The sequence below is a fragment of the Anastrepha obliqua genome, chromosome 1 (assembly GCF_027943255.1).
Source record: "Anastrepha obliqua isolate idAnaObli1 chromosome 1, idAnaObli1_1.0, whole genome shotgun sequence".
Taxonomy (NCBI): domain Eukaryota; kingdom Metazoa; phylum Arthropoda; class Insecta; order Diptera; family Tephritidae; genus Anastrepha; species Anastrepha obliqua.
In genome coordinates, this window is record NC_072892.1 from 36,640,206 (window position 1) to 36,696,080 (window position 55,875).

The 55,875-nt window shown below is 35.0% G+C and overlaps 4 protein-coding genes across 4 annotated transcripts; all 4 read right to left on the reverse strand.

Annotated features, from left to right (window-relative positions):
• Positions 1 to 318: 318 nt before the first annotated feature.
• Positions 319 to 4,296, reverse strand: LOC129245230 (solute carrier family 35 member F6). The gene is made up of 4 exons (XM_054883275.1): positions 4,023 to 4,296; positions 3,811 to 3,958; positions 3,523 to 3,676; positions 319 to 1,627 (listed from the first exon to the last, which is right to left on the reverse strand). Exons 1-4 carry the CDS (start codon positions 4,082 to 4,084, stop codon positions 831 to 833), a joined length of 1,161 nt encoding a protein of 386 aa, XP_054739250.1. The 5' UTR covers positions 4,085 to 4,296; the 3' UTR covers positions 319 to 830.
• Positions 4,297 to 14,288: 9,992 nt separating this feature from the next.
• Positions 14,289 to 17,426, reverse strand: LOC129252880 (solute carrier family 35 member F6-like). Its single transcript, XM_054891020.1, has 5 exons — positions 17,285 to 17,426; positions 17,121 to 17,211; positions 16,909 to 17,056; positions 16,620 to 16,773; positions 14,289 to 15,597 (listed from the first exon to the last, which is right to left on the reverse strand). The coding sequence occupies exons 2-5, from the start codon at positions 17,180 to 17,182 to the stop codon at positions 14,801 to 14,803; spliced, it is 1,161 nt and encodes a 386-aa protein (XP_054746995.1). The 5' UTR covers positions 17,183 to 17,211; positions 17,285 to 17,426; the 3' UTR covers positions 14,289 to 14,800.
• Positions 17,427 to 18,936: 1,510 nt separating this feature from the next.
• Positions 18,937 to 26,317, reverse strand: LOC129236150 (uncharacterized). Its single transcript, XM_054870378.1, has 4 exons — positions 26,029 to 26,317; positions 22,007 to 22,400; positions 19,308 to 19,676; positions 18,937 to 19,162 (listed from the first exon to the last, which is right to left on the reverse strand). The coding sequence occupies exons 1-3, from the start codon at positions 26,117 to 26,119 to the stop codon at positions 19,448 to 19,450; spliced, it is 714 nt and encodes a 237-aa protein (XP_054726353.1). The 5' UTR covers positions 26,120 to 26,317; the 3' UTR covers positions 18,937 to 19,162; positions 19,308 to 19,447.
• Positions 26,318 to 34,467: 8,150 nt separating this feature from the next.
• Positions 34,468 to 50,054, reverse strand: LOC129236149 (uncharacterized). The gene is made up of 5 exons (XM_054870377.1): positions 49,700 to 50,054; positions 49,188 to 49,467; positions 42,683 to 42,847; positions 42,183 to 42,556; positions 34,468 to 34,692 (listed from the first exon to the last, which is right to left on the reverse strand). Exons 1-5 carry the CDS (start codon positions 49,840 to 49,842, stop codon positions 34,617 to 34,619), a joined length of 1,038 nt encoding a protein of 345 aa, XP_054726352.1. The 5' UTR covers positions 49,843 to 50,054; the 3' UTR covers positions 34,468 to 34,616.
• Positions 50,055 to 55,875: the final 5,821 nt, after the last annotated feature.

The following is a 55,875-nucleotide window of genomic DNA, read 5'->3' on the forward strand; positions in this document are numbered from 1 at the left end:
GTTAAGCAGAACTTGGTAAACTACTACAACACCTATGAAACAAAAACCAAAAAACTAGAATGCAGCATACGCTATTTTATAGTTTCTGAAACGCCTTAGTTGGTTCCTTATTTTCAGTTCTGTCTATGCTGATGTAAATTCGGAACAAATTACTTAAAAATAATAAAATTACCATATTTGATCGAGCTTTTTGCTCTAGTTCCTTGATATTTTGCTATAAAAAGAGCTAACTATCGGTTTTCGGAGTCCTTACATGACATTTGGCCCTTGGAGAATGTAATTAGTAGATATATATTTTATTTTAAAACATACAACATATTATGTCTGTTTTAATATTATTTTATTTTAATTTCTTCTCAATCCGTATAATATATACTCATAATTCGTTAATAACTAATCAATCTTAAGTCAAGCATCACTTTATTTCAGCCAAATCAGTTCGTTTTTTATAATAATAATAATTTACATGTGACTTATTTGTGGGTCTATACATTGTGGGCTAAGTGCAATGTGTTTAATGCCAAATCGGATATTAATATTGCTTAGTTAACGATTTTGTTTAATTTAATTGTAAATTAGAAATGACTTAACCAAACCCTTTAATTCCTATTAAAAGGCGCCACAGATAGGTAAATAATATATCTTGCAACATTTAAATTTAAATAACCAAAGGGAATACATCTTTTAAAGTTCTAAATAAATTAAAAAAAAAATGCAACAAATATGTTTCACTTTTCCACAAGATGCATTTAGATATTATTTAATTAAACGATTACTTTTTATGATTCAACATATCGCAACAATTCATATTTCGGCGATTACAGCTGCAATCAAATAGCGTCTGCCGGACGATTTGTCGATACGCCAGCCTCTCCACTATCGTTGCCTGTTTCGACGGTTAGATCAGCGTATCGACTACGCATCAAACGCGCTAATAAAGAGCGATACCATTCGATGAAGATAGCATTGCGATAAGCTACTGAACCTATTTGTAGTATTAAAAAGCCTATAACCGTGATGATATTGAACGTTTCCCATTCCAACAAGAAGGCCATCCACCAAATAATAAGAATACGCAAGTTATCCGCAAGTAATCGATTCGCCGAAGACGAGTATTTCACAATTGTTAATGAGGCAAAGTTATAGCACGCGCTGGAGATGATAAAAATAATTAATGGTGCCAACAATGTTGGATTACTACGGATTTGCGGTATAATATCACCAAGATCGTCAAAAACGCCACGAGTATTATTGTTAAGCGGCATTGGAGAGGGTAGGAAAGTTAGGCAAGCACCTAGCAAAACTGTGGTAAACAGGCCGAAGATGCCCTGCCAGCCCGTAGCCAACATAGTCGGAATGTCTGTTCCTTTAAGGTACTTTTCATCATAAATAAATTTACCGGCATGAAAAATTTGTGCGAAAACTACGAGCAAGTTGCCAGTTAGTACTGCATTGCTATCTCCCTTCCTGGGTAGCGAAAACTGATCATATCCGGCACGTTCAACATCAATAGATATGATTACTATGATGCCGCAAATGATGGTGAACATTGCCATCCAGTGACGTACGGTCACCATTTGATTGAGATGAATGGCACCAAAGATGCCAACAAATATAAGAGCAGCAACTGAAAGTAGGAAAATACAATTTATAGAAAATGGGAAAATAATTAATTTTGTGTGGATTACATGGAAGATATTTTCACATTAAGTAAATTTTCTGATTTCCTCTGACCACTTTTTTTTTTCTCGTGTAAGAAAATCATGCAAATACGATACATAAAATGTATAGCTACAAGTTATATTAATATGTTTGTACATTAAAATATCCTTATGTTACAATATTTTTATTTTTTAAACTAATTTTATGTCAGCGAAAAAAAAAAAAAAATTAAAAATAGTTGTAAAATGTAATCATGTAAAGTGAAACTTGTATTGTATTATTGTATATTATTTAATTGCTATTATTTCGTTTATTTTAATTTTATCGCTTTTGACACTGGCCATTAAGCGATTATATTATATAAATCCTGACCAAATTGTTAAACAACATACTTAATGTCAAAGGACAGGTGTATAAAATAAATGGGGGGGGAAAAAATGTCAGCGATAAATTCTTGGTGGTATAAGGACCTGCTTTTAAATTTTTTCCCCAAATCTAAATTCAGCTAATTGGGATTTGAAATTGAAACTGACGATTTTCTGAAACAATTTAACAAAAGAAACATTCTGAGAATTTATTTTTGCTTATTTTCATTTTCCCTCCGTTAAAAATTACAAAAAAAGTTTCTAGTAATAACATAGGCTGACAAGAAATTTTAAAAGAAACCAGCATACACTATTTCAAAACCTTTCAGTGTTCAGGTTTCTGAAATATTTTAAGCTAAAATGTGATTTTGGTCTGAGTTTCATACTATTTAGTGTCATGATTCCATGTATTTTGTACAAAACTATATACAGCATGTATTGCCGACGACGTAGCCGAATGGGTCGGAAGTGCGTACGTTCGCACCTCTGTGCATGAAACACAAAAATGATAGAAAGTTCGAAGGCTATGTCAATCCTCCGAGTATATTTCTGCAATGAAATATCTGCCGTTTGGAGTCGGCTTAAAACTGTAGGTCCCCCATTTGTGGAACAACATAGAGACGAACGCTACAAATAGGAAGAGCACGGCCAAATACCCAAAAAACATGTGGCAACCCTTTTACTTTTTAAGATTTATTTAAAAAAGTGGCTGTTCCCCGTAAAATATTTAAATTGAGTGTTGTTTTAAATACTTATAATTTGATAGCTACATTAAAGAATCGTGTTTTGGATATTTTTCGATCGAGATATCAAAATCAAATAGAACCAATTAAATAAGGTCAGACTGCCATAACAGAAACAAACATCGATTTATCGTGATCAAATATTACTATTATAAAGACTTACACATTGAAATAGCTTGAAGTAGGAAACAAATGATGTTTTCTCAATACGAAAAAGAGAGAACAATCCTTACGGTTAATTATGGAACTAACACAATTTCATTCAAATGACTTCAACTGCTGGCATTGCAGTAGCCGATTTTAGCTCATATTCGATTGTATGAAGCTGTATTCGCCAATCGTTGTTGGATGAGTCTCGAAGAATTTATCTTGAGTGAACCCAGATAAATAATAAAATAATTTTCTTGCAGCTTCGGAAGGTGATTCATCATTTCGCAAGTAAATTTTTCATATTTCCGAACGTTGTTCAAGTGTAAACTGATCCACTTCGTAAGTCGCAGATGTCAACCTAATATTCTCTTTTAATACCAGTGTATTTTAGTTAACACATTAAAAATCAGTAATTAGATGACCTATACTTTATACAAAAATAAAAAATAAATAAAAACAATAAAAAAATTAAAAAAAGCGAGTTTCTGTAAACTGTGTACCACACTCATAATTTAATACTACATCGTAAAACACAAATATAAAAATTATTTATGTATAACTCTTTTCAATTATTATTGTACTTTAATCTAAATGTTACTCACCTCTCAGCATTTGAAAGCTGGATACATAAGTTAAATAGAGACCGGTAAGTAGCATCACCGAGGCAATTGCATCCAATATCGCCGGTACCAACAAACGTAGCGGTGAAAATTCCCGTTCGCCCCTTGTTATTATATTTTCACCTTCAGCACCCAACTGAAAATTCAATCATTTCAATACTGTTTTAAATTCTGTTAACAAAGCAAAGTACAGAAAATCAAGTGTAACAGCAATCGCTTATCATCGCTTAACTGCAATTTCTGTGTGCATATTTTAATTGGTCCACTTACCCCACGTCGCTGAAGGAAAAAATACACAATTCTATAGACAAAGAAGCAAAGAATTTCTCCAAAGAACATAAGTGCTGTTTGCACCAGCGGATGTTGGAAACGACGCCATTTCCCATCACTGCATTCTCCTTCCAAAGTGTCACTCCACCTAAAGAAGGATAGACACAGCCTGAGATGCATTACCATAATTACGCAGTGATAGCAATACTCACTTGAGCAGCAAAACATTTAAAGCACCTGTACAAACATATATTAATGGTAAATACATTTTCATCTGCTTCTCGGACGAATGACAAAATATTTCTTGATGAGGTGAATTTCACAAGAACAAGCAATGTTTTTGATTAGTTTTACTCTAATTTAATTATTATTATACCTATTTGAACACTATTCGTTGTTAATTTTCTTGACTACTCCGTTGTAAGTGTTCACAAAAATAAGCCGAAGAAAATAATAGAATAAAAATACAAAATAAAAGCAAGAAAACAACGGCTACGCAACAACAATTTGTAATGAAAGATATCAATCAGTTCAGAAGTTGCCACTTAAAGGAAAATGGAAGAGCGACATTTAGTTCACAATTATCAAGAGTTTTAATTCGAAGGAACCGGAAAGGAATTCTTAAGACAGCACTATTAATTTATAAACAAATAGATAATCCATCATTATAACAGGTGGCGCTAAAGTAATCCTCCTATCAGAAAAAGCTATAAATTTTGCGATTGGCCCCTAATGTCAGTTCTGTTTTGACATTTGTGTAGTAAACACATGCAAAATACACATTAATAAACAATGATACGCTACACTGCTCCAGAACGCGGAATATTGCTGACTATTTATTTGACCAATAATCCGTCGGTGACTTTGGCATAACGTGAATTTCGTCGCAGATTTCCTCGCCGTCCAACGCCTACTGGTGAAACACTGCGACGTTTAGCTGCTCGCCTCGAAGAGACTGGCACAACACGAGATGCTACCAGGCGTGGCAGACCCCGGAGTAGCCGTTCTGCAGAGAATATTGCTGCTGTAGCCGAGGATGTCATGAAAGCGCCGTCGACATCGACCAGACGACGTGCCACGCAAATTGGTATCAGTCGACGGTCTTTACAGCGAATTTTGGTACAAGATTTGAAGATGTTTCCGTACAAAGTCCAGCTGTTAGCTGCTGACCGCGAATCGTGTCTAACATACGCTCAAGCCATCCTTAATCACCACCAAGAGGAAGAGGATTTTTCATCAAAAATAATCATGAGTGATGAGGCCCATTTCCATCTTAGCGGGTACGTAAATAAGTAAAATTTATGCTTCTGGGGCACTGAAAATCCGCGTGTAACCCATGAACAGCCATTACACCCGCTCAAAGTCACTGTATGGTGTGCTGTTTTCGCTGGAGGAGTCATCGGACCTTTTTTCTTCGAAGACGTCGCGGGCCAAACGGTTACTGTGAATGGTGAGCGCTACAGAGCAATGATCAACGAGTTCTTTTTGCCGCAACTTGATGAATTGGGATTGGAAAACATGTGGTTCCAACAGGATGGTGCAACGGCACACACTGCACGTGCCACAACCGATATGCTGAAGGATGCATTTCCCGGGCGTCTATTTTTCCGTTTTGGCGATTTGCACTGGCCAGCAAGATCGTCTGATTTGACCGCGGGTTTATGTCAACAAGCCTCAGACTCTTGCAGCTCTTAAAGACAATATCCGTCAAGAATGTGAGGACCTATCGCTGGAAGTTTTGGCCAAAGTGATGGAAAATGCTATAAAAAGGGCTCAAATGGCAATCAACGGCCATTTACATGACATCATATTCTCGACTTGATGTAAAAAAAATTAAAAGACCAAATAAAAATAATCCACAAGTAGAATCAAAGTTTTTCATTTTTTTTTTTAAATTACAGCGAAAAAACATCGCAAGGTTACTTTTGCGCCAAATTGTACGTATGCACATATTTGTGAATCAATCAGTAAATATTTGAATTTCGAAATTAGTTTAAAATAATAAAAATGAAGCGCCGCGTATTAAATTATAAAAGCACGAATGATCATAAAGCCTCCAAATGAATTTTTTCTTTGCTTTCGCTTATTTTTTGCATTATTTTAGCGCAATCTTGCTTTCTAGAACGAAAAAGAATCGTTAATTTTAGATTTTTTCGACTACTTACCAAGATTCAATAATAAATAATTATTGCTTCATGCCCCTTTGTTTAAGACGCCAAAATCCATGAAGCAATAATTAAAGGTGATGTAAGTAGCCAATTTTCACCCTGTGTTAGCCATCTTGAAGCTACTTAATAAATCCGTGTTGTCCTCTTGGAAAAGCTACTTTTTATTTCAGAGCAAATTCTAAAGAAAAAGTACTCAAAAGCGTAGAAATTAAAATTTTTGCTGAAAAAGTTAGCAGGCAATATTGTTTTGCCTATTCTATTTTGCTTAGACTTTCGCATCTTTCAATTCTATTGAAAGTTCTGTGAAAATTACATTGATAAATAGCTGCTACATAGCCACATTTAGGTAAGTCTTTTGTTGCAGATTATCAATCTGATTTTTTGTTAATAACTGCTTAAAATTTATATACACAGGTGTGAAAAAATTTGTACACAACGCAAAATTAATACTTCGTTGCTCCACCTTTTTGCTTTTCAACAGCTTGTAGCCGGCTTGGCATCGATTCCACTAACTTTTTGCAAACATCAGGGCTTATTTTATTCCATTCTTCCTGCAGAGCAATTTTCAAGAGTTGAATTGATGTACACTGCCTTTCCTGCATCCGGCGACCTAATTCATCCCACAAATGCTCAATGGCATTGAGGTCGGGACTTTGTGAAGGGGTTTTTATTACCTTTGGACAGTTATATAACAACCAGCTCTTGACGTCATATGAGGAATGTTTGGGATCGTTGTCCTGGTAGAATTGAAAACTACTTTCAATGCCTAGTTTTCTCACGCTTTCTTTCAAATTTTGTTTCAAAATTGTTAAATAAACGTGTTTATTCATTATTCCATCAATGAAATGCAATTTTCCAACTCCTGACGCCGCCATGCATCTCTAAACCATTACAGATCCACCACCGTGTTTAACCGTTTTTCTTAAATTCTTGCCTTCCAGCTCCTTGTTCGGTTTGCGCCACACTTTACCCCTTCTATCACATCCAAATAAATTAAATTTACTTTCGTCAGTAAATAATACCTAAAGAATGAATATTAAAATCATGAAATTGTTATTTTTTCCCCCATTTACAGTGCTCCAAAAATCGAAATCCTTAGCCATATATTGGCGAGCAAAAACAAGCCGGTCATTTTGGTTTTTCTTGCTTATTAGGGGCTTCTTCCGCGCAACTCGGCCGTTAGAATCATTTTTTCGAAGAAGTCTTCTTAATGTTTCGGGATTTACCTCCACCCCAGAAGCTTCTTTAACCATCGCAGTTAATTTTGGAGCAGAAATGAATGTATTTTTCTTCACTTCCCTTAGCACCATGCTCTCATCTTTGGAGGAAAGCTTCTTTGGACGGGTTCCACGATGCTTATTTGCAATAAAACCATTTTCATTGTATCTAGCAATAATATCGTGCACTGTTGACTTGCTTTTTTTTATCAATTTCGATATTGCTCGTTCAGATTTTCCGTCTAAGTGCAGTTGAACTACTATTTTGCGTTCCTCCAATGTAGACTGTTTACCATTACGCGGCATTTTGCAAAATACTTTTATAAACTCACCCAATGATTGACAAGGCAACAATGAACAATAACTTTTAATACAAGTATAGAAAATTTAGAAATAACGGTATGCATATTTGCAAAACATGGTTTGCCCGACTTTAAATGTGAGACAGAGAAGTGGCCTTTTTCAGTTTTTCATACATTAACATTTTATAAAGCAACTTGGAATATATTTTTTTTTTGCTGTTTTTAAATAAAACAATTTTTGTGAAAAAACAGAAAAAGGTAGAACGTGTTTTCTTTCATCAAAACATATTGTAGATATTATGTCTAGAAGTTTTCGTATACATCTGCCCGACTTTGAATGTGAGTGACTGTATATAAATTTATCTTTTTTTAGCACAGATTTTATACTTCTAACTTTGCAGGTAATCTCGTTAAAAAATCAAATGTATGATTAGCGGACGTGACGAAATAAAAGTGGTTTTTCCTCGTTAAGAGTTTCCACTATTCTCAAGTTGTTTTATTTATTACTTCAGTGTAGGTTTACAAATGGCACATATAGATTCCAATCCGATGCATGGTCAAAATACATACATATATGACACAAATCCATGGGAATAGTTAAGTTAAAAATATAAATAATTAGGTACCACTTATAAAATAACATAAAATTATTCTATGGCTTACAACGACCTTTTCAATTCTTTACTACATTTTCAGAAAGGGGATAAACTTATGCCCTTTTTTCCCTTGCTTCCAAATTGCTTCAATGGATTAAGTAGCATCCGAAATCAGTTGTCAAACTTTACTTAACCTTGTATAATTGAATCATGGCCAAAATCATAAAATTTAAAATTGAAGAAAATTTTAAATTATTTAGAAAAATGATTGTGTTGAGAAATTGACTGAAGCGGCACGTCAAACTGGTTTTCTCTGTGATAATGCATATGTCACACTAGTTACATATGCACGAGTATGTCTAAGAAAACAAAAAATAATAAAAAAAAATTTCATCGTCGGGCAACGTGGGAGGGAATCCAAATGGGACAGTGGCCTCTTATAGACTATGATGTTTACTGGAAGACAAGTTTTTATAAAATACTAAACTTTTTCTATGCCAATTGATTAGTAAAATCGGACTTAATTCACCTTTTTGAAGAAAAAAGTTGAAAGTTATTCAAACAGAAAGGTTACGGAAAATAAAATTGGGATACAATCGCAGCGAATGGGGTTTCGTTCTAAAGAAATCTGTAGCAGATGCACAGATGAACGAGGAGGAGGTGCAGAGTGTTAAATACTGCATTGCTCTTGCTAAGCACCGACATCTCTGTCAAAACTTTAAAACCGTTTTTTCGAATTTTTTATTTATTGAGTTATGACTTCTATCCAACAAACGAGCGATATCCAAATAAAGAAGTAAAAACAATAAAGATATATAATTATTAGAGATTCATGATCAAGGGAATTCAGAAGTTTGCGCATATCGCGGTACCGCTACTTGGTTCTCAGTCAATTTCATAGAATCAACTGTTAAGCTGACGTAATTGTAAGGTTCTGTATAAAACTACTTTGTCCTTTCTATTCTTCTCTAGCAACTTCTGTAGCAACTTTCATGTTTACATTAACCTATTATTTTGACATCCTCTTTTCAATTATCTCACACTCCTTATCTATAACATTTTTGGACTCTATCTACGTAATCTTGTATGTATTCCATCATTCTTGTTAGATACCGCCAGGAATTTTTGTAAAACATTTTTTTTGGGTTGCAAGACTCTTTCAGAAAATCAGTGATATCTTGTATATTGAATATCACTCTTTGTTTCAAGTAAATTGAGTTTTATTTCATCTGAGAAACACAAAATTACTTTCTTTTCAACTCAATATTATTAATCTTGTGATTTCATATTGTTATATGCAAATTCTATTTATAGTAGTATTCTTTGTTTATGGTTAACGTTTTATGTACATATACTCATATAATATATATGTATACCTTATATACATTGCATTGCATGAGCTTGCTTGGCATTTATGCATTTTTTGTTTTGTCTGTCTATTGTCGCTGATGCGTGTTGGATCCTCGCAATTTTTGCGGATGTCTACATAATACATACATATATATATTTTTTTTTTTGGAATTTGGGAATACGAGCATTGCGATTAAGCTTTTGATTAAGCAAATAACTTGAAGTTCTATTAAGATTTACCTGTCGCGTGTCTGCATGTTCGCTTCAACATCGATTGTGATTGCACCGCTCTTCGGCATTGCACAGATGGTTTACTTCCTAGGCGTCGCCGAAGCAATGTTAAGCATTAAAACGAAGGATTAAACGCACGCAAGTTAAACTTGCAAATTAATTTAGTTTTACTGTGAACACCGCAATTGAGGTCAAAAGATGTTTGTAAATTTAGCACTGATAAGAGAAATTAACTGAAGTTGGCATTTTAAAATAAATAATATCATGAAACTGAAATACATTCACAAATAACTGTACCGTATGTATTATAAATGTTATGGAATTGCATTTTATTGAGCTTTGTCCGTGTAAACTCCATGTACTAAAATACTCGTTCAAGTTTGAGTAACGGTGACTTGTGCATACTTTGAGATTGTTGTAGTAAAATCAATTATTTACATACATATATACAATAAACAAAATATAATATATAAACCAGACACAAACATGCATGTGCTCCAACTAATAAAAGTACAACAAAACCATGCCAATTCAAAAACATAAACAAATCTTGAGACATGCTTAATAATATAATGCAAACAAATTTGGCCATTAATGAATAGAAGAATAGGCGTAGAATTGCATTAAAGATGTATGTATGTCCAAAGATAGAAAACGCTGCCTATAAAGTGATTTGATTCATGGAGCAATAGAATATCAAATTTGTAAAATTGCTAATCCAATTATTCCTTTGTTAAAGTTAATTTATGGGTAACTCCTAAATTCTCCTACATTTGTTCGCATTACAAAAGTATCTATTCACAAACAAAACAGACTTCTACGTGCGCCTAACAATTAACAAAATGACAATAAACTGCAATGGCTATAGATTCATAAGAAATAAAAAAGCAATGCAGCAAATATTGCAATTCAAGTTGAAAAATATATGAATTCATGAACATAAATATGCTTTACTTTATATGTAGCTATAGCAAACTCTTTCTTTAAATGTATAATCGAAAGTGTAACAATTTTGAAAGCCAATTGAATTGTAAGCTTTATTCGTTTCAACGGATTATAATGAAACTTTCCGCAGTTCAGGTAAAGTTGAAGCATTGCTATGCCATAATAACGATTTATTTTCAAGATTATGAAAAGAAAATTATTGTAATATGAACCCAATATACATAAAATAGTATTTTTTGTAAAGCTCGATGCTCTCTTACATTTTTTCTTAATGCTTTTTGTTTTGTGTTTGTAATATGTATTATTATAGCTTAGATAAATTTAAAATTGTCCATAGATGCAATGTAAACAATTACGGTATTTTCTTTAAAAAGAGAATTTGGTCTAATAAATGTTGTATACATATGTATCTTATATTTAAAATAAATAAATATGTACTTCATGAACATGAAAGAAAAAGAAAGAAAATAAACAATGTACAGTGTACTTACGCCTAACGGACATCTCTCTTAAGCGTACACCTTCCACAAACTGACAGTTTTTTCAGTACTAAAAAGATCCTTAATAGCTTAGACAGACGGTAGCGTTAATCTGGATTAACTACAATACTTAATTCGGAGTTATCTCGGGAGTTAAATGCAACTAATGCGGATTGACAACTAAACTTAATTCGTATAATTTAAGACGATTAAGGGAATTTTCGATGGCAACATTGACGAAAAATGACAGTTAATATCTAATGTGAATGAAAAATAATTAAACTTTTAGAGAGAATAACAAGAAAGATTAGACTAGCCATGCTAGTTGGCACTAATCATCTTAATTTTGTTGTTGTTGTTGTTGTACCAGCATAAACATTCCCCATACTTACATACGGGGAATGCTGCTGGAGTGACAGTCCTTGGCTGGATATAAATCCGGGTCGTTTCGGTAACCTAGAACCGACTCGTGGAAACGATATTAATTTCTTACCATATTAATTTTTTGAGAAATTGCAATTTAAGATTTTTTAAATAAATAATTATTTCTTCGTATCAGGGCAGCTAATACTCGTATTTGCTATCTGCTTACCATCTTTTACTGACAAAATTATCCAATAATCAAATCAACTGTTTACTAATCCGCGTAACAACCGTTTGTTACACTAAAATTTTAATCAGGATTAACGTCACCGTCTAACTAGGCTATACGAATTTTTTAAATTGTTCTCTTTTGAACGGACAATCTTTTCATAACAGGGCGCGGACATTTTAATTCCCATAGCTGGACGGCCTAAAACATTATTTTTCTGTTTATTCTTTTCCATTTTGCTGTTGCTTATTCAATAATCCATGTACGCATGTATAGAGGGGAATACCCTGAATACGAAAAACTTGTTTTAATGCTGTAAAAGTTTGTATGTACACACATACACACGTAGTTTCTTATTATATGCATATGTACGTGAATCGCAATGCCTAAAGCAATGCTGATATAGAAGACAAAGTTAATGCCACTGAAATTCATTGAAATGAAAAACTTAGTGTACGCGAGTTGGCAAAGAAATGTAAGATCAGCTAAACTCAAGCAGCTTGCATTATCAACAACAAAGGCCAAATTTTCAGTTTGAGTGACACTGATGTCAATACGGAGAGAAAAAGGAGTATGCTGCAGCCCAAAGGCCTTAATATTGATAAATTGTGCTACGAATAGTTTGTGGAGACTCGAAATAAGGGCATTCCTCTATCAGGCACACTTATAAGGAGCAATGCAAAAGAAATTTCAGTTAGATTCAATTACTACGATTTAGGGGAAAATACCCATGTGTTCTCCCGACTTTTTTAAAAAAAGGGGTATAAGGGGGGGTAGAGGGGGTATTCTACTATCCAAAAGTGAAAACTTCACTTGCCGGAGCCTTATAGTTTTTAAGTTATTTTTCACTATATTATGAATATATTATATATATTCTTTTTTATATATTAAATATCTATATATAAAAAAGAATAGTTAAAAATTTTTAAAAAGAATATATACACCTTAGAGGTTGTAAACCCCCATTCCCTCATATTCTAACAGAAAAGAGTGTGTGGAAATTATGTTCCTATGTTGCTTCGTTTTCAATCGCATTCTATTATTTTTTTTTATTTTTTGCTTCTGGCAGCACTCCATTCAGCCATGCTTTTCAGTTATTGTAAATTTAGCTGGCATATTTGGAGTTAGCAACTTAAAAATGCAATATAAATGGTTAATTTGTGGTATAAATAAATAAAAAGAGTTAAAAACGTGTGTGTATGTTAATATAGTTTCAATATTTATTAAAATAAATGTGATAAATGCACTTATTCTATCAAAATTTGGTGAAGGTAAAAGACAAACTTTATCAACAAATAACTTAAAAACTATTATTAACAGAATAGTGTTGGTGCTAGTTTTAGCAAAATAAGCACGAAATGAACATCTCCTGTGAATTTCATTGAAAAATTCGTAATATTTCTCTCAAAACAAGTGAGGGGAGAACACATGGAGTCGGAGCCCGATTTAGTGTATCATCCGGCTGGCTGGAACGGATATCACTTGCGAAGCATTTGTAATGCTAATGAAGACTGACATATTTTTCCGAATATTACCCGACAAAACATTTGCTTTAAAAGGTGAAAAATGCATAGGTGGAAAAATGGCTAAGAATAGGCTCACGATTTTACACTGCGACAATATGACTGGAGAAAAATAGCGCCTGTTTGTTATTGGGAAATCTGCAAGGCCTCAGACGCTCTGCAACATTAATTCGTATAATTTACCAGTTACGTGGCGATCGAACAGAAAGGCTTGGATGATGTCTGCTTTGATGACAGATTTTTTCGTGCAGTTCGATAGAAAAATGCAACTTCAAGAACGGAACGTCGTGCTATTTCCAGATAATACGTTTCCATGACAGACGGTTCTACGTTACCGAAGCGGCCCGGATTTATATCCGGCCAAGGATCGTCACTTCAGCAGCATTTCCCGTATGTAAGTATGTTGCTGCTACAACAACAACAACTACAAACAATAAACGGGTCACTAGAGAAGGCTAGTTTGCTATGGCGGTAACGTAGAACCGGCTGCCATGGGAATGCCAAACTACAAACGATATTCATCGTGAATTCCTCACCACTTTTATGAACTCCTGCTCCCTGAATGCCGTCATCGGGGTCTAATCACTCCAGCTGCCTCATGAGCCCTGGGATTCTAGGCCACAATTACGTTCCGGACACTGTAGGAGGTTAAACTCACACTTACTTAAATGTTCGGCATGTGAAGATACCTTTCCCTCAGGACCTACCTTCTCGAAACACCCACCTCCACCTGACTTTACCGCGTTAAGCAGGACTTTGTAAACTACTACAACACCTATGAAACAAAAACCAAAAAACTAGAATGCAGCATACGCTTGGGAGTGTGTATTGTATTGTATAGTTTCTGAAACGACTTAGTTGGTTCCTTATTTTCATTTCTGTCTATGCTGATGTAAATTCGGAACAAATTACTTAAAAATAATAAAATTACCATATTTGATCGAGCTTTTCGCTCTAGTTCCTTGATATTTTGCTATAAAAAGAGCTAACTATCGTTTTTCGGAGTCCTTACATGACATTTGGCCGTTGGAGAATGTAATTAGTATATATATTTTATTTTAAAACATACAACATATTATGTTTGTTTTAATATTATTTTATTTTAATTTCTTCTCAATCCGTATAATATATACTCACAATTCGTTAATAACTAATCAATCTTAAGTCAAACATTACTTTATTTCAGCCAAATCAGTTCGTTTTTTATAATAATAATAATTTACATGTGACTTCTTTGTGGGTCTATACATTGTGGGCTAAGTGCAATTTGTTTAATGCCAAATCGGATATTAATATTGCTTAGTTAACGATTTTGTTTAATTTAATTGTAAATTAGAAATGACTTAACCAAACCCTTTAATTCCTATTTAAAGGCGCCACAGATAGGTAAATAATATATCTTGCAACATTTAAATTTAAATAACCAAAGGGAATACATCTTTTAAAGTTCTAAATAAATTTAAAAAAAAATGCAACAAATATGTTTCACTTTTCCACAAGATGCATTTAGATATTATTTAATTAAACGATTACTTTTTATGATTCAACATATCGCAACAATTCATATTTCGGCGATTACAGCTGCAATCAAATAGCGTCTGCCGGACGATTTGTCGATACGCCAGCCTCTCCACTATCGTTGCCTGTTTCAACGGTTAGATCAGCGTATCGACTGCGCATCAAATGCACTAATAAAGAGCGATACCATTCGTCGAAGATAGCATCGCGATAAACTACTGAACCTATTTGTAGTATTAAAAAGCCTATAATCGTGATGATATCGAACGTTTCCCATTCCAACAAGAAGGCCATCCACCAAATAATAAGAATACGAAAGCGATCCGCAAGTAATCGATTCGCCGAAGACGAGTATTTCACAATTGTTAATGAGGCAAAGTTATAGCACGCGCTGGAGATGATAAAAATAATTAATGGTGCCAACAATGTTGGATTACTACGGATTTGCGGTATAATATCACCAAGATCGTCAAAAACGCCACGAGTATTATTGTTAAGCGGCATTGGAGAGGGTAGGAAAGTTAGGCAAGCACCTAGCAAAACTGTGGTAAACAGGCCGAAGATGCCCTGCCAGCCCGTAGCCAACATAGTCGGAATGTCTGTTCCTTTAAGGTACTTTTCATCATAAATAAATTTACCGGCATGAAAAATTTGTGCGAAAACTACGAGCAAGTTGCCAGTTAGTACTGCATTGCTATCTCCCTTCCTGGGTAGCGAAAACTGATCATATCCGGCACGTTCAACATCAATAGATATGATTACTATGATGCCGCAAATGATGGTGAACATTGCCATCCAGTGACGTACGGTCACCATTTCATTGAGATGAATGGCACCGAAGATGCCAACAAATATAAGAGCAGCAACTGAAAGTAGGAAAATACAATTTATAGAAAATGGGAAAATAATTAATTTATTGTGGATTACATGGAAGATATTTGCACATTAAGTAAATTTTCTGATTTCCTCTGACCACTTTTTTTTTCTCGTGTAAGAAAATCATTTAAATACGATACATAAAATGTATAGCTACAAGTTAATATGTTTGTACATTAAAATATCCTTAATATCCCAAAAAACATGTGGCTAACCTTTTACTTTGTAAGATTTATAAAAAAGCTGTTCCCGTAAAATATTTAAATTGGGTGTTGTTTTAAATACTTATAATTTGATAGCTACATTAAAGAATCGTGTTTTGGATATTTTTCGATCGAGATATCAAAACCAAATAGAACCAATTAAATAAGGTCAGACTGTCATAACCGAAACAAAACTTCGATTTATAGTGATCAAATATTACTATTATAAAGGCTTACACATTGAAATAGCTTGAAGTAGGAAACAAATGATGTTTTCTCAATACGAAAAAGAGAGAACAATCCTTACGGTTAATTATGGAACTAACACAATTTCATTCAAATGACTTCAACTGCTGGCATTGCAGTAGCCGATTTTAGCTCATATTCGATTGTATGAAGCTGTATTCGCCAATCGTTGTTGGATGAGTCTCGAAGAATTTATCTTGAGTGAACCCAGATAAATAATAAAATAATTTTCTTGCAGCTTCGGAAGGTGATTCATCATTTCGCAAGTAAATTTTTCATATTTCCGAACGTTGTTCAAGTGTAAACTGATCCACTTCGTAAGTCGCAGATGTCAACCTAATATTCTCTTTTAATACCAGTGTATTTTAGTTAACACATTAAAAAATAAATTAGATGACCTATACTTTATAAAAAAATAAAAACAACAAAAAAATTAAAAAAGCAAGTTTCTGTTAACTGTGTACCACACCCATAATTTAATACTACATCGTAAAATACAAAAGTAAAAATTATTTATGTATTACTCTTTTCAATTATTGTACTTTAATCTAAATGTTACTCACCTCTCAGCATTTGAAAGCTGGATACATAAGTTAAATAGAGACCGGTAAGTAGCATCACCGAGGCAATTGCATCCAATATCGCCGGTACCAACAAACGTAGCGGTGAAAATTCCCGTTCGCCCCTTGTTATTATATTTTCACCTTCAGCACCCAACTGAAAATTCAATCATTTCAATACTGTTTTAAATTCTGTTAACAAAGCAAAGTACAGAAAATCAAGTGTAACAGCAATCGCTTATCATCGCTTCACATGCAATTTCTATGTGCATATTTGAATTGGTCCACTTACCCCACGTCGCTGAAGGAAAAAATACACAATTCTATAGACAAAGAAGCAAAGAATTTCTCCCAAGAACATAAGTGCTGTTTGCACCAGCGGATGTTGGAAACGACGCCATTTTCCATCACTGCATTCTCCTTCCAAAGTGTCACTCCACCTAAAGAAGGATAGACACAGCCTGAGATGCATTACCATAATTACGCAGTGATAGCAATACTCACTTGAGCAGCAAAACATTTAAAGCACCTGTACAAACATATATTAATGGTAAATACATTTTCATCTGCTTCTCGGACGAATGACAAAATATTTCTTGATGAGGTGAATTTCACAAGAACAAGCAATGTTTTTGATTAGTTTTACTCTAATTTAATTATTATTATACCTATTTGAACCCTATTCGTTGTTAATTTTCTTGACTACTCCGTTGTAAGTGTTCACAAAAATAAGCCGAAGAAAATAATAGAATAAAAATACAAAATAAAAGCAAGAAAACAACGGCTACGCAACAACAATTTGTAATGAAAGATATCAATCAGTTCAGAAGTTGCCACTTAAAGGAAAATGAAACAGCGACAGGGATGCATTGGGTAAACACCATTTAGTTCACAATTATCAAGAGTTTTAATTCGACGGAACCGGAAAGGAATTCTTAAGACAGCACTATTAATTTATAAACAAATAGATAATCCATCATTATACGTATGTACATATTTGTGCATCAATCAGTAAATATTTGAACTTCGAAATTAGTTTAAAATAATAAAAATTAAGCGCCGCGTATTAAATTATAAAAGCACGAATGATCATAAAGCCTCCAAATGAATTTTTTCTTTGCTTTCGCTTATTTTTTGCATTATTTTAGCGCAATCTTGCATTCTAGAACGAAAAAGAATCGTTAATTTTAGATTATTTCGACTACTTACCGAGATTCAATAATAAATAATTATTGCTTCATGCCCCTTTGTTTAAGACGCCAAAATCATAAAATTTAAAATTGAAGAAAATTTTAAATTATTTAGAAAAATGATTGTGTTGAGAAATTGACTGAAGCGGCACGTCAAACTGGTTTTCTCTGTGATAATGCATATGTCACACTAGTTACATATGCACGAGTATGTCTAAGAAAACAAAAAATAATAAAAAAAAATTTCATCGTCGGGCAACATGGGAGGGGATCCAAATGGGACAATGGTCTCTTATAGACTAATGTTTACTGGAAGACAAGTTTTTATAAAATACTAATCTTTTTCTATGCCAATTGATTAGTAAAATCGGACTTAATTCACCTTGTTGAAGAAAAAAGTTGAAAGTTATTCAAACAGAAGGGTTACGGAAAATAAAATTGGGATACAATCGCAGCGAATGGGGTTTCGTTCTAAAGAAATCTGTAGCAGATGCACAGATGAACGAGGAGGAGGTGCAGAGTGTGAAATACTGCATTGCTCTTGCTAAGCACCGACATCTCTGTCTAAACTCAAAACAAATCGTATTACACTGGGCCTCTCGGTATAAGTGCTTGCCTCTGCACCATCACGGAGAGGAATATCCATCTTAACATAACCCAACATAATTACGATGGTTGGTTTAAGCATAGTTACCCAAGGACTTTGGCACCTAAACGGCACTTAGTTACTTTTTGAGGGTTGAGTGTTTAGTTTAATCGCACCACACGTTAAAGAATTAGTCCAGCCTAAACTTTTCAAGGTTTTAAACGTCAGACTATTAATACACACATATATATAATTGGCGCTTACATCTTTTGGTGGATGTTTGGCCGAGCGTGTCCACCAATTTCTGATACGCGTCTTTATGTTGTTTTACTAATGTAGGGACCTACACTTTAATGCCACTTCCCAATGGCAGATCGTGTTTAGGTGGAGCTTTTTCATAGAAGAAATACTCTCGGAGGTTTGCCATTACCTAATATTAGAAAAAACGTTTTCTATCATGCCCACAATAGGGCCCTACCGAATAATAGTCACGCACAAATGCATTAGAAATTGTTCGATACGAAAAACAAATGAAACAACAACCTTCACAAGAAATCTATAATATTTTATTATGTTTCTGTCCAATCATCTTCAACCATATCACAGGATTTTTGTTTTTTATAAATTTACATTTTTTTTGTATGGAACACGGATTTAAAAATAACTTAAAATATACATGGAAACTGAATGAATGACGTTGTGCATAAAATATCGAACATTCCAAAATCTAATTTCACGATTTCACCTCCGTTTCATTACGCCCACTTTGACTGCAAAATAAATACATTACATGTAAATATACAGTTCACATATGAGTAAAAACAACCAACAATTTGTTAGAAATGGCCACACCAATGAATTATACATACATATATTGTAAAAAGACTTTTAGCTACTCAAACATTTTGCTCTCACCTGTTGTCTGGTACCAGATGTGTATTTTGTGTATTAAATGTAGTTTGTAGTTCTTTTGTGTGCTTGTTTTGTTGTTAGCTTTTGAGTGCAAAATGTTGTATGAATGCATAAAAATCCTAAACCATCTTTTATTATTAATTTTAAAGTTCATCCTTCTCAAGCGTGTACGTAACCTCCTCTACCGTGCCTAAGCGTATCGTCTCAGCTTCATTTTCTTCATGCGGCACGTGCTTTTGGATGACATTTGTATTTTGTTGTTTTGGTATATATTCAACGCTGTCCGTATCACTATGAACTGTAATAATCGAGTCGGTTGCTGCTCTTGAGGGATCAGGGCTTGTGAGTGTAATTTTTGAACCACGTACAATTCTGTGTAAGCAAATTAGTGTGCATGGGAGTATTAGAGGTAAACTGGATTTGTTTTAATTATAATTGTGTAACGAAATTAAAAAGTACCTGGTTTTAAGCAACATAAATGTATACCAGTAAATCATTGAGTTGGAAAGAAAGTAAGTTCGTTTTTCAGTAATAGATCGAGTTGCGTTAAAGAAGCATATAAAGGACGAATGGTTTCCAATCAACAAAAAACATAAGGTTATGAAAAATACGTCAAAGAAAGCAGAGCTTCAAAAACACTTAATTGAAAATCTGCTTTGCTGATATCGTTTATTATAGCATGGATTAATTGTAATAATTTTAAAAGACTCATTTGGTTTGCACAACACTCAACTTCTTAAAAAATCGCCGGTAAACAACTGTAAAGAGATTATTTTTGACTATGGCGCATTCATGAAATGCACTATAACTAGAAATGAGCCTCGAAAATGTACCATCAACCCGAAATAGCAAACGAATCCAGCGCATAACTAAAGATAATCCATCATTGCTGAAAACTCAAAGTCATGTGAGTTCCTTCCACCCGGCACACACTGACGTCGAATGTTTAAAATAGAGGAACTGCATTTTTGGCCCATCTCTCTAACGATATTCTCCATTAAAAACCAACTGTTTTTTTTTTAATTTTGAATGTAAGTTGTATCTGTTGAAGCGAATAGAAATAATGATCACAAAAGTTTGTGCATATCGAGTTTCTTTAAAGGAAACAAATGATTTATTTAGGTGTTTACTATGAGCAACTAATGAACTAACCAAAATAATACAAGGTCTTACTAATCTTCGGTATATACATATATGTATGTATATACAAGTAATTGGCGCGTACACCCTTTTTGGGTGTTTGGCTGAGCTCCTCCTCCTATTTGTACGTGTGTCTTGATGTTGTTCCACAAATGGACGGACCTACAGTTTCAAGCCGACTCCGAACGGCAGATATTTTTTTTATGAGGAGCTTTTTCATGGCAGAAATACACTCGGAGGTTTGTCATTGCCTGCCGAGGGGCGACCGCTATTAGAAGAAATTAATTTGGAGTTTCACCGAGATTCTAACCTACGTTCTCTCTCTTTTTTCGAAAGATAGTCACGCACCAACCCATTCAGGTACGGCGGCCGCATACTCTTCGGTAAGTCGTGAAAAATTATTTGAACTTAGGTAGTGTCCGGCATAAACAGGCACCATGTAGCCCTGATCATACGCCATCAGATCAACAATGGTAAAATTTTCACTAATGACAATGGCTTGAAATTGTAATTGGATTAGTGACAAGATCTATGAGGGTCATATTACAAAAAAAAAAAATGTATATATAAGAATATTGAGAAAACCATTTCCTCAATTTACTATTCAAATTACTAATTTGCTGGAGTAATGCCAAACAAAATTTATTATAATATAAAATATTACACATGGCGAAAATACTTAGGGAGGAGGAATAGTAAATTCAAAACTTTAAAACCGTTTTTTCGAATTTTTGATTTATTGAGTTATGACTTCTATCCAGCAAACGAGCGATATCCAAATAAAGAAGTAAAAACAATAAAGATATATAATTATTAGAGATTCATGATCAAGGGATCAAGGTTCTCAGTCAATTTCATAGAATCAACTGTTAAGCTGACGTAATTGTAAGGTTTTGTATAAAACTACTTTGTCCTTTCTATTCTTCTCTAGCAACTTCTGTAGCAACTTTCATGTTTACATTAACCTATTATTTTGACATCCTCTTTTCAATTATCTCACACTCCTCATCTACAATAACATTTTTGCACTCTATCTACGTAATCTTGTTTGTATTCCATCATTCTTGTTAGATACCGCCAGGAATTTTTGTAAAACATTTTTTTTGGGTTGCAAGACTCTTTCAGAAAATCAGTGATATCTTGTATATTGAATATCACTCTTTGTTTCAAGTAAATTGAGTTTTATTTCATCTGAGAAACACAAAATTACTTTCTTTTCAACTCAATATTATTAATCTTGTGATTTCATATTGTTATATGCAAATTCTATTTATAGTAGTATTCTTTGTTTATGGTTAACTTTTTATGTACATATACTCATATAATATATATGTATACCTTATATACATTGCATTGCATGAGCTTGCTTGGCATTTATGCATTTTTTGTTTTGTCTGTCTATTGTCGCTGATGCGTGTTGGATCCTCGCAATTTTTGCGGATGTCTACATAATACATACATATATATATATATTTTTGGAATTTGGGAATACGAGTATGATTTCAAGCATTGCGATTAAGCTTTTGATTAAGCATATAACTTGAAGTTCTATTAAGATTTACCTGTCGCGTGTCTGCATATTCGCTTCAACATCCAAACTGCGCGGTTGACGGAAGTCACATTCCAGCGAGAATGCCGAATCACCGGGTGTTATCAATTCCGGATCATTTTGAATGACAACAATATTGGAATAGAGTTCGCCATCTTTTAACGTTTGACATTGATCCAATTGGAAATTCATCTCCAAAGAGAGTGCACTTTGTGTAATTGGCTTAACGAAACAGGGTGCAGTTTGTTTATAGAAACTGCCGCGAGTGTACATTACGCCGGTGAAGGGCTTCTCTGTCTCCAGCATTACGTTCATTGAATTAGAACCACACTTCAGATTGACCTTTTGTATACCCTGATCCGATCCTTCTATTTTGAAAGTGTCCGTTAAGTCCTGTTGCCAAATTTCTGCGAAGTGAAAAAAAAAATATAATATAATATTGAAAGAAAGCAATTATTTAATAAAGTAGCTTGTATTGTATTCGGTTACATTGTAGTACATAAATTATTGTATTTAAGAATAAGAAAGTTTTGTAAAAATCCACTTTACTCTTTCTGCACATAGTAGAACTGCTATGTAGTACTTTTATTTTTATTTAGTTTTGTTTTAGATTTTCTTTTTTTTCACTTAACAGAATTTTATTAGCCTTTAATTCCATACAGTGGATCTCCCAGCTCTGCATAGATTCGCCAAAAGCGTAGACATCCTACATGGCGTCTACTTTCAGTTTTCATAGAGGTCGGTATTCATCTGGCATCACTAGGGACCGAAGGGTCTATGCGTGGCTTACCAACCAGGCTAACCTAACCTAACCTTGATTCCATACGAAGCTCCCATACATGCAAATATTACAGGGTAGTCCATATAGAGGTTTCTTTTTAAAAATTAAAAAAAAAAATCAAATTTTTACGGTACACTATTGGTCTATTTGAAAGAGCAAACAATTCCAATACACGCACTTTTCATTCATGTAGCTACCAGTGTTCCAAGACCTTGGCAACTGTTTCTGGCTCTATCTCACGAATGGCTTCGCAGTAACGCATCCTGTGTCCTACAAAACTGCATACCCATACAAAAGTTTTGTATAAAGTTTGAATCTTAACGTTATATGTTTTTTTTATATTTTGAACAATATTTTTATAAAAAATAGTGGTGTGTTTATAATTTTTCAACGATATGTATGTGGGAAAAATCTTAGGGGTACGAATTAATAGCGGTTGGGGCAAGTATGTGTTTTGAATTTGAGCTTAATCATACCATAAATCCGATTTTCCTAAAGTATATCTGAGAATCCGGCGATTTTCTCCTATTAGGGTTAAAAACAAACACACCCTGTGAGTTTGAACTGGCTACTTTTTCAGTTTACCGGTCAAAACATACGTGGAAAAACGGGAAAACACAAATTTGTGAATTTCATAGCGTTAATATTACTATGTCTGGTGTTCATATATGATATTATAAACTAAACCTGGGATATATGTGTCCCAACAATTTCTGTCACTGAGGCCCAGGTGTGCCAATAGTTGTAATGTGGTATTCGAATTACCGATCCGAATAGAAAGAGTCGTCGTTTAGTAAGAATATAATAGTCGTAAGTAAAGAATAAAAATTCCATGAATTCAAGAAAAATAAAAACATTACCCTCCGAAACGTTTATTTAGTTTTTAATACCATCAGTGATTGTTAGTTTTTAACACTAACAGGATAGTTCCGTAAGAGTCAAAAGAATTTTTTCCTAATAGCCGTAGAGCAAGGCTAAGGCTGGGCAATTACAGAGGAAGTTTTCTACTATTTCTTCCTCTTCCTTACAACTTCTACATTATTCATGAGAAAATACTCCTAGCCTAAAAGAGTGCTGACGACATATATGATGTTCTCTCATGAGAGGTTGAGCAATTCTCCTGACCTTTTCTTATCTATTTGCGGCCAAATTAGCCTGGTTGTAATATAAGTATTTTCTTCTTTCCATGACCTATTGGCCTTCTGAAAAATATTATTTTGTATCCTTACAAGCTGCCACACGAATTCCAGCATTGCCTCTGTTTTCAAGCAGTTTCATCGGCCTTGCAATTTCTTTCAATATCTCTATGTCTCGGAATCCATATAAGACTGACCTTGAAGACGGTGCTAATATCATTTAGAGCTGTCAGAGATTACTGATCTTAGTATAACTGTCCCCATTGATTGGATGGCCGCCTTGATAATGAATAAAAAACAAGCAGAAACCGGAAGTAATCTAATATACAAGAAAACCAATTTTTTGTTAAAAATGGTGCAAAGTTCTCATAAAATTCATAAATGCTCTTAAGCTCCAGTTCGATTGAGAAGTTTTGCATTGACATTTGATAGAAAATTCAATTATCATGAAATTCAGAACCCAAAAAATGTAACTTTAACTATATCTCGAAAATTGTTCTGTTCTTTAATATTCGAGTTTATATTTGGACACAAGGTTAATTTGCTCAAGAAATATCTGTTCAATGGCACAGGCCAAAATCATTGTAAATTAGCGTAAGTAGTGATTACGTACTGAAAATAACTTCACACTTTAACAGCTCTGGTTATTAATATTTATTTATATTTATGTGTAGAGGTACACATGCCTAACCGTTGGTTCTACGTTACAGGAACCATCCGAATTTATGTACATATATATTTACACACTCATTTCCGGCCAAGAACTGTTATTTCAGCAGCATTCCTAAAAACTTATGAGAGTATGAATATAAATTATAAATAAATGTATGCTGCTATAACAACTATTATATTTATGCTGGTATTTATAAATTTTTTCTGTCCGAAATCGATGAGGATGTTAATTTTAAATAAAGCTTTTTAAGTGTTTTAAAAGGTATGCACATCAATTGCTCGTGACTACCGCAAGTTACCACATATTTAACATGGAGTAATGGTGTAATTTGGGCTCTGGAATACCACAGAAGATTTTCTCAAGATTTGGGTGCTAAAAAAAGGGTGCTTAAGGATATTTTAATTTTGTTCACATAACGGCATGTAATGTGAATATATGTAACAATATCAAGGAATCGCGATAGATATGGTATAAACATAAAACAACAAAATACTTAGAATGGTCAGATGAATCAATTATTTAAGACGCGTTTAACCGTCTGTCTGAGCAAAAATTAATACATTTCAATGAAACTTAGTTCTCAAATTAATCTTTATCCAAGGTAGTTTGGTATTGGAAATGAGCAAAATCGGTCAATAACAACACCCAGCTGCCCTATAAAGGAAATATTTTAAACAGAAAAAAAAACATAAGCATAAGCGGATAAAAAGCACGCCCAATTTTTATTTGATAAGTCTAAATTTCCGTCCATCTGATAATTACTAATAACTCTCATTGGCTATGAGTTTGTTTGATGCAAAAAATTAACAGCCAGCCAAAATTAAGTTTTACTAAAATGCGCGCCGGTATATGAAGTTCGCTCCGGACCGAATTCAGCACTCCTCTTTGGCTTTTTTAAATTTCTTACGGAATCACTCAAACTTAGCTCTTAAGAAAGATATAGGTATGTAACATATATCGACATTTACACACGCATAAATTCTTTTCAAATTAAAAGTAACTGTACTTAGAAAAAAAAATGTAGGCTTTCAGTAAAAGTCAGCTAACTGATAAGCTCTTTTCATTAGTTGCTCTTCCATTACCAAATGCTTATTTTTTACATGACATGACATTCCCTTGCTGAAATGCGGAAGCTCTGTTGAGTATGCGGCAGAGATTTGTGTAGGCTGCTTGATGGATACTGTATTATCCTAAAGCCAATTAAAAATCGTAAATTGTACAAAACACTAATAGGTATAAAAATGGCCAAGAAATATATATGTACGAGTATGTATGTGGTGCTGACACTTTCTTTTGCTTTGTTCTTTTTATTGACGTTTACGCGACTTGGTAGAAATCCGGTTTCGCGCAACTAAAGTTCTGCGGCAAGAAGGTTTCTTGACGTGCGCAATGCGTATGAAACTTATTTTTTTATTTAAACTTATTTTTTACTTTGCTTTTATTACCTGCATTATTTTGTTTTTTGTTGTTTTCATTACTACAGACGTTCAATACCAAAAGGCAGGTGATGTAGAACGCAAGAAATATAGCACGCATTCTGGTTAATTTTTTTAGTTTTTATTAATTTTTTTTTTTATATTTTACGAATGTGGCTGTTTGACGCAGGACTCCTCTCAGCACCAAGCCAATGTACACAGAATAGTCAGAAGTGTTGCGCCTAGCCTTAATACCGATTGGTTTTATTTTATGTATTAGGTATAAGTTTCAATGATTTTACTCCCGGTGACTACGAACTTTGCGCTTAAATGCAAAAGTAACAACTGAAGTGAAGCGCGCCGGTTCCAGAGAATATAAGAGCCAGCGGTTGCTGGCAGTGGCTCTGGTCACATTGCATGGTCGATGACTTAACTACACAAACACTGCGTCAGAGATGGGTAGGTGGGTAGGTGAAAGCGGTAAGACTGTTGTTGCGTTAACCATTACAAAAGAGAAAGAAGGAAAGAGAAAAGTCAAGAAGTGGCTATGCTCCAGGGGGAAATATGTAATTGAGCCGAAGAGGCGATCGACTCAGAGTTAGTGTGTGCCATGTATGTATGTACATATGCATATATGTATGTATGTTTGTAGAAAAAGAAGAATAGCAATGCCAGTAGACCTGTTTCAAATTGTTGGCTAAAATGTTAGACAACAATGTGCAATGCGGATGGATGGATGATTAGTTGGATGATAGCTTAAGGATTGTATGTCTGTATGTGTAAGTATATGCATTAACGTTTTTACGAAAGGATTGAGTGCCGCCAAATATTGAGAAATATTACTAAGCAAGTTTGTGCGTATGTTTATGTTTGTTTTAATTGTATAAATTTTGTATTGCACTAATTTTTGTATTGTAAATACGTACAAAATGTATTATTTAATTGATACCGAAAACCGGCGCGCATGCGCACTTATTTCGCAATCACTCTTAGTGATTTGACGCTATTAGTTGATTGATGGTAATTTATTTACAGTGTCGATATTTGATTGATATTTGATTAATATATTGTATCTATTTATTTACATACATACATCCATATATTTTTATATACAAAAATAAATGCGTGCATTCTTACTAGTGTAGTGCACACCAATGATCAAAATAAGAGACATGCGAAATGTTTACTGGTTTTGACAAAAGAAAAGTATTTTGTTTTTGGGTTGGCTTTAAAATGAAGATAACTTAACTTTGGGGTAAAAGTGGTACCTGCGGAAAGCGTCAGTCCTTCGTTCTCCTCAAAATATACTTTTAGCTGCCGGAAGCATATAGTTTTCGACATATTTGAAGTTAAAATGTTTAAATTCGTTAACCACACAAAGCCATTTTCCTATGAAAGTAAGTTCTGATCAGTTATTTTACTTTCACACCTACTTTATAACATTTGAGCTGTTTTCCCATTTCTTTATTTTAATCATTGATTATAAAAAACGTTTTAAAATATGATTATAAAAGAACTTTAATTTGCACTTCACCAAGTAATAAAAGTTTTTCGAATTTGGCCGTGAACGAACGCGTTGTCAAATAATAGCATAAAAAAAAAACAGAGATCTGGAAATAAATATTAGCACAGATAATAAAAAAAGTCAAATTGTTACGGTTTATAATTACTTATATTCTCAATCGCCTCGATTAACTTTTCAGACGGATTCTCATGTTTACGACAATTGATTTGCCCCACACCAATTCATCAATGGTGTACCCGAAATTAGTCGGATTATTGTAGTTAACCTTGTAAAATAGCCTCACTAGCTATTGAGACTCTATTCGTTGAGTGTGAGTCGCATCCACTCAGATCTCTGTGGTTCATTTTTTGGTGAATATACCGATGCTCAGTCAAATAATAGGAACCTACAATTTGATGCCGCCTCCGAAAGGCGAATGATTTTATTGCTATGATATTTCATAGCAAAAATACACTCGTAGACTTGTCTGCCGAAGGGTGACTGCTGTTAGAAAAAACTTTTTCTATCATTTGATGTTTTGTGCCCGCAGTTTCGAACTCTGGCACTACCGTATGGTAGTTACACACCATGTAACTTTGTTCTATTGGCTTTTTCCTAACTTGCTCTCTTCTATTTGTAGTTTTTACAGAAGTCACCAATTTTTCCCGCTATTTGTTGGGCATCTACTATGTCATCTGACAGTAACTTTACCAATCCGATATTGTAGTAGTAGATAGAGTTTGGCCACTGATAAAATTTTCTAGACTGTGTTCGCAGTTTCATAGCCAAATAATTGTAGTAAAATAAAGTGCAAATTACTGTGGCTCAAAATATCGTTGATTTTTGATAATTTTTCCGATAAAGGTGTTGTGAAAAAATCTGCATTCTGTGTAAAAAGTTTGGTTGGTTGGCTGGTCGGTGTAAAAAGTTTGGAATTTTGATTAAAATTTGTCAAATTTGTATTAGTCTTGTCCAAAGTTCTAAACTTTTTATAAAAATTAAAAAAAAAAAGAATCAAATAAAATAAAAGTACTAAAAACTGGTAAAAGTATCGTCTATCTATTATTTTGATCCGAGGTGTATGTGAGCACATGCTTTAGAAAATAATTCTGCTTATATTTTCCCCATTTCCATTTGATACTTGCCGCAGTTGATTCATTTTTGCATTTGCCATTTCGGCTGTAATCTCATTATCCACGATTTTTTATCTTGCGCGCCAATTTTCTCATAGAAACGTGTTGACTGCAAATGGGTCTCAGGCGTCAAAATGTCAAGTAATCTTCGGATAGTAATGGTTGTTTGTGCTCTTTTATGCAAATGCATTTATTATGACTTTTTGCCATGGTATTTGTTATTGCTTGCCATATCGTTCATTCACAGGCTGAACATTACTACAATAAGAAATTGTTAATACCATTCGTCCAGACATATAGTATATGCACATATATATATGAGTATGTATGTGTATCAAAACAAAACGTATTCATTAAAGTTGGAAGAGTTAATTCGCAGCAGTCAGGAGTAAATAAATATTAACAAAAAAACACACACGCGTGCATACGCTTAGTGTGAAAAACAGCAAAATCTCTTTCCGCATTTCAAGGCATGACTTCCCATACATACAAACGTAATTCCAACATGGACCATGTCCGTTCCGTTTCATTCCATATCGATCATGCTATGCCATAGCGATCCGTTGCATTTTGTTGCATTTTGTTGGGTTTGGTGATTTTGCTGATTTTCCGGCCATGTTAATAAACTTCTCATGTGAAAGTGCATTTGTGTGTAGTTTTTCTGCATTACTTATTATTTAATTCGTTTCATTTTTCACTTGCATACATTTTTTTATAAAATATTTTTTTTTCAGTATCAAATAAAATTTGCACAAATCGCGTCGTTTGCGTGAGTTGGTACAACGCGGTACAAAACTGTTCCATGCGCACTGCCATACACATATACTATACATACACTCACACATACGTTTTTATGCATGCACATAATAAGTGTTTGTAAATATCGGCTGGTTGTAATGCCTTATTTTACCACTTCTTCGTGTCGAAATTAAATGCCTATTAAGTAATTAAAGCTTATTTCCGATTTGTTCGTATGTACATATAATGTCTGCAAATATTATATTTTTTCTATGTATTCGTAGTTGAGTGTAGTGTAAATAAACTATAATATGAAGACTATTACGTACAGGGTTTCATGAGCAAATACGTGCTTTGTTGGCATATAAAAAAATAAATCTTTAAGATTAAAACTCGAACGAGTAACTCTTTAAATTAAACACATATTTGAGAGAAAACGCGTTAACTGTTTATTAATACAAGGACCAATTTATGAATGATAAATAATAATATTTTCTAAATGTCCAAAATTATGAGTGATAAATTATGTTGTATTTTCCAAATGTGCGCCTAGTGTACGTATACAGATGACAATCGCAATTGGTTTTTCGCTTAAAAAGTGGAGCTATTCCATACCACGTGGTTGAAGTAGTCTTGCCATGGTATTCCATGCTTGATATATGTATTCAGTGTTAATTTTAAAATGGGCAGGATGTCCAGGGCAAACCAAAAAACTTCAAAGACGTTAGGTCCTGGGATTGAACATATCTACATCTCAAACACTTGAAGTGTGCCTTCCGTCGAACGTTTTCGATCGAACCACATAGCTTGTTGGATTTTTGTTGTTGTTACTGTTGTAGCATCCATATAAAGGGTGTTTTTTTTTAGAGGTTAGGTTTTCAAGTTGGCACTACTTTTTTCGTAGATGGTCTTTTTGACAGCTGTCACTTGATTTATGCTCAGTTTGGTTTGCCATTTCATAATGAATAGACTTACACCTGAACAACGTTTGCAAATCGTGCAAATTTATTACGAAAATAATGGTTCGGTTCGCGCGACGCATCGAAGAAAATTTTGTTCAGCGATGAAGCTCACTTTTGGTTGAATGGGTATGTCAATAAGCAAAATTGTCGCATTTGGAGTGAACATAATCCACAAGCCATTGCTGAGACGCCGTTACATCCTCAAAAAGTCACTGTTTGGTGTGCTCTATGGGCAGAGGGAATCATTGGTCCATATTTCTTTAAAAATGAAGCCGGCCGTAATGTTACAGTCAATGGAGAGCGCTATAGAGCCATGATTAATGACTTTTTCGTGCCTGAATTGGACGATGTTGATGTGGACGACCTTTGGTTCCAACAAGACGGCGCTACATGCCATACAGCCAACGCAACAATCGATTTATTGAAGGAAACTTTTGGTGAGCGCATTATCTCGCGCCGTGGACCTGTGGCGTGGCCTCCAAGAACGTGCGATATAACACCGTTGGACTATTTCTTGTGGGGCTATGTGAAGTCGCTTGTCTACGCAGATAAGCCCGAGACGATTGACGTCTTGGAAGAGAATATTCGGCGCGTTATTGCTGACATACGGCCCCAATTGCTGCAAAAAGTGGTCGAAAATTGGGCCTCTCGGCTGGAATTTATTCGAGCCAGCCGCGGCGGCCACTTGCCCGAAATCATTTTTAAAACATAATGGCAAACCCTTATCTTTATAATAAAGCTAAATTCTTGGCCATAACATTAAATTATATACGTTTTATTTCATCTTGAAAACCTAACCTCTAAAAAAACACCCTTTATGTATGGAGAATGCTGCCGAAGTAACAGTCCTTAATAATAATAGTAATAGTTTTGTAGATGAATGTTAGTGTGCCCAATGGCCGACACTTCGACCTAAAAGATCTTTTGTGTCCTACTACATGCCTCAGGTTGGAAATTGTTTGAAAGCCAAATTCTTTCAGTAAATTTTCCGCCATTCGGACATATTTCAGAATATCAGTAACATGAGCATTCTTGATTTCATTCGAATTCATTCTCGATAAAGGATATGCAGTCTTGTAAATGTTTGCCAAGACACTACAGTTGCACAAAATATGCTCTATCCACCAGACAGAGTCTACACTGTGTCTCATTCCCAATGTTATGCAGTTCCCTATTGTTAGGTAAAAGGTCTCATAAGCCTTTTGGCTTGACGGAATTTTTGCGTGACTTCCCAATGGGTAATTCTTTGAGTATTTCCCTAACTATTCTTATTAGGAAGAGCTCTTTCTATAGATCTATAATCGAAGGCGCCTTCAGTATCTATGAAAGCACATAAAACAATTTCTCTAGAGTGTAAATCTTTCTCTATCTTTGAGACAACGTAGTGAAGTGTTCCTTCCGTGGATTTTCCTGAATTATATGCAAACTGAGATTGATACAGTAGTGGTGTTGTTCTCAACTTCTCCCTAATATGAAGATCCATTAATCTTTCCATAGTTTTCCAGGAGAAAAGATGTAAGGCAATACAATATTGTAATATTTTGGAAGTTCCTTGCATCTCTTGCTAATTTTTCGGTTAAATATCACGTTAACCTTACGCCATACTAATGGCATGCATTCTCAGCTAAAACTGTGCCTACAAGTGGTTTTGGCAATATAACTAGCTCTATTATTACGAAAAGGTAACAGTCCTTGGCCGGATGCTAGTCAGTAACGTAGCACTCACTGTCGTGGGAACGTTGGATTATCTGTCCTGGAATTTGATGCTAGAGACTACAGGGTGAACGATATGAAGTGTTACCCATTCAAAACACCATAACTTTTTTGGGTGAAATTAGTTTTTATTGGTTTCAAAGACAAAATTGTTCAAAAATGATTACAATTTTAGCATATATTCACTTTAGCTCGATATGATCACCTTTTGCCTTGACTATAGCCTTCAAGCGGTCAATAAATGAGTTGCATACTGCACGAATGTGATCTTGAGGTCTTTTGGCCCATTCTCGTATAATCGCTTCTTTCAGCGCATCCATACTGGTATATTTTTTAGTCCTCACCTTGCTCTCCAAAATGGGCCAGATGGAATAGTCCATCGGATTTGCGTCTGGCGAATTCGAGACCCATTGTGTGAACGAAATGAAGTGTGTAACTTCATTGTTTAACCATTCTTGGTTCACTCGAGCATTATGAAACGGTGCCTAGTCCTGTTGGAACGTCCATGGTCTACGACCGAAATGTTTGCGTGTCCACGGCTCTAAAGCAGCTTCTAAAACATTTTCCCTATAATAAGTCGCATTCACTTTGACACCAGGCTCGATAAAAACGATTGGAGAGCGTCCATCAGCGGTCACTGCGGCCCAAACCATTACTTGCGATGGGAAATTGCTTCGAGTGGCCATACGTAGGCTCAAATTCTCGTATGAGCGTTCGGTCAAGTAATAAACACGATCGTTTTGAGTGTTAATGAACTGCTCAACTGGGAAATTTTTTTCATCAGAAAACACAATGTTAGGAAATTCGCCTCGTTCGTGCAAGCGCAACAAGTCCTCTGCTCTTTCGCACCGACCTTTTTTTTGCTGGGGTGAAAGATCGTGTGCTTTTTGGAACTTGCTGTCGAATGCTGTCTTGCGATATTTTCAGTTCTTTGACCATTTTTCTTTCACTTCGACGTGGATTTCGTTCAAGTCGAACCTTCACTTTCCGAACCATTTCTGGCGTTGTTGCGGTTGTTTTTGGTCCAACCCCATAGCGTTTTGCAATGCTAACAGTATCATTGTAACGTTTCAGGCCCGTGCGCAGACCCTCAGATTTAGGGGGTGTTCCAATTTTTGTTGCAGTGCTATTTTTTTTTTTTCATATCGATTTATGTCACAAAAATTTTTAAAACTTCGTCTGGGAGGGGGGGTTTGAACCCTGCTACCTTGTCCATTCTGTTGTTGACATCGTCAAACACAACTCTTTATGTCTTGCAGAGAGAAACATTGATAGGTGCGCTCATTGAGGAGGAGTTGGTGCAAATGTGTAAGAATCTTGTTTTGATATGGGCTTGGGTGAGTCACTCGTTCAGTGGAGTGAAGGAAAGTACTTGTATTTTTAAATTCATCCCCGAATTTATTCTCCTTTACATAAAAGCTGCATTAGACGCCACTTAGTTTGTGTGGCGATGATGCCCGCTTTAGCCTCTTAAGTATCTTGTATGAGTTGCCCAAGCTTTATCTTGATGAGCCACAGGGAACCAAAATAATCACGATAACACTGCTTCACTTGTTGAGTGAAATTTCGTCGCTGACTTTTAGAAATCAATTCACGACATATCTATACAGTTGCGATGATTGATAGACTATTATATGTTGAGAAGCTAACGACGGTTGGTTTACGTATGCTAAACTCATAATTTAACGATTTTAAAGAAATAAATGGTGCAATTACATACTGCGTGATACTAGTAATATTAACGGAAAATTCAGGAAAATCACAAGTAGCCGTTAAAATAAATCTTGGGTGACAGGAAATAAATTATAATGAGGATATGTAGTGAAGTAATAATAGGCGTACAGAAGCAAAAATCTAGTCGTTCAGTGTAGTAGATATGTGGCACAAATCCTATCAGAATTATTTTTTTCAACTAAACTCAAGGTGGGCCTTAGTAGCCACTTAAACAGATGGCTCAAAGTTTGATGGTATGGTAACAAGTGGTGTCTTCTCGCGAAGCGCACTCGAAAGACACCATTTTCAGGTTACCATATAAGTTATATTATAACGTTACATACTAGTATACTTAGTTACATGATCACCCTATTCCTATATTATACCTACTCTTAATTCTAACTTAATCTTACTCTTATATTTAATTACTTATGCTAACTCTTATGTAAACCAACAACATACTTTCTCACACTCTACACCCACACGCTTACTCACGCACTCAACATACAGACAACATGCATTCCTACATTCATTGCTAGTTTTACTTTCTCCCATTCTCATTAAATGTTAAATATTAGTTAAGCTTTAAGTTAAGACGAGTTTTTGTAAAAAGGAGAGTGAAATAAAGTTCTTTGACAGAAGAAGACGTGTTTTACTTCATTATTATATCATTGGAGCGCCTTCTTGTAATTGAAATATTATGAAATACAAATAAACTAAATTTTTATTAGCACAATAGAGATGGACAAATATTTAATTGTACATGTTTAAAATATTTAAAATTTTCATTCCATTATGTAAACAATCCAAGTGCATTTCTGTTTCAAAATTAAAAGTTTCTTTAACGCTTCCTTATTATTTTTTCGCTTTTCTAGCGGCCCAATAAGTTTCCAATTCGTTGCCTTCCCAGTTAAGTGATTTGGTGAAAATACTGAAATGAAAAACGAAAATTCGTTTTTAAATTAGGAAATGCGATATACTTGTATGTACATATATTTGTGTTAAAATGCATAATTTTTGGTTGCAAAACCGTACTTGCACAAATGAAATGCACTCTTGTGCAAAAGTTTAAAATCATTGTAGTTTCATAACTGTAGTAAAGTTTGAAACATAAATTCGCAAAATGCTTACTTTAAAAATTCTTCCATTCTTCTTATTCTACTTTCTCATTTAGACAAAAAACAAAAAACGGATACTTAACAGCTTCAATCCTGCGCAAAAGTTCTATACTTTTAAAACCGATTTAATTTTTTCGGGGTATTCAATTCTTAGTTATTAGTCTTCTTTTATTTGCTTTGCTCGGATCACTTGACTAAACAATTTCCTGTGAAAGCAACAACAAAGTTATCAGCAAGATTCGTCGCTCGCGATTATACTTATAGTTATGCCTCATACTACTGGTATAACTCACTATTTTACAAAAACATATAATTTTATGGAGCCCTATTTCAGCGCTGCCGAGATATGTTCATTTATGCCACTTGCTAACGCTTGGCGAGAAGAATAGGCCTATATTTCAGCCATTTCTTTCCGGGCATCAATGAAAAAATTTCTTTGACAGGGAAATGCTGGGCTGACTGAGCTGTAGCACCCAAAACTTTCCAGCAATTCTCAATAATATTAAGATCTAGTCTTGAGTATAACATGCAGAGTGTGGATTTGCTTTTTCTAGTTGAAAAATGTTTCCTTTCAAAAAATAGCAACAACAAATTTGTTTAGCATTTTTCCTACATTAGGTTTTTAAGAAGCAAATAGTTGTAACAATTGTTACAAATTATCACGTTTTGGTGTTCATGTACCCAAAAAACTTGCAAAGTAGGGAAAAGTGAGAGGGCAAAATGACATTTCATTTTGAGGGAAGTTGCAAGTTGCAGCTGTGGGCAAAGTAAAAATAAATACGAATTAAAATTTGCGAATTGCAATTGCTAGCGGAGTGTTCTTCATCTGACAGCGATAATAAAATGGAACAAATTATTGTGGACAAAATGAAATCATGTGACTCCGAAGCTCGTTATTTTGCGTTTTATTTGCTTTATTTTGTTTTCTTAATTTAATACGAGGTAGCTAAAATGAAAAAAAATTTAATTAATTTAAGTTGTTCGTAAAATTTGCAAATTGTTACAGGTTTTGCGATCATATACTTTTTTTGATATTATTCTCTTTGAGAGTGAATTCTCGGAAATTAAGTTTGTGGCAAGTTACTGGATAATGTTTCCATGAACAGACCTATTGACTGATGTATACATACCAGTCAAATGTAGATCCCCATAGTAATTTTATAAACTGAAATATGCTTTCATACAAAAAAACGCCACATTCCATTGATTACGTCTTTAAAGTCGATGCAATGTACATATGTATATAATATGACTTTTATTGCCCATGCCACAGTGCGTTCAATTAGCATTTATCATTTTCAAGCAAACCAAAAAAAAAATACTCAAAACTTCTTACCCACCATGCTATTGATTTTCGACTCATATCTCTCCAATGTTTTGCAAACTATTTTTTAAAAGTGATCAAAGTTAGAACAGCTTTAATAAATTTCCAAAAACACTGCTGACCGAACATGAATTTCGTATAAAACTCACAATTAACATTACATAGTTGGGAAAAGAATTCAACTATTAAAAAGAATTCAATTATTATTCAATAATTAAAAGAAGGCGCAAAATTAATCATACATTTCGTTTTAAAATAACTTTTTTTACTAAAAAAAAAATTATTATTTTGAAATGGATGGAAATCAATATCCAATATGCTTTTGGACTTTACGCGCCCCATTGCTTGTATTTTTAATGGCTTGTAATTTTTATACTGAATCTGGAATATGTCTAATTTACAAGTGTCAAATATGAAGGACGTACGACTACATTTACAAAAATTCTAAATCTTTCGTTAAGCTCCAGATCTCGAGGAATGGAATGAATGAGAGTACAATAATAATACACTCTACACAGTACAATACCGCAAGGCGGAGTCCTCTCACCGTTTCTATGGAACGCAGTTGTAAATAAACTTCTGTTAATACTGGAATCGGTGGGCTGTAAGGTGATAGCTTACGCCGATGATGTTGTCATTGCTGTCTCTGGTAAATTTGTATCTACATTAAGAGACCTAATACAAAATGCTCTAGACATACTTTCTAGGTGGGCAGGAAAGTGTGGTCTAGGAGTCAACCCAGACAAAACACAACTTATATTGTTCACTAGGAAACACAAAATCCCTCAACTAAGTCCAATTATGCTCAAGGGGGAAGCTCTTGTGATTTCGGAAGAAACCAAGTACTTGGGACTAAACATAGATAGGAAACTGACTTGGAAGTTAAACATCTTAGAAAGAGTCAGGAAAGCGAACCTAGCTTTTTATTCCTGTAAGAGAGCTAAAGGTAAGACCTGGGGAATTAAACCTAAGGTTGCTCATTGGGTTTACACTGCTGTCGTCAGACCCATTCTTCTATATGGAAATGTTGTCTGGTGGTGTGCTATGCAGAAAAAAACCTATTCTAATTTATTGAATAAGGTGCAGAGATCAGCGGAATTAGCAATATGTGGCGTCATGAAAACCACGTCATCCATGGCTTTGGACATCATGCTACATCTGCCACCCCTAGATCTCTTCTGCAAATACTTAGCGGCCTGCTCCGCTGTAAGGCTCAAAGCGAGCTCACAATGGAAGACTGTCACACAGGGACATTCAACCATCTTAGACTCCTACACGGATATACCCAGTGACTGTGATTATCACCCTCCCATTCTCTGCTTCGAAAGGAATTTCCTAATGAAAATCCCTTCTAGACTGGAATGGTTTGAAGAAGATCCAACACCCAACACATCCGTTAAGATCTACACGGACGGGTCTAAAATGGATACCGGTGTAGGATCAGGGTTATTTTGCGAAGAGCTTTCTATTAGTGAATCCTTTAAACTACCGGATCACTGTAGTGTTTTTCAAGCGGAAATAAACGCTATTCATGAAGCCTTAAAATGGCTAAAGATAAACAGAATATCATCAACGGATATCTGCATTCTATCAGACAGCCAAGCTGCCCTACGAGCCCTGGATGCATTCCAAACAACATCAAGGAGTGTCTTACGTTGTCGCCAATCTCTAAATGAGATGGCCAAACAATATCGTATAATCTTGTGCTGGGTTCCAGGCCACAGAGATATACCAGGGAACTGTAGGGCAGACCAACTTGCAAGAGAAGGTACCTGTTTGCCAGACATAAGTAATTTTATGGGCGCATTAATCAGGTCTGCAAATCAAAGATGGATTAGCGTTAACACCTGTGAAATTGCTAGGCAAACATGGCCAAGGCTAAATTTACGTCAGTCCAAGAGTATTATAAAACTGAATAGCATTCAAATCAGGACCTTAGTAGGGGCCCTCACAGGACATTGTCTCATAGGAAATCATGCAAAGAGATTAGGCATTTACACGCATGATTTCTGTCGTAGCTGCAGAAATGAGGAGGAGTTGGAAACAATTCAACACCTTTTTTGCACATGCCCAGCTCTAGCCAGAAGCAGGAACCGATTTTTAAAATCCGACTTCTTAACGAATATAGATAATCTATACATTTTAGGTATCAACAACCTTTTACGCTTTGTCAAAAGCTCAGGATGGTTTAATAGGGAGAGGGAAATGTAGCTCAGCACCCGCGGTTCACAACGGACCCATTTTGTGGTCTAAGTGGCATTGTTGTCTCTAAGTGCGATGCGGCTGCCAAACCTAACCTAACCTAACACAGTACAATAAAACAATTAGTTGTTCAAAGCAACACATTGTATATGTAGGCACTATCTCAAAAATGTCGAAGTGATATCATTTTACAGAAATCGTGTGCTGATTATATGAAGGTCGACTCCAAGTCTTATTTTCGTTTGCTGTATTTGTCAAGCGGCTCGTTGAAGTTGATTGTTGCAAAAAAATTCTTCCTAAACTCTTCTTCTAAACAAACAAATTGGCATCAAGTGATCAGAAAAGCAACCCTGAGTTTTCAACCTGTCGGAGAAAATAGAAATGAATCTAATTATTTTGCAGATGTGAATTTATCCGACGGCAAGTCCGCCGCAATTCTGTTCAACTTCACGATATAAATGTGTTCTAATTTTGACAGCGGGCACCCGTCCCCTGCAATTCTGTTCAAGGGGTAACTTTGCAATGTATTTGAGATGAATAAGAGATCGAAACGAGACTCATAACCGAATTGCACATCGAAAAGTTGCATTTCTTTTGCTTGCCACAATTGGTTGTGCAGTAGCACAGTACATACATACTTGCACACATGCATACATTAGTAGGTATATTTTTCATAGCGATCCAATCGTCACACAATTGCTTTACGGCCATGAACATGAAAGTTGCTCAAGCACAAAATTGCAAAAACAAGTCGTTTGCAGAAAAGTTGATGTGCAGATGAGGGATATGAAATCTAGAATTACGGGATCCGAATTGTAAATGCCGGGACTCGTTTATATGAAAGCGAGTGAGTTTTTTATTTTTATTTTCCTGCAAGTCTTAGGCATCTCAAAAAGCTACATACCTATGTATAAGCACAATGGGTCTCGCATTTGCTAAGAATGGAGCAAAACACATTCAAATGCGACTTTCTCAGCAACATTTCGAGCGCCGAAAAGATAAAGTGGATTTTGTGCGTCGATTCATCACTATGGCTGAGACTTGGGTCTATCACCATGATTCTAAATCAAAATAAGAGGCTAAGAGTGGCGTGAACCTGGTTCTTCGGCTCCGAAACAAGTTCGTGTCCAGAAATCGACCAAGAAGTTGTTAGCATTAGTTTTTTGGGATGCAAAAGAAATTTTATTTGTGGATTACTTACAAACTGGTAAAATATACTGAATACTGAATATTATTGCAACTTTTTACACTAGCTGAAAGAAAAAAATCGTGAAAGAAAACCCAGTTAGGAAAAGAAAAAAATATTTTTCAGCAGGGACAATGCACTGTGTAACGGGAGCATTTTGAAAATAGCTAAAATCCATGAATTAACATCCGAATTGTTGGAACATCCACCGGATTCACCACATTTGACCACAAACGACTTCCATCTGTCCAGACATAAAAAATTCATGCGTGGAAAGGGTTTTTCATCAAATGGCGAGGTCGTAACAGCTGTGAAATCATGTTTTGCAGCCCTTCCAGATTCTCACTTCAAGGAGGGAATTCATAAATTGGAATATTGTAGGAACAAGTTTATTGATGTTCAGGGAGGTTATACTGAATAATAAAGTCTATTTCAAACCATAAAATTTTGTTTTTATATCGAACCACAAAACTTAGTGAACAACCTAGCATAACAGTCTAATTTTAATGCCGTCAGGGTGGATTACCCCTTGATTTGTTAACAAGTTATTGCTTTAAACAGTTCTTATTTGTCTTGTGTTGAATTAAATAAATTAAATAAACAGTTATTCAAAGCCATTTTATGCTTAATTTTCAGCAAAGATCACTTAATATCCTAATATGGTATATTAAGGGTTTTAATTCTCATAAAAAAAAAAAAATACCAGTCTAACGGTTAGACGCGATAGAAGTAAAACCTTCCGTAAAACAAACTGAGAGAGAATGAGACGAAAGCAGCATTAGGGGCGGGATAATTATAGGTTCATTATAATATTGCTATAAAGTTCATATTTTATTTTCTTCATTTTATTATTGTATTATTCATCCTCAATGTTTTCAATTTCAACAAATGATACGAGTGGCTTATGATAGCTAAAATATGATACAAATGCTTTAGTTTCGATGTTGACAACATATCTTTGAAATACCGCGTCAATGGTTGTTTTTGATCGTGTTGTCGATTCAGTGCGATTGTTACACATTTTTAAATTGAATGTTGTATTGAGAAAGTCAATTGAAGGAACCGCTGTGTCCAATGCAAAATTTACGTTAAAATCGCCACTTAAAATCATTGGAACTTTATCGTAATCCTTTCTAAGTATCCGCGATACTTCTGGTGTATACTTTATTAAATTTTCGTGAATGAATTCCGTGATGCTATTTATTGATTGTTTTTCTGTCGATATTCACGACACTTTTCTGCATTATTTTTCGGCATAATTGCGGTAAATATTTAAAAATGAAAATATTTACGAATATAAAAATACACACGCGGTTGCTATTATGAGCGTCTCCAGCAAAACCTGCGTGACCGAAACTCTAACACAATTACATTTTTTTGAATGTTACAAACACATATGCACGCAGGTTTTGCTGGGGCGTGACCGAAACTCTAACACAATTACACATATGCACTCGTATTTGTTTGAAAATCGACTTTTTTTTTTGGTTCTCCGTCACCTTTGGAAAATGTGTAAACAGTAAGCAAACTTTATTGAAATATTTTCCCTCATTTTTGCATCAGTAAAATTAAACAAACGCCGTAGCCGAATGGGTTGGTGCGTGACTACTATTCAGAATTCACAGAGAGAACGTCAGTTCGAATCTCGGTGAAAACACCAAAATTAAGGAAAACTATTTTTCTAATAGCGCTCACCCCTCAGCAGGCAATGGCAAAACACCGAGTGTATTTCTGCCATGAAAAAAAGCTCCTCATAAACATATCATAAAATAAAATAAAATAACTGTATAAAAAAAATTTTTTTCTTGTGATTCGAACCAAGGATTTTGGATCGGAAGCTCACATTGCTAGTCGCTCGGCTACCGCGCCATGCTGTCGGCGCTGGCCTAAAAGTTATTTAGTTCGTCGCTACGTTTATATCAACATATAATATAACGCTTCGTAGCCAAGAGTGTCGCTTTTTTCGTTTCACTTTTTCTGAAATCACTCCCAACGATTCTAAAGAAGTTTTCACTTCAAAAAACAAAAAAATGTGTTATCACGAAAATTGTATCCCAGGGCGAGTCCAGGAATTTCGGGATCCCATTAAAGACATTCCGGAATCCCGATTAATAATTACTGCTGATGCAAACATCCCTAGTGCAGACCAAGCATCATATTTTATAGATAAGAAATGCAAAATAGATATTTTTGCGGGTATATGTATGCGTATACGTATATTTATTTTGTTGGTGCTTTGAAAATTAGCTATTTCAATTTATTTCAGTAATATTATCTACTAGCGTTCACTAACGCTTACATAATATTCGTGCTACGCCTTGTGTCATTATTAGCGGTATTTATTTCATATCCGAATTGCACAACTTTATGTCCGACTATAAAATTACAACAAGCCCCAACTTGACAGCTTAAAGCGTCACCTAACAGCGGGCCACCAGATCAACCGGTCACTTAACTACAGACCAGCAACGAATAGCAACCAACAAATTTGGCCATACCAGTTACCTGATTCGTCTACTCAACACTCTCTAATTGTCCACTGCTTTGTATAACACACACACACACACACACACATGCTTTTAGTTACTTACGTTTCTCGTAATAGTTGTAACACTTCCTGCTCCTTCTTGTTCAGTCCATTGTAGTATGCGGCCAGATTGATATCCAACAATTGGCGTGTTTGCATTCCGGTTAGGAAGGTGCTTACACCATCCAACTGCATAAAGTGGTACATGGCCAACTTGCCGAGTTCGACGTTAGCCTCTTTGCAAATGTTTGCAGCCTTCCGGCATAACTCTTTTATTTCCTCGCCGGCTGGATGCCATGCTTGTGGACCAGCATTGGTTAGAAGGCCAAGAGCATGACCGGAAGCGCACACAATGCCCAAATTCTGTTGCTGGAAGAAGTCCATATATGATTTTAGTGAGTCGTCCAGTAGGGTGTAGCGCGTATAGGCCAATACTGACTGTGGAAAGGGGAAATGAAACATTCGAAAATATGATATACATATGTATGTATGTAGTTGATTAATTATAATTTTTTGTATGTGGAAGCAATCAGTTACTGTGAAAATGTAAATATATGTAATTACGTGAAAACTGCCTGGTGCACGCTCAATGCATTCCTTTAGGCGCTCCAACGGGTATCCGGTTACACCAATAAATTTCGCTTTTCCTTCTTTTACGATTTTCTGCAATTCAGGTAGACATTCGTTGACAACAACGTCGAGATCTTTAGCGAATTCAATGTCATGAATCTGAAACAGGATATGTAATGAAATTAGCTGGATCTAAAAAAGGTAAAAAACTCCTGATTGTGCTTTGAACAATAAGAGCGTATAATATATTATATTTCATAGCAGTGGTTAGATAACTAACTTCACACGAAGTACATGCTACCCTAATTCGGCCTTCGACCCTAAATAGAGTTAAACTCTATTTCTTCAAAAATGCAAATGCTTGACTTAGTTTTGGGTATCATTTGAGACAGTAGGCTTAAGGATATCTGGGAGCAATAAATAAATAATTGCTTTAGATTTGTGTTCACAAGTCAATTTGCTCCTGGGAATTTGTGTGGCAAAACAGCTCTTTCTATCATGGTGTATATTTTATGGATCCTCGATTAGCTGAACAAGACTGTCGTTTCCTGTATGCTCTTCATCAGAGCTATGGAGACTATTCTAAATTTTTTAATGGATATTCAAAGTATAATTGTAGCAGGTTGCAGGATATAGGTACTTAATCATCAGCATACCCTATGAAGTCGTGCCAAGCCACTACACTGCTGACTTTCGGTAACTTTCGTGCAAGGATGTTTCCCTTGAAGAACGCATCCAGCGGCCTTATAACCTGCGACCTAACTGCGGTCGTTCAAAAATTTATCAAATGAGTGGATAATACCTTTCACCTTTTTCAGCTAGTTCTCTTAGCTTAGCACCATCAGATTATTGCATTTCTTTCTCAGTCCTACAAATTAAAGTAGAACATTGCCGGAAGGTCCATCTGTGTCTTAGATATCCAACCAAATAGTCAGGTCGGTAACGGACTAATCAAATTTTTTTTAATTAAACACAGAACAATGGACGAGGGGCAAGAACCAGCCGTTTTTAGCGAGTTCCGTTCTTAGGCGTTCTTAGCATGTCCTTGACTGTTTAAAGACACCAACAGAGATCTTTGCCTTCTGTGCGGAACGTCTGTCATATTCGCGATAAATGATGTTCGCGATAAATGATGCTGGGAATTTCTCCCATGATGACGGAAAAATGTATCACATCTGACGGAAGTAGCAGTTGTTGGGAGGCGCAACCTTCTGTATTCTGTACACCTTGGTGGTTTATGCAATTAAAAATAAGATGAGTGAGAGATTTAAGAATATAATTTCAAAATAGAGAAGACTTGCAAATACAAACAAAGAAGATAATAGAAAAAAGTGTAAACAAAAATCTACAATTACGTCAGTTCAACTTCTAATTCTGCCCAATTAACTGAGAGGCTAGTACATAGCAGTACCCCGATATGCACAACCTTCTATATTCTCTCAACTGTGTTTCTTTTTCATGAATCTTTATAGCAAATCTTCTTTTGATAGCTTCGCATAGAATCCAGGCATCTCTTTTGTTCTTGTAACAACATGAAAAATTCCCCATGAGTTTTTAAGAATGCTGCAAAAGTAACAGTAACAGTCTATTCATGCTCGACGAGATGGCAACCTAAACTATGTAAAGCGTTTTTCAGTAAGAGCGCTTCAACTTTTTGTTTTAATAAAACACAAACGGTTTGACTTTTTTAACTAATTTTTTTTTTATTATCGAGTTTGAACATATACATTTAAATATGAAATTCGATTTCTTTTGCATGAGCACCGCGTGCACGTTTTACGAAGTCCAATCGTTGAACCCAATTTTCGACCACTCTTTTGCATAAATCGGCCGAAATTCCAGCAATTTCGCGTTCAATATTGGCTCTGAGCTCACAAATCGTCGCCGGCTTGTTACTGTAGACCAATGACTTCACATAACACCAAAACGGGACGGCTTGTTAAATGGACCGTAAAATGGCCGTAATGCTCTTAAAGTAGCAGCAACAGAACGATTATTTTCATAAAAAATTTGCACGATTTGCAATCGTTGCTCAAGTGTGTAGCGTTCCATGATGAAATGTGTACTAATGAAGTTTACAAATGACAAGCGAAAAATAAAAAATATTGCGTCGTTCGCCCTCCCTATCGGAAAAAAGTTGAAGCGCACCTATTGAAAAACGCTTTATATGTTTAGTCTTGTCATAAATTTTATGACAAATTTTTCAATGCCTACGGCAAGAGCGAATTCGCAGAAATTCCCTTAGAAAGCAGAAAATCATGTCAAGGAAAATGAATGTATCGTCCAGATCAATATCAAGACTAAAAATCATATCCACATGAAAGCCTTCCGTTGCTCAACTGACTATCTTTTGACAACGCGCTTGAAGAAAATTAGGTTCAACGGATGCAGGCAGCTTCTTCGGTGTAATGCGGTCAACGGCCATGAAAATACCTTTCAATCTTTTCACAGTTGAGAAAATTTTCACTGTTGAAGATTTTAATAAGCAAAACGACAAAATATATATTGTTCCAAGGGTTCCACCATTCAGCCTCCGTAATGGTTTGGTTTGGAGTGTCTTGTAAAGGCGTTACATCTCTTCATTTCATCGAAAAAGCGATTAAGACCGAGACAAAGGTGTACCAGTAGGAAGTATTAGAAGGCGTGGTGAAGGAGTCTCTTCAATGGAAAGCGTTGGATCTTTCAGCAAGATTTCGCTCCAGCCCATAAGGCAAAAACCGCCCAGCAGTGGCTAAAAAGCAATATTCCTGGGTCCAAGCCACAGAAGATTGACCGTTTGAAATTCCTCATTCATTGAACTACAGATTGTGGTCAGAATTGGAGAATATGGCCTGTCGAAGACCTCGCAGATATTTGGAGAGTCTCAAACAATCTTTTGTTCGAGCAGCGACGTCAATATCCATGGAAATCGTGAGTGCTGCACTAACTGAATGGCCTAATCGTTTGAAAGTCTGTGTTAAAAGCATTGACCGCTTCGAATAAAAATTTATAAACTGTTTTTTTGTATAAAACTAACTTCTTTAAAAAAAGTATTATAATTTCATATCTATGGTAGGACTAAGTAAAACAAGTATATGATGGCACATTTTTCTTCATTTTTAATTCAAAGCTTTATTATAAAATGCAAAAAGAACTAAAACTTCAGTACGCAAAAAATACTATTATTTAAACTCAAAAGAGTACTTAAAAAATTCCTTTAAAATCATTTGCCTATGTATATTTCAGACAGCAGGATAAAATTTATACGAAGCTCTATAATCACCATTTAGATATTTATATTAGATAAATCTATCGTACTTTCACCAAAATGGTCTACACGAAAATTTTTATAAATTGAGCAGATGCCTATGACGTGTTGAATGTTTTCAGGGACACCCAAGTTACAAACTGTACAGGCAGTCGAAAGTACATTCTTAAAATGTCTTGCATTCACGTTAAGATATTACGAAATTAAGCTAATACCGTAGGCAGGAAAATCGTCACTGATATATTTAATATCTTCAAAGTTAGTTACAAATCGTGTGATTCTGATTTAGCAGCAGAGTCCAGAAAAGGCGAACGTTTTTTAATCTTAAGATTGTCTAAAAACAGAGGTATGAATACAGACAAAGACTCATATTAAAAGCGTTGAGAGGTTCCATATTTAACATTAGCGAGATATTCTTCCTCTTTTTTACCCAATGAGCGCCGAGGCGTACAGTCTCCTCAGCAACGATGCACGGAAGTCTGCGACTTGGCAGAATAAAACACCGCGAGATAACGTACATATATATGTGCTCGGAGTATATGTACACCTTTTTTGTATTTGGTGGAGGATTTTGTTTTAGAGTTCGAAAAAAAGCAGCCAAAAATTACCGGGGGCATGGGGCTTTAACTATCAGTTCGCAAACTTAATGAAGGCGCACCTGCAGAAACCAGGACAAAACAAATCGAAAACTACTGGACCGGACAGTGTTTCGACAGACAATTAACGACATTCATTGGGAGACACTTACCACCTTTTTAAGCTCCCGACCCCCGAGTGCCACAATCGGAGTCCAACCACCACCCATAGCAGATGAGGAGCTCCAACTACCCCGAGATACCCGCGTAACCTTGGCATAATTACTTTCTGGATACTGTAGCAGTGTCCAGAATTGATCCCGACATACTAAACATATGTCCCCACGACACTAACCACCTTTTCACATGCCCCATCAAACCCACTCATCTAACACCCCTCTCCTTCTGGACCCAAACTGTCGAAACAGTAAGTTTCTTGGGCCTACCGTTAGATGAGCTAGACGAAGGCGACCGGTAATTTACACCACACTCACACGGTTAAGTATAATACTACAACAATAACAACAACAAATCATTTCAATTTCTTAAAGCTTTAGTTTCTTTTAAAATCCCGCTTTAATCCCTGCGACCAGTGATTTATCCCAACAAGTAATTAGTTAAGATACTTTAAATATAACAAACTCGTTGCTTCGCTTAATTTTGGGCTCGTTGTCCTCGTTAATTTTTGTGTCAGACTCTTGATAAACATGGTGGTTATATTATATTATATTTAAGAGTTTTTTGAGCACAAAAGATTAAGGCCAATGGGTGCTTGTTTCTTCGACAGCCTGGGGCAGTGCGCCAACATAAATCCCATAAATTTTCTCCATTACATCAGCAGCTCTGGCTGGCTGTAGGTATCTGCCTGTTGGAGGTCTCATAATGGTATCAAAACGGCACTTAAGTGCTACTTGGGGGGTGCCAGAGGGGATCGGGTACTTTTTCCCCCGGGCCCGGAGTTTTCAGAGGGGCCCGGACTCGAGGCTAATTCCAAGAAATTTCCTGCTTGAAAAAATATAGTAAATAATACTTCTACCAGAGTTCCGTCACAGACTTTTTTTGGTGTCACCATATCGAATGTTATGATCACGATTACGAAAAATAAAGATAATATGGTGATACAAAAGTGTATATTATTGAGCTCTTATTAAAATGGAACATTTTATGCTACTGATTTATAAGGTAATTAATAATTATAGTGATGATCAGATTAAATTTAGATAGTTGTATTTTAAATGAAGACCAATTTTGAAACGTAGTTATTCTTTAAAGCAATTTGTCCTTACGTTGATAAAGAATTAAATGTAGAGATAGGAATAATACTTTTTATAGACTAGAAATTTTTGATTTTTCACTGGGTATGTTATTATATAAATAATTTTTTAAATTGGTTTCCCCAGTCAATTTCACATTTTTATTTTATTTTTTTATTTTCGATTTTAAAAGAATGTCAAACTGTTGCAAAAGGTTTGCCAAACACTTCGTCAACATTGCCAGCAAGCCGAAAGAAGAAACGTAATGATGAAGAACCTGAGAATTCAGCGGAAAATATGACCGCCGAAGAAATTGATTTCAAGAGGAACATATTTCTCGTCATCATGATCAGTTATCACTGGTATTGAAAATCGGTTTACTGCAATTAAAAACATAAATAACATTTTCTCATTCCCTAAAATTGAAAAAGCAGAACTTCAGACAGCAGCTCTTAATTTTGCTAAAAAATACCCTTCTGATGTGTCGGAAGAAATCTCAATTGAGATGTGTCACTTGAAGAGTGTGTACAAGGCGAATTTTACTGGAAATTCGGAATGTTGTATGCCTCCGTTCGACTTGTTGAATGCCATCACAGCTAAAAACTTGGATACTCTGTTCCCGAACATCTGCATTGCTTTGCGAATATTCTGCACCCTGCCAGTATCGGTTGCCGGCGCCGAAAGATCGTTCAGCGCTTTATCAAGGATCAAAGACTACCATCGTTCTTGTTCAACTCAGAGTCGAGTAACAGGATTGGCAACTTTGTATTTGGAATCTGAGTTAGCAAGGAAACTCGACTTCGATGATATTATAAGAGCTTTTGCCTCAGCTAAAGCAAGAAAAGCAAAATTCTAAGCATCGTGGCAGTAATTTTCAAATATTTATAAGGCTCACAAAATGAATAAAAAAATTTAACTTTTTTCAGCTGCGTTTTTTATTTCAGATCTGCTGAAGAGTTTTCTAAAATTCATTTTAATCAATATTTCATAATTAATTCTATCAAAAATGTTATCAATGAGTTTTTCAATGTGTAAATGTTATATCACTATAACATAATACGCATTTTGATAAATAAAAAAAATTTGAAGGGGCCCGCATCTCAAGTTTCCCCCGGGGCCCGAATACTCTCTCCACGGCCCTGATGGAAGGATCTACAGTTTCTACCCGACTCCGAACGGCAGATATTTTTTATGAGGAGCTTTTTCATGGCAGAAATACTCTCGGAGGTTTCACATTGCCTGCCGAGGAGCGACCGCTATTAGAAAAGACTTTTTCTTCATTTTGGTGTTTCACCGAGATTCGAACTTAAGTTCTCTCTGAATTCCAAATGGTAGTCACGCACTAACCCATTCGGCTTCGGTGGCCGTTTGATACCACTCGAAATAAGATATCTTCATCTAACTATTTAGTATTACGAACTTACCTGTATAATGTCGACATAATCGATACCAAGCAACTTCAAGCTCTTCTCCACACTTGCTCTTGTCTTTTTTGCGGAAAAATCAAACATATTCTCCAAGTCTCTTTCATAGCGTCCCACCTTTGTAGCAATGTAATAAACTCCCCTCGGTACATTTTTCAATGCCATGCCCAGTACTTCCTCTGAACGTCCCTGTCCATAATATGGTGCCGTATCAATATAATTAATACCTGATTTAAGAGCTTTGTGTATGGTTTTTATAGCCTCATCCAAATCAAGATCACTGTCGGCAAATAAGGAAAACAAACAAAGCATTTAGTAATAAACTAAACTTAATAACAAAACATAAATTAAATATATGTAATACATACATGTATGTATGTGAATGAAATGCATGCAGATATTTAAGGCTAACAAACAACGACAACTGTGTAGGCGCTTATCAGTGCCCAAGTGCTCAAGTGCAACAAAGTGGAAAAACACTTAATTTAGAATTTAATTAAACATCAACAAACCCATAGAAATCACTTAGCGTGCCGGTACCCAAAGACACTTTCGACACCTTCATTCCGGTGAGGCCTAGCTCACGATATTCCATTCGCTTGCAGAGTTGTTCATCGTGAAAATCATTTTGAAATGTTATGGGGAGGGAGGACATTATTCAATTAATGCACTGACAACTAAATACAAATTAAAATATGCAATTTTTCGAATGTTTTATTCTTTTATGTTAATTCAAATTAAGTCTTAATTATTTTATTTATTCTTTCCTCTGTATTTATTTTGCATAAAAAAATACAAAAAATAATAACGTTTTAACGAATTCGATAATCAAGTTTGCTATAGCTTAGCATACGATGTTTTTGTCACTGAAAGTACCGGTAGACTGAGAGCATGAGTTTTTGCTTACCAAATAAACCCTCGAACACACATATGTATGTACACCTTCTACTAAAAAAAAAACCAAATTTTTACAAATAGAAAGGCCGATAAAATGATGTTGACAAGATTGTGCAGAATGAAGCGGAAAATATCTTGCCGTGTCATTAGAGTGGATGATGATGTGTGTGAGAAAACTGAGAAAAGAGTATCAGTGAATGTAGCCGAATGGGTTGGGCTTGAAACCCAGCACATGAAACACAAGAAACTATTATAGCGGTCGTCTCTCGGCAGACAATGACAAACCTACGAGTGTATTTCACGAAAAAGCTCCTCGGACAAACCATCTGCCTTTCGTAGTATTTCTGCTATCATATAAAAAAAGATGAACATTTCATCGTAATCTTGTTTAAGAATTATGCTTCATTTGTGCTGTCTCTAAAGCTATTATTCAATTAATTAACTGGTATTTTTATTGTTAATTGAAAGTGTACTTCAATCACCCCAATATTAAAAAGAAGCGGTGTGAGTAAAATTATTAAATTGCCATCTGTCTCTAAAATTTTTGAAGCCATCATTAAGGATATATTCAAGTACCTAAAATTGGCGCTTACATACTTTATTTGGTGTTTTGGTATTTTGGTACTTTATGCAAGGAGATTTGAGCCTACGCACTTCCGAATGGTAGTCACGCACCAACGCATTTGAAACTTACATATTGTACATAGCATCTGCATTAAAATGTCATACTTAACAAGATAGCAATGCTGGGCCGGTATAGGAAATTCAAAAGTTGTGCAATAGTTGGTGCCATAAGTTTATTTTATTTATAAAAAGTTCGGTTTTTTATAGAATAGACGGTGTATGCATAATATTTACACTGGGCTTATGCAAGTAAGAGTGCAACCTGCTCGGTTTATCAATTCATTAATTTTGACTGAGATACGGTCGGTGAGGGTCTAATTGAATGCTGAGAGTGTAAATAACTTGAAGTACGTATAAATAAAGGGTGGACCATCGGCTGATTTCTATTTCAATGATTTTTGCTTCTTTAAAAAGAGTAAGCGTTCCAACATTTCTGGTCTTATGCACCTAACTGCCTCGATTTGCCTTGCTTTAGCGCAACCATATAACCCAATTTCAGACCATAAAAAGGGCACCTAACCAAAAGACTGTTTCTAGCAGCATTTCCGTAAAAACTGCTATTGTTGCTAGCACTCTAAAACTCCAAACTCCAAACTGTGACACTCTGAGATGTACTATTGGCTTCTGGACAGTCACGCCCGGGTTTTTCGATCAACATTTGGGATCATTTTGTTCGTTAATATTAGCGCTGAGATAAAATGTGTCTTGTAGGGTAACTTTTTTTCAATAAATTCTTAGTTTCAGCAACATAGCACTCACTATGGATGTAAGCTGTCCAATGAGCAAGCCGATGGCCCGCCCTTTATGTGCATGCCTTGTGTTTGTGTAAATATATATAAGTGTATATGTATGTATGCAAGTGTGTACCTTAGGGTGGTTCAGAAGAATTTTTTCCTCAAATCGAATGTAAAACAAGTTAAGAAGTATTAAATTGGGGCCGGGCCGAGCATTACATACCCACGCAGATTTTAGTAACATTTAATTTGGGGTGACTGTTAATTTTTGGCCTCAAATAAACTCATAGACAATGAGAGTTAAGCTTTTAATATCAGATGGACGGACAGATATTTAATCTGAACACATAAAAAGTGCGCCCAGTTTTTATCCGAACTCAATAAAAGTAAGCTCGGGTCTAAATGAGGTGAGCAGCAACAAGTGTGTGAAGTTTGGTCGAGTTTTTTTAGGTGTCGAGATAAACGCATTTACTAAAAAGTCGGCGTGTTACCGCTTATTTTTCAAGATTTTATATTACTAGCCGGATTTTTTCATTGAATTAATTATTTGTACTATATTTGAGAAATTTTGCTTCTTTTCTGTTTTGAAAATTAAGGTTATACGGAAGGTGGGCGTGGTTTTTGCTCGATTTCGCCCATTTTCAACATCAAAGTGTCTGCGAGAAAGGCTGATATGTATATCAAGTTTCATTGAAATATTTTAATTTTGTTCGAGTTAACAGACGAACGGACATACAATGTTTTTATTTGATCGTATTTAGACGTGTGTTCAGATTTTGTTCATACTTTGGTTGATATATATGTGTATATATGTTGTATATATATATGTATATATATATATATGTTGTGTACATGGAAGGAAGTGGCTCCAAAATATTTACCCATTAGATGGCGCAGAGGTTGACTTATTTTCAAAAACTGGATATATGCTCCGCATAACCTTTATTTATTTTACTTACAGGAATAAGAAAAATCACCGCAAACAGTTTCCTTTATAAATATTTAAGTATCATATAATATTGCTCTATAAAATCAGACAATACCCTACGATTTATAATATATTTACCTACCCTATTGTGCATGTATGTGTATATATCATTTGCGAAAGAGATCGTTAACGAAGTGAGCTGAAGCTTCTCAAATGGTAGCAAAGGCGGGTTAGACGCCAAGGCAATGCACGTACGATATCTGGTGGGACTTGAAAGGAGCAGTGCATTATGACCAGCTAAACGTTAGCAAACGATTGATTCTAATTTGTACTACCTGCGATTCGGAGATCACAAAATCGAAATTTTTTTCTTCACTCATCTTATAGTAAATCATTTCAAGAATGTTGTGTCAAAATTTTAAGTGGATCGGAGCAGAACTCTCAAAGTTATAGCCTTCGTAGGCACTCTACCTCGAATGCGGAGCATAGATAATTTTTCAGAGTCATTTTTTCAAACGCGTTTTTCCCGAAACGACTTCTTAAAAGTCGGTGCCAATCACAACTCCGAAACTATTCCACCGATTCTTTTCAAATTTGGCACACGTTTTCTAAATCAAAAATACCTCCCCCCCACACTGTTTTTTTTTTATTTTTTTTTTTTAAGGTTGTTTTTCACTTACAAATATGGCGAAATTTTTCGCCAAAAATGCTCGTTTTACGTTTTTTTGCCACCAAAACTACAAAAATGAAAAAAAAAAAATTTTTATTCATGTGGGGGGGGGAGCATTACGTCATACTTTAACTGAAAAATTCGACTTTTTTGGTTTCAGATGATTCTACGACGAATGCCGATTGGCACCGCAGAGCACCTCTCGAAAAACATATCTCCAAAAAAACTCTGTCATGGGCTTATTTGTCAATATTTTATTATTAATATTTTTTAAAAACTTATTGAAAAGATGTACAATAACATGCAACTGATTTTATTAAAGTATCTTAAGCCATATTTCTGTAAAAAATTAAAAAAAAAGTGTTTTTTTTAGCGCTAAACCCTACCACCCCCTTAAATATGATATTACTGTTTTTACACTTTTTATACACATTCTAAATATTTGGAAAAAAATCAAACTTTTCACAAAAGGAAACGTCGAGTGCATATTTAGTGGCAAAAATATATTTTTTCAAACGTAATTGACCATCATTCAGAACTCTCGACCGATTTTGCGTGACAAAAATCTTGATTTAAGCTTACGAAAACCTAAAAATTCGATTAACATGCAACACACAGTTGTCCAATTAATCTCCAATGACATATCACTGAGAAACTCCCATTTTTTCACCACTTCTTTTGTGTTTTCTGGGAATAATTCACTCTGTTAACAATCATTCCACCATCACTGACTGTTTCTCCACCCGATGGAAATCGCTTGTACCAGTCGTAAATTTTCATAAGGGGGAAACAATCAACGTCATCGCTACATGCTTTTTGAAGCACTCAGTGAGTTTCTGTAAAAATTTTAAGCAATAGTAGTTCTTTTTCTGAAACTCATTTTCCAACTAATAAAGATATCGCAATAACTTTTCACTCGAATTCGAATTTTCGAAAATATGGCGAATATGCCTTTAAAGTTAAGAATACAATGTGATGGATAAATTTTGTAAAAATTAAGCTGTTTAAATTGAGGATAAATCCAAAAAAAAAAAAATAAAAATAAAAATAAAAAAAATGCTTGGGAAGGTTTTCTAGTAGATCTGCCCTATCTTACTTCTTCAAAGAGCTCATTTTTATTTTGATTGAAAATGTATTTCATTGAGTATGGCAAATGATTTATTCCATGCGCTCGCCAAAGCACCACTTTAAACGCTGCATCCGATGAACCAAATTTATGATGACTTTTTCTTGCATTTGTTGCTTTATTCCGATAATAGCGCAAATAATATTTAATCCATTTTCTGGAAAAAAACAGACTTGTAGAATGTAGCAGAAATGCGTTTCTGTACGCAACAAAAACGCTGTAATTTGCAACGCTTTTTTGAATTTGCAAAATGGATGCAGTGTTGCCAACGCCAATAAATCTGAGTCGCTAGGGCCAATATCAAAAGTCGCTAGAAAGTCGCTAACTCCATCAGGGGCGGATCCTAAATTTCATTCTGAGAGGTGCACAAGAGGCCAGCTGCGGACTTAATATTTATTGATGAATAATAATTAAACCAGTAATACCAAATCTACTGAAATTAGAGATCAACGGAAGTTAGTTTCAATCTCCTGAAATACTGGTTTTTTTTATTATGATTCTATAAATCTACTAAATTTTCTAACGCTTTGTTAATTTCTAACTGAAAAACGTTTGTGTCTTTAAAATATCATTGGAAAGCATGAGTGATTCAAGAAATCTTGAAAAAGTTATTTACGAAGTTGATCCAGTACTGGATTCAAATGGAAATTTGAAAATTTATAAAATTAATAATATTAACTATTACGCTTTTATAATAAAACCCTGCAAATCATGCAACAATTTACTATATTATTATTAATTAAAGTCTTGAAATGGATTTATAAAATATATTTAAGCATAGTAAAGAAAAAGTGGCATAAAAAAGCTACGCTTTAAGGGGGAACACCACTGTGACATTCGAAGAAATAGTGATTTTTTTAGGGGGAAAATGAATGAATGTCCATTAAAGACTGTCATCCTAAATTTTTATAGAAAAATATTAATTTATAAAAAAGTTATAAACAATCTCGTGGAGCATTTCCTCCTCCATGGTCGCATCGATTACTCAAAAACGGATCATCTGGAATTAAAAATTGAAATTGCTTGTTAATTTGTATAAATGTAGTTATCGTTGTACGTACGGAATTTCGAAAATTTTCATTTGAAAAAAATGTCGACGGATTGAAATAGGTAGTGCGTTATTTTATCTATAGTCAGTAAATTGTTACTCTAGAGTATGGAAGGTAAAGGGCATTCACGGGTAATCAAAAGTCGCCAGATAAGTCGCTAAATCATTTTTGTCGTCAAAACTTCGTTTTTGTCGCCAAAACTCAAGCAAAAGTCGTCAATTCTAGCGACAAAGTCGCTAAATTGGCAACACTGAATGGACGTAAATGACAAAATTTATAGGGGTGGAATTTTTGTTAATAAAATCATTTTGCTTTTTTAAACAAATAGTGACAAAGATGATATTGTTAGATAATTATGAAGGGGCAGTGTGTACATTTTGAGTTTTAAGGACAAACAAAATATGGTGTGTGGAAAAATACAAACCAACCCATATTTTTTTAGACAAATGTTTTAGCCTTTATTTCACGCCTGGAAAGGTGGTTATCGGTGTTAATGTTGGTTCCTAGATAAACGAAGTCTGTTACAATCTTGAAATCATTACTAACAACTGTTGCGTAGTAATGTCCTTTCTCGACGAACAAAACTAACACTTATAAGGCTCTCATCATGCCCCTCCTATCGTATGGCACAGCAGCTTGGACGATGACAATATCCGATGA

Excerpts from the sequence above, each read along its gene's own strand:
- LOC129245230 (XM_054883275.1), bottom strand. The coding sequence starts at position 4,084 with ATGAAAATGTATTTACCATTAATATATGTTTGTACAGGTGCTTTAAAT. Across the intron at positions 3,959-4,022 it reads TTAAATGTTTTGCTGCTCAA|GTGGAGTGACACTTTGGAAG; the intron begins GTGAGTATTGCT and ends ATCCTTCTTTAG. Across the intron at positions 3,677-3,810 it reads TTTTCCTTCAGCGACGTGGG|TTGGGTGCTGAAGGTGAAAA; the intron begins GTAAGTGGACCA and ends TTGAATTTTCAG.
- LOC129252880 (XM_054891020.1), bottom strand. The coding sequence starts at position 17,182 with ATGAAAATGTATTTACCATTAATATATGTTTGTACAGGTGCTTTAAAT. Across the intron at positions 17,057-17,120 it reads TTAAATGTTTTGCTGCTCAA|GTGGAGTGACACTTTGGAAG; the intron begins GTGAGTATTGCT and ends ATCCTTCTTTAG. Across the intron at positions 15,598-16,619 it reads CAGCTTTCAAATGCTGAGAG|TTGCTGCTCTTATATTTGTT; the intron begins GTGAGTAACATT and ends TCCTACTTTCAG.
- LOC129236150 (XM_054870378.1), bottom strand. The coding sequence starts at position 26,119 with ATGCGTGCTATATTTCTTGCGTTCTACATCACCTGCCTTTTGGTATTG. Across the intron at positions 22,401-26,028 it reads CAAAAAACAAAATAATGCAG|AAATTTGGCAACAGGACTTA; the intron begins GTAATAAAAGCA and ends TTCACTTCGCAG. Across the intron at positions 19,677-22,006 it reads AATATGCAGACACGCGACAG|AATTGTACGTGGTTCAAAAA; the intron begins GTAAATCTTAAT and ends TTGCTTACACAG.
- LOC129236149 (XM_054870377.1), bottom strand. The coding sequence starts at position 49,842 with ATGTCCTCCCTCCCCATAACATTTCAAAATGATTTTCACGATGAACAA. Across the intron at positions 49,468-49,699 it reads ACGCTAAGTGATTTCTATGG|TGATCTTGATTTGGATGAGG; the intron begins GTTTGTTGATGT and ends ATTTGCCGACAG. Across the intron at positions 42,848-49,187 it reads ATTATGTCGACATTATACAG|ATTCATGACATTGAATTCGC; the intron begins GTAAGTTCGTAA and ends ATCCTGTTTCAG.